The sequence below is a fragment of the Cryptomeria japonica genome, unplaced genomic scaffold (assembly GCF_030272615.1).
Source record: "Cryptomeria japonica unplaced genomic scaffold, Sugi_1.0 HiC_scaffold_403, whole genome shotgun sequence".
Classification (NCBI taxonomy): Eukaryota; Viridiplantae; Streptophyta; class Pinopsida; order Cupressales; family Cupressaceae; genus Cryptomeria; species Cryptomeria japonica.
The window spans coordinates 47,640-119,728 of NW_026729224.1; the positions used below are offsets into that span (position 1 = coordinate 47,640).

Here is a 72,089-nt window from a genome sequence, read left to right on the forward strand (position 1 = left end):
AAATTATTGCCATGTATTTTGTATGGATGGATTGTTGGTGTTGGTTTGGTTGATTCAATTTATTTCATGTTTTGCCTTATTTATGCCTCATTTTTGTGAAGTTGGACTTTGTCTTAATTGTTTAATTTATTTTTTGGACTTGGTTGAATGTTTCTAGGTCATTTTTAGATTTTTTCCTTCTGTCTTATTTGCGCTACTATATTACTTGTATATGCTAAATCTTTTCATATTTGTCCTACTCTACCTATTATATGCGCTACCTTGTTGGGTGTATGCGCTAGTATGTTTTGTATATGCACTGAATTGTCTAGTATTTGTGATGTTTAAATTAGTATGTGTTGCAAAAGTTTCTGAATGCACTATAATGTTGTTCATATGTGCTAAGAAAGTCAATGTAGGCGCTATACTATTGTGTTTGATGTTTTGACACATCTTGGCTTTTTGTTCTTTTATTTTGTCAGTCCAAAGGCTATCCTTTTGTCTTTTCTAAGTTTCTTGAGGTTGTTTCAGGAATGATTTATTGCTTTGAGATGATTAATTACACTAATAGATTGAGCAAGATAGGAAATGCCTTATGTTATTCTTTGCGCTTATATTGGATTCTTTTGATAATGAGATGCTTTATGATTGATGATTCTTAGTTGCCAATGTAAGGTTGTGATTTTGGTATATGTTGTTCATATTCTTGGAGATTATTATTTGATATTGTTCATATTCTTAGTACTCCTATTGATGTTTCTACATTCAAACCAATGAGTGATTTTGAAAGGACTATGAAAAAATTAGGGAGGATATGATTTGATAATGTAAAAGAATATTTTGATTCATTTGATGAAGGTCAGAAACAAGAAGTGGTAAAAGAGGTAATCAATTACCTATGTCAATACAACCGGTTACCACAAGATATTAAAAAGGATATTTTTTATTCTTTACATTCAATTCTTGAAAGTAAATAGAAAATTCTTGTAGATCAGGATCAGTAAATTATTGTAGAATCATTGTTCAATATTTTCCTGAGTTGTCTTGAGATGAATTATTACCATTACTTTTTAAATACAAAGGACAATTTCATTCTAAATCATGGAGACTAAAGTTATTGGATGGAAAGATTGAATCTGTTGAAGATGATACTCATTGTATAGCTCAAAACATTCAAAGGATGAATGCAATCCTGAAAGGCTATGATAATAAACCTGGTCAGATTGAGACTGGAGCTCAATCGGAGCTAGAAAAAGAAGACATAATAACATCAGATGTTGTCTATCCTATCAAGAATAAGGATGACACAAGTTCCACAATGGCCATATTCTCAGTGGATGAAGTTGAAGATATTGATGATATTGTTGATCTAAAAGGTAATGACACTGAACCGATTAATGAAACTAACCAACAAAAGGATATTACTGATAAATAGGAAGCAGTTGAAGCATCGGCTACATATAAAAGTGTAGATATTCAACCACTGCCACCAGTCTCTTTAACCACTCTGCAAGACCAGGTAGAGAAAGAGAAAGAGAAAACAGAGGAGAAGAGAACAGAGAAAAATAATGAAAAGGAAAAAGAAAAGGAGAAGCAAAAAGCTGATTATACTGATGATGACTCAATCAGTCTACAAGGTCCAATTGATGTTGAAAAATTGAGTGCATCTGAACTTATGGAATTGCTTTTTTTATGCAATCTAGGGCTCGAAAGAAAAGATTAAAAGAGTAGAGAAAAGAAGCAGAAATAGTTTAGACTGTTGTTGACATTTTGTCAAGTTTCCTACCGGAGACTGACACTGGTAATTTGTCTACCCCTATAGCCAAGCTTGGATAGCTAGTTACCGATGCTACTAACCAACTGAAATCACTTGAAGAAGGACCCGAGAAAGAGGGATGAAAGATAGAAGATATGAAAGCAAGCTACGCGGACCCGAGAAGGACGATGGAAGTCAATCAAGAAAGGGGGATGAAAGATAGAAGATATGAAAGTGAAAGAGCTTCTTGTGCGTTATCATCATTGAGCTTTATTATGGCAAGTAGGTTATGACAATCGAGGCATATGTTTGACCCAGAAAGTCATTGTACCTGTTTGCATGGAGATAAGATAGTCACAAACAAGGAATGCCCTAGTTCATACTAGAATCATAGTGTCCTCATATCCTTGGACAAGTCATAGCATTACTAAGAGACAATCCACAGACAGCAAAAGAAAATAGGTGACGATACCCCATCCTCGCCTTTCTAGTCAAAGACATCCTGGAGATAGAATCTCTAGTCAGAGACATCCTAGAAAAGCTAAAAGACATGTCACCAAAAGATAAAATCAAAAGAAAACCCAAGACTCAACACCAACATCCACTATAGTCCTCAAGTTTAGTGTCTCTTGTCACTTGTATAAGTCTTATTTGATTGTGGTCACAATGTTTACTTTCACAAAATGGATAGATAGCACTGAACCATAATGTTGTCTAAGTCTGTTGAAAGATCTGATTTGTTGAAGCCCATTGTTACTGCTGTGTCTCATCTGAAACTGACTGAATCCATGAAACTAATACTTTATTGCGGAGAAGACGAAACTTTATTGTGGATCTGTGATGCAAATGTTTGCTTTATTACGGATTGTGCGCAGATAGACTGAAGAAAGCTAGAAGAAACTGTACTCCTCGAAACATGTGATGTTCTCAGTTCCACGCCCATCACTAGACGTAGGATTTGCCTTAGCCACAGATAGGATCTGATTTATTATGGATGGAAAGGGAGGTGAAAAGGGAGGTTTATTATGAACGGCTAACCAATCTTGGGTAGATCAATAATAAGCCATGATGGGAATGGGTAAGTTTATTATGGATGAATTGGTCGTGAGTGTATGCAAAGTGAAAAGATGAAAGTGAATCCTGAAAGAGGGAGGAGCAATGTCTCTACGCATGGCGCTGGTGACCCAGTTTTCACCATGGTACTTGCCCAGGGCGCCACCAAAGTGGTTTTCACTGTTGGATGAAATTATTTCTCTTTACTTTTTTTATTTTTCAATATTTTTTTGTGTCACAAGGCACCTGTTTGCTAGGTTTTCACCAAGTAACAATTTTTTTTGTTTTATAATTTTTTTGTATTTTTGAAATTTTTGAATTTTTTTGATTTTTTTTGTATTTTTTGAATTAGGATATTCTAAAGAGCTATGTGTAGAACCTGCAAAGGTGCATGCTATTGATAGGATCCTCCAAAGGTTCACCTTCTGTAGTTGAGAGCTGATATGCCCCAGATCCATATGCTGTTGTAATGATGTAAGGACCAAGCCAATTTGGTTCGAACTTTCCCTTCTTCTCTCTGTCTTGCTGATTTTTGGGATTTTCTCTGAGAACTAAGTCCCCTACCTCAAATATGGGAGGCTTGACTTTATGATTGTAGCTGCATTGTTCCTTGACTAAATGATGTGTAGCTTGAGTGTCTGTCTTCCTTGATGAAGGATATGCGATAGAATTACTAGTGTGTGGACTACACAAGCCCGTATGCGTGTCACCTAAAGAAGTTTGGGCATCCCTGATAACAAAGCCCTTTGAGAAAGCTCTATTAAAGGTCCATGATGTATCACCAGAAGAGAAAGGATGTGTGGAACAAGTGGATGAGTGATGAAGGCTTATGATTGCGAAAAGAAGTGAAAGTAAGATAGCATGATGGAGACTTAAGATCAACAAGTATGCTTTATGACTTGAAATTTTAGAACTTTTGCCCCTAGTTATTTTGATGTTAGGGGAGATCAACTCCTTTTCCTATTCTTTCATAGGATTTTTATCCTTGACTTTGATTTTTGTAGAGTCCAATAGTTTTTGATTTTGATTTGGACTAAAGGACTTCTCTTTAGTTTTGACTTTTGGTTTTTTCTGTTCATAACTTGATTTTTCATCCCCAATGAGTAAGGGCTTTTGTAATTCTTATTGATCCAAGTCTGGAAGTGGAGTGGAAATGGAAGGAGTGGATGAAATGATAAGGCTATGTGAGCTCTCAAAAAGACTGGTGATATGCTCAGTAGATTCTTTGTTGGAACCACTCTTAGGACTATTGATATCAAGAGTTGCTTGCACCACTAGAGGAGATTTGCATTCAGACTTAGTAGCCACAACACTAGGTGGTTCATACCCAATTCCTTGTAAATTGTTTATAGATTGTTCTTGTTGACTGAATACCTTAGGAGATAGTGGGAGTTGGTCAACATGAAATATATACTCACCACATCCTAGGTCTTTAACCTTGAATTTTTCTTTGAGCTCTATTTGTTTTGATGTAGAAGCTTTCAATGATTCTGGATCCACATATGCTGAAGATGCAATATATGAGAGGATTTGGGTCAACATTAACTGTTATTTCAACTCCATTGTGAGGAAACTTAATGCATTGGTGATATGTAGATGGGACTGCCCTCATTTTATGAATCCAAGGACGTCCTAGTAATATATTGTATGTGAGATCTAGGTCTAGGACTTGACAAACCACATCCTTTGTAACTAGCCCAACTCTGAGAGGTAAGGTGACTGTGCCTTTGGATGAATGCTCTTCATCATCATATGCTTTGATAGTAATTTTGTTTGTAGAATTCATAGCTTTATCAGAATATCCCAATTGTTTAATAGTGCTCAATGTACAAATGTTCAAACTAGCTCCTCCATCTATCAGGACTCATTTTATTCGATGTTTGTGTATGAAGGCTTCAATGTGTAAAGGTGCATTATGTGGCTGACTGACAAAGGTGTCATCGGCTTCTGTGAATGTAAGAGAGTGTGGAATGGAAAGGTATCCCACCATGGCTTGAAACTGGTCCACATTCAGATCAGTAGGGACAGTAGTGTCTCTCAAGATTTTGTCAAGAATAGCTTTATGTGCGGGGGATATGTGTAATAACTCAAGGATTGAAATGAGTGCGGGTGTCTTCCCTAATTGTTGTACAAGGTCATACTCAGGTTTGGTTGATGAAGAAATGGTGTTTTTAGTTGGAGCACCTTGCAAAATGATTTTACCTCGGCGGGTTGTAACATGACATTCAGAGGTAGGTTCAGAAGAAGATCGAACACCTTTTAGGACAATCTTGGGTCTCTGAGTAGAATTATCAGACGCTTTGTCCTTGATGATAATGGTAGAGACATAATTATCCATTAAGATGTGATTGATGGTTGAATCATAGTTGTAAGATGCTCTGGTATAGTTGGTTTGATCCTCTGTGGCTTTAGCTTTTCCCTTGTCATGTTTTGGGAATGGTTCCTTAAACATCTCATGTTCTTGATTAGACGAATGTCCCTTAATCTCAATGTCACCTCTATCAATGAGATCTTGTATGATGTTCTTCAATCGATGACAATTTCCTGTCTTATGACCCTTGCTCTTATGAAATTCACAATACTCATCATCGTTCCACCAATTTGGTTTAACCTTTGGTTCATATGGAGGAAAATCTGGAATAGTGATTACCTTGTTTGCCACTAGCTTCTTGAAGACTGACTCAAGTGGTTCTCCCAATGGGGTGTACTTCCTTCATGATCTAGAAGTTGTTTGAGTATTCACTTGATTGTTTGTAGAACTTGATCCCGAAAAAATGAATTTGGGTCGCACTGTGTTGGCATCAACAACACCATCATTGACTATGTTCTTGTTTTTATTCCAAAATCTTGGCTTCTTTTCCTTTAAAGTCATCTTTGTTTTCCTTGAATATCTTAATGAATCCTTGTTCAATTAGGACCTTCTCTGTTGCTAAGCCTTTTTCAAAAATGTCCTTGAAGGTGGACAAACAAGCTTTACTTAGATCATAGCCATTGTCTTTGTTAACATTTTGTGTGAACATCTCTACCATTTGTTTTTGTGGGATTTCACAAGAGCATCTGCTAGCTAGATTCCTCCATCTTTGTAAAAATGATGCAAAAGAATCTCCCTCTTTTTGCTTGGTGTTGCACAAAGTAGTGACTGATATGTCTGTCTCTATGTTGTAGGAGAAATGTTGAATAAATGCCTCTGCTAGATCACCCCATGACTTAATACCAGGTGGAAGTTGGGAGAACCATTCCATAGCTTGATCACCTAAGCTTTGTGGGAATAATCTCATCAAATATGTCTCTTTTGTTGCTACCTCAATGCAAGCTATGAAAAACTATCTTATGTGCGCCTTAGGATCCCCTTTTCCTCTATACCTATCAAACTTAGGTGTCACAAAGTGTGTAGGAAATGGAGGCATTGGAATGCTCTTGTCAAATGGATAAGGACATATGTCTCTCATTGTGTATGTTGGCTTCAGTGTATTTATGTCCTCCATTTTCTTTTGTAAGTCCCTAATTTGTTGCTCCAAATTGCTCTTACATGGAGATCGACTTCTTGGACCATACCCCATGCTTGAGGCACCAATTGGAGGAGGAGCATGTTGCATATATGGATGATATTTATCATACACATGTTCATATGGAGGAGGTCTATAGTTATGCTGCATATATGGACCACTTGGTATAGATTCATGTTGAGGAACGAAATATCTATTTTGTCCATGTATACCATACTCTACAGGCATGTCATGTTCTAATGTGTTGCCCCCAAATTTGACACGGGGTTTCCTTGTGTCCAAATTTTGAGCATGCCTTTGAATATCCAATTGCTTTGGTGGTTGATCCTTAGAATTGGTATGTGATTGAGCATATCTTTCTGCATAAGACTTCCATAATGGTCTGCGAAGGTGAGTATCATATGCTTGACCATGTGTATGTGGGACCTCTGGTTTTTGAAACAAAGATGATGGTGATTCAGGCACAAGATGTGGTCCTCTATTGCCTCCACTATTAGGGCTTCTTTGATCCATGTTGGAGTGAGGTTGTTGCAAATGTCAATTTTCCATTATTTGAGACATGTCAAAATCATGAGGTATCTTGGCTCCACTTTGTGCCATCATTTGTAAGAAGTATTGTCTATCCATCCTCATTATTTCCTCAACCAATCGATTGAAATGGGGATCCATAATGGATTCTTCCACATCTGCTAAATGTACTGAAAAGTTGTCCATATCATAATTGCGTGTATAATTGTTGTTTGTAGTATCCATGTTCTCAACATTTGGAATGTTTCTATAGGCATCCATGTCAGGTAATGTAGTATGATCAGAATTGAAAAAGATATCATTGTCATACTTATAAGAACTCATGTTTGCGGACTCTTGAGCCTCTTTAGTTTCTCTCCTAGATTTTTGGGAACGGGTTTCAACCATGAACTAGGTATTGATCGAGATGTGTGAGACTAGATGAAAATGGAAAAAGTATGGAAGACCAAGAGTTGGATGGAATGTAAATGAATCTGAAGTGTACTTGCAATGTCCAAAGTGTAAGACCAAGTATGTATGTAGTAGAGTAGGTGTGACTTCCAAAGAGAGGATAGTTTCTCTTGGTGAGGTAAGTTGACCTTGACTCTAAGTAAGACCAAATGAGACCCAAAGGTGATAGAAACCTTGATGAGGGACCACTTAGCAAAGTGTTGTTGTATGTAGTATGTTGACAAAGTATAGTGACGACAAGCAAGTAACCTTTTGACTCAAGTTTAGACAAATGTGAATGTAATGAGAGATGTAAAGTAATGATGGACTTTGTGAGACCCAAGACAGGTTGAATGCTAAATGAAACCCTGGAGAAATGACCTAGGAAGCTCAAGAATTCTAAAACTGACTGTGTTTGTTTGTTGGACTGTAACAGTTTTTCAATTCTGAACACAGACACGCCTATATACTTCACAGATGTGGTTTCCTGATGCAGACGCGGCTCTATTTAACACAGACATGTTTCTGAGATTTTTTTTTTTTGCAAAGTGTAATGTTGATTCTGTGAACACAGATGCGTTTTTACCCTACACAAACACGGTTATACAACACAGAGGAGATTATGTCCGACACAGACGCGTTTCTGTAAAATTTGTGCAATTTTTTCCAATCTATGAAGTCATTCTGTTGTGACCAAATCTAACTGTTTGACTGTTTTTCGTGACAAGAGGACACAATGTTGATGAAGACCCAATGTTTGCAAGTGTCTAGACTCAAAATGACTCCTAGAAAAGTGTGTTGTTTGATGTAAGAATGTTTTGCATACACTTGAAGACACAAAAGACACAATGTTTTGCTGTTTGGTCTTGAATGTTTTGAAAGTTTAAAATAAGTCAAGCACAATTCTTATGGCTGGCCAAGACAATAGTTGTTGATCCCACATGGGGTTTTACTCCCGAGGCTATGCTATTCAGAGTGGATACTTAGATGCTTGACCTCACTGGCTCCACCCTCGGCACTCACTTCTCGAGTCAGCCAAGCATCAGTCCCCATGAAAACTCCCCGTGGCGAACTTTGTATCTCTACTAAGAACTGTATGTGTGTGGGCTGCTACCAGAGGTCTGACCTCCTGCCCCAACAACTAGAAGGATTTGGGCTTCTAAAACAAAAAGGTGCTAGTAAGGGCATCTGCTCGTGTGGCCATACATGCGGCACTTTCAGCTCTGTAAATAAAGAAGTCTCCCAGCCGGTAGGGGTTACGCCCTACAAATGACCAAATAAATTTGATCAAACGGGTTTATGGGGAGACATAATGTCGGTATGAACTAATCAGCACGCGTTATTCATAGTTTTCACCATGAATACATTTTTTTATAGTGGTTCGAAAGAAGTGGGTTTTCCTCGCTACCACTTGGGTCATTCTCTTCTCACTAGTAGTCCTAATGACCACACGGGAAGACAGGCCCTCTAAAGATTAAACAAAAAGAGCCTATTGCTCAAGACACAAAAGACAATGATTCAATTTTAGTGCACCAATTGAAGTGTTTGCTAGTCTATGAAAACAAGGCACACAATAAAAATCCAAAAACCCTTGCCAAGGACCTGCAACAAAGAGTTGTTAGTAGTTTGGATTGTTTCAAATGATTACCCCTTCCTACAAGCACACAAGTTAGGTAAATTTTAAACCCAAAAGACTTTATGAAAATAGGGGCCTTCAACCAAACGATGTAACTTTCAAGACAAGCTGCACCAATTTCGTTAGCTAGATCTGAAAATGTTAGCTCAAAATAAACCAGATCTGAAACCCTTAATGCAAAATCCAAAAACTAAATCAATAAAAACCCAAAATTTGAAACTGGTGAACACAGACGTGATTACCCTCAACACAGACATGACTACAGAATGCAGACGCGTCTTCTGGACATAGACATGGCTAAAAATAGCGCAGACGCAATTTTATAACACAAACGTGCTTTCCTGGAACCTGCAAAATAGAATATTGCCAATAACACAGACGCGACTCCAGATGTCGCAGACGCGCTAGAAAATCAAAAACGTGATCCGAAAGTGCGCAGACACGAAAATATCAAAATGCTACCGAAAACGTCAGATCTGCAACTTCAAAATACAAAATCTGTAACAAGGATGTTAAATGCAAAAGGGACAAGAGTCCCACTGGGCGTGCCACAATGTATATGGTGAAAATGGATAACAATAATAACGATATTGAAAGGCTAAATGAATTCAACCACAAAACCCTAGCCTAACAACAACAAAGATCCACCATAACATATGAAGATTGCCTAAGACAATGCAAATCAAACGAAATCACAAAGATTATACCATCACATGTCCAATAGCGTTTTGATCTCCATTCTTCCTATCTCCATTGATCTTTCTTGATATATTTGCTCTTAGATTTTATGTGCACAAGAGCTCAACAAAGAACGGAATGTGGTTGCAAGTAGGATCGCATATGTCAAAAGCGTAGTATAGTCAAGTGCATAAATTGATTCATTAGAATGAATGATTAGGGTTTGATAATGAAGGAAACATCTCCTTATATAGAAGACACTATATGAAATGGAGGGATAATATTGAGAGGTGTAAAAGGAGGTCGGCTATGATTAGAGGGTAGGTAAAAGAAATAATAAAATAATGAAAGGGGTAGGTAGTGTATGAATTAAGAGATGAATGACATGTGTCATGGGTAGAAAAGGTTAATGAATTAATTAAATAAATAAAGATTTATTTAATTAATAGAAGAAGTGAGATAATTAAATAAATAAAATATTTATTTAATTTAGGAAAAGGATAATTTAAATAAATAAATGTATTTATTTAAATGAAAAATAAGGCTAGAAGAGGATAAATGAATTAATTAAATAAATAAAGATTTATTTAATTAATAGAAGAATTAGGCTTAGATAATTAAATAAATAAAAATATTTATTTAATTAGACTGGACAATTTTGGGTGTCTACAATATATACATATTGATAAATTTTAGTATTTTTTACAAGATAATTGACCTAATATTTTAGTGCTGATGACCTACTTTCAATAATAAAATATAAAAATTAATTAAAATATGAAAAGATATATATTTTGGAAAATTCACTCATTGATCTATAAAAGGGTATTTTTATATTTTTTTTAAATATTGTTTATTTGAGTAGGAGTTGTTGAAACATCAAGTTTTTCAAAAAAAATAAAAAATTGTTAATTAGACCCAAAGTGGTATAAAATATACATTTAGTAGACAATCCCAATTAGAAAGGTTGTGACCCATATATAAGATAGCTATAATAAATCTCTATATACCATATCTCTATATAGCTAGAATTACTTAAATTCACTTGTGCTGATAAGTTGGCCTGAAACATGACATAATTTTGTGCTTTTACCCCCTAATCTTAATAAAAAATTAAACCTAATTACACTTTATCCCTAACCATTAACCAAAATCAATCATAAAGCTAACACTAAATCAAATTGAACCCTAGCCCTAAATCTAACTAAACAATAAATCAAATTTAACCTCAATCCTAATCGTAATCCTAATTAAATCAAATTAAACCCTAACACAAACCACTTTTAACCTTAATCTTATACCAAATTGAATCATAACCCTAACACTAAACCAAATGGAACCCTAAACCAAATTCTATTTGAAAGAAAATTCAAACCTGACTTGTACCAAATAGAGCCCAAACTCTAAGTCAAATTAAACTCAAATTTTTAGGTCATGGAGAATCCTATTAAAGATATATAAACAATTGACCTTGAAAATCAAATTAAACATTAAATCTGATTGAATCCTAACCTTAACACTCAACCAAATTGAACCTTAACCCTAAACCTTGAATTGAGTCCTATACTAACCCTATTTTAATAATTTTTTAATTAAATGACAACACTAATTAGTTTCTTATCAAATGATCTGATTTCTAATTAATATGTCCTCATTACTTATGTTTAAAATTATGAAATCTAATCCAACATAAATATTAAACTAAATTAAATTTTAACTTTAACACCAAATAAAATTTAACCCTAATACTAAACCAAATTGAATCCTAACCCTAAACCCAAACCTAAATTGTACTCTTGCACTTATAAAACCTTAACACAAATTAAACACTAACTTTGGACCTAATTGAACATTAAATTGAACTATAACTTTAAATATTAAAGCCATCAACATCAAACTTTACTACTCTAAGGTTTAGAGTATTTGGATTTCAAAATTCTACTCACATGTTTAATGAAGTTTTGGTCATTGCCAGATTCAATTAAGTAATTTTAAATACAAAAATATAATCATGCTATAAATGAAATGATTGTATTTAGTTTTGTATTCGATATGATTGAATCATGGATTAAAGACATTAATTATCATAATCAAATATATAATATAATTAGAATAGTGATAAATAAATAGCATAAAATATATTGATTAATGGATTAATATTGATTAATTATTCATTTGAAAGCAATAATTTATTAACTCCTATTTCTAAGTTGTAGGTTTTATTACATTTAGTTTATTGCATGTTTATCTATCTTGTAAATAAATCGTCAATGTCTAATCAATTGATCAATGCAATATAGTCCTTATATCAATTTTAATTGTTTTAAATATGAAATCTTATCATTTGTTTATATTTATGAATGCTAAAGGTTTTTTAAAATTTAATATCTCTCGGTGTCTTCTACATGAATTTTAATGTACCTAAAAAATTTCCTAAAAAAAGTCATTTAGATAGTGAATTTGTGAAATCCAATTACAAAATATTTAAGCCTTTAGAAACTTATAAATCATGCATCTTAACTATTGAAAAACAAAATATCATCAAAAGAAAAAATTCATAGTTCTAATTCATGGAGAAACAATTGAATAATAAAGAACAAAAATTAGTACAAGTCTAATGACAAGTACTAATAACTAAATTTTATAAGTAATAATATAAAAATATATTTAAAAAACAAATAAAAAATTAAACTAACTATTTCCATATAAAGTAATCACCAAAATTAGAACAATAAGCATGAAATTGAAAATATCTTGTAAAACAAACCATTAATAAGTATTTTGACATCAAATAAAAGCGTTGGTATTAATATCAATTATTCCTTGATGGATATAGAAAACATCAAGAGAATGAAGGGTATCTCTGATATGCCAGATTAAGTGCATTGGCCAATAGCAATGCAATATCTGAGTCCTTGGCCGCAATAATCATTTTGGTTTCAACAACAATCAAATTTGTTAAAATCTTGTTTGAATTATTGAAACACTAATTGACCCCCCTCTCAGTGTTTCTAGTACTCCAAAAAGTGGTATCAAATCCAAACCCTTGATCAATTTTTTTCTAGGGGCTTCCTGGTAAGAGTACATATGACTAATCAAGAAGGTTTGTCTTCTATGAGAGCACTATTGTTTGATGTTCTTTACGGAAGTTTAGAATGAAAAGACACATAACTTCTCTAGGATATGTTGTCTCGACTCCAGTTGAAACTGCATATACCTCCACTACAACTCCTTCTAGTCCTAATGAGAAAAGAGCCTATGAATGTGATGCGAAGGCTACAAGTGCTATTTTTTGTGGTTTGACAAATGATGTGATTGCCAAAATAATGGATTGTAAAAAGGCAAAATCCATTTGGGATAAACTCTCCAGTATATATGAGGTTGATGAAAAAGTTAAAGAAGAAAAACTTCAAACTTATAGGGTTAGATTTGAAAGTCTTAAGATGTTTGAAGAAGAGAAAATAAACGATTTCTTTTTTAGAGTCTCAGAGGTAGTTAATTCAATCTAAGGACTTGGTGAAGAATTAGAAGAAAAGGTGTTGAGATCCTTCACACCTAAGTATTATTCAAAAGTATTTTCTTTAGAAGAAAGAGATCTTAATGAACTTACCATAGATGAGATGCATGGTATCTTAAATACCTATGAAATGAGAATTTGTGAAGATGTCTCAACCAGCAAAGAAACTGCTATGAAAACTCAAAAAAAGATAACGAATCTGAATCCGATAAGCCTAACGAGGATGAGGTAGTTTTTGTAAGACGTCTTAGAAGACAATCAATAGATATAAAGGGGATTACCCTTTAAGTGCTTTAACTATGGCAAGATTGGGAATTATGCCTCTCAATGTCCAAACAAAGACTAAAACAGTGGTGAAGAGGAAAATAGAAAATCAGGAAAGAAAAATTATTTCAATTTAAAAAATAAAAGTACCTTTAAAGATAAGACTTGAGTCTATATACTAACGTTATAGATAGTTTTTCTGATGAGTTTCCTGAGGAGTCATTTTATAGGCAACCTTGTTGGGTAAGGTTGCACCAGGTATAAGGTCTATATGATGGCTCAAATCTCTCATGACTGGTAAAGAGTTAGGGAGTTCATCCACTACAATGTCTTGGTATTTGTTCAACAAGGTTTGAACCTCACTAGGTATATCATCCCCCTTGGTCATTGTAATAACTGATTTTGGTTTGATTATAATGGCATATCCCTGTTCTCCTTCTTCTTTCAAGGTTTTTACAAACTCTTTTGTCCCCAGCCAGCATTACACTAGACCCAATCGACTTGTCTATGTTGTCATCTTGCAGTGGTGTGAGTGCGAACGAAGTCACATCCTTATCTATCACATATGTATTCTTTTTCCCATCATGTTTAGCCTTCCTATCATATTTCCACAGTCTTCCTAAGAGAAAATGACACACATCCATTGGAACAATGTCACACAAGATTTTCTCTTTATAATCGCCAATATTGAATTCTATCCATGTTTTCTCATTAACCAAGACTTGTTGGCCTCTATGCAACTAGGAGACCTTATAAGAAGTGGGATGTGGGACTTTCTTCATGTTCAACATTTCTACCTATATATGGTGAAAAGTGGATAGTGGAAAACAACAATATTGAAAGACTAATAAGGATCTAAATGCAAAACCCTAGCCTAATAATGAAAGCAATCCACCATACACAAATGAAGATACCTAAGACTATGAAAATCAACAAAAAAAATAAACCAAATATATCATTCATATGTCCAGTAGGGTTTCAATCTCCATTTCTTCCTATCTCCATTGATCTTGTTTGATATATTTTCTCTTAGATTTTATGTGTGCACAAGAGCTCAATAAAGAATGGAAATGTGGTTGATAGCTTGGTTGTAAGAAGGCTTGATTGCATAGTTAGGGTTGACAATGAGGATAACATCCTCTTATATAGAACACACTATAGGAAATGAAGGGATAAAATTAAAAGGTGTAAAGATAAATGGCCGGATAGGATTCAAGGGTTGGTAGAGGAAATAATTAAATGATAAAGGGGGTAGGTAAGAGAAGAATTAAGATATGAGTGACATGTGGCATGGGTACAAAAGGCTAATGAATTAATTAAATAAATAAGGATTCATTTAATTAATAGAGGAAGTGGGATCAATTAAATAAATAAAATATTTGTTTAATTTAGGAAAAGGTCAATTTAAATAAATAAAATTATTTATTTAAATGAGGAAAGGCTTAGAAGAGGATTAATAAATTAATTAAATAAAAAAGAATTTATCTAATTAATAGAAGAATTAGGCTTAAATAATTAAATAAATAAATAAAATTATTTAGTTAGACTAGACAATTTTAGGTGTCTACATTTTGTCCCTCCTAGAGACAATGGAGCTTGTCGCGTTGGCTCAAAGAAGATAAACTGAAACAAAGTTGCCCCATGATAGGAATGATATGCCCCCTCAAGAGATTAGATGAAAATGACTGAAAGGGTTGCAAACAATCTCTCAATAAGAAAGGCTAGAAAGGACTGACAATATAGGGTGATAAGGAAAACATCCTCATTTGCATCCACACACCTAAGATATCAGAGTGTAGAGAGAGAGCTTAGAGGAATCAAAGTAGTCAGCAATGATGGATAGAGTTCATAGGTTTGATCAAGTCCGGCGATATCAGAGACCAAACGACATGGGGGAGCCAGTAAGCACCTCGAAGACACTTTGTATATTTTTGTATTTATTTCTATCATTAATAAATTGTAGAGTAGATAAACAAAAATGCAAAATCAGTGATTTTACTAAAAATAGATCTAGGCTGGTGTTAGGTATGTCTTTGACAGATAATCATGTTTAGGCTGGGTTTAGTTGCACTTGTGAATGTAATCACGTCTATGTTTAGTACTAATGCATCTATGTATGGAAAACACGTATGTGTCATGATGACATGTTTGTTTAGGGCAGTGGCACATCTAGGGAATGAAATCACATTTAGGTTGATAAAAACTATGTCTGCGTAGTAAAAACATGTTTGTGTTTAAGGGGGCACAAGTCAGTACTTCTGTGATGAACATACGTTGTTGATTGGATAAGATACTGAGATGATACACTCAGGTAGGTGTACTGCAAAGAAGATAAAACTAAGAGATAGGCTAGAATTGACAATTTTGTGATGAGCAAACATTTCCAATTGGATAAGTTGTTGAGAGGATTCACTTGAGAAGGGTCTCTAGATAGAATCAAGTGTAGTGTGATGAACATATACACTAGGATGTGGTGCCATGTGATAGACATAAGCACTAGGATAGGAGTAGCACTATGTGAGAGACATGAGTACCACTAGGATTGACATGATTGGTTTGATTGGATGTAGGAGTACTTTCTCGAGATAAAGTCGTGGGAGAGATTGCGACCGGAGTTGACCTTTGAGGAGCGGGCGAATGTCAAGGGTATGGGTTTGAGAAATATCATGTATCTGCCTAAGATTTGGGCGAACAAAGGACTACTGATTTCTCTAGTAGAGAGATGGCACTTAGAGACTTGTTCATTTCAATTGTCAACTGGCGAGATGTCAATCAAGTTAGAGGATGTCTACAAGATTATGAGGCTACTGATCCATAGTGAGCTAGTGTTGTATGACAAAGAGGGAGACAAGAATACACTTAGTTGAGTCTTTGGAGACCCAAAGCTAAAGATGAGATTGGGTCATGTCAGATGGGATGTCATGCTAGCTACCGGAAATAGACTATCAATAGTAGTCTGAGGGGTGATTAGTGGGTACTTATGTCCAGATAGGGAAATATGGGGTATGTCTATTGGCTAGGGGAGGACTCTAGAGACACTAGTGATAGAGCACACTAGGTATGCATGGGGTCCATGTGTATTATCATATTTATATAATTCAATTCACCAGTTTATGTATCTCGATAGCTACGAGTTAGATTGTGGGGTTACTCTATTGCAGGTATGGTCATATGAGCACATCGTAGTGATGAGGCTAGTACACTTCAAAGCAAGAGGTCATGGATAGTTTTATGCTCACTTGTACAGTATTATCACTTCCCAACCATGGATTGGGAAGGTGGACTATTGGAGATGGGTGATAGATGATATAGATAGTGTCATATGGAGACCTTATCTGGCTTGTAAGGACTGGGAGGAGGATGCCACAGAGCTTCCCTGTGTGTTCAAGATAAGGTACTTGATCTAGCGAACACCTTATATCTTGGACAGGAATTTTATTGATAGGGTATGTAGACAGTTTGGACAGCAATAAAGGATGCCTCGAGGTTTAGGAGAGTTTGCACGAACAATGCGAGAGCAGGCTCACTAGGAGCTAATTTTGTCTTATGATGTTGCAGTGAAATAGTTTGAGTAGATGGATCTGATGCCTTGGGATATACTGATGGATGTTGTTGATGGAGGTATAGATGTAGAGTATGATGCATATTTTTTAGCACATCTAGTACCTAGGTTCGCAGATCCAGATGAGCCTGTGGTGGTGGAGGATGTTGATGATGATGACAGGGGTGGTGGGAGACGGAGGAGGTAGAGGAGAGGAGTAGTGAGGAGGGTGGTGAGGGGTAGAGGTGGATAGAGGGATACTATGGAGAGAGATTCGAGAGAGAGGGCCAAGGAGAGATAGGAGCCACAAGAAAGGAGACGACAAAGACCACTGGGGGTAGAGGAGGATAGGTGTTACAAGTTGAGGATTAGTTGCTAGTGCTACGAGAGACTACAACATGACAGGTTGATGAGATTGAGGATCTTGAGAGAGACGTGACTCTATTGAGGTGATATCTAGTAGATATGCAGAGGGAGAGGACCAGGCCATCCAGTGATATACTAAGGTTAAGGAGGCACTAAGTGAAGGCAAGAGAGAAGCAGAGGACATAGGGGCCGACTATGCATATGTCCTATGGGTAGGTAAGGAGATAGCCTACTGGAGAGACCTATACTATGCAGTTGTTCCTCTAGAGCTGAGGGCTAGGAGTTTCAAGAGAACCTCTAGGACTACTACCACAGGGGGAGGGGACAGATGATAGGCATCTAGTGGCAGATATATGGGCCAACCCGCACACACCAGGAGAGAGAGATAGAGGAAATGTTCCTAGAGCAGTACCTTCGAGGGCTCAGCTTCATTCGAGACCAACTAGCTCTGGGGGAGGGTCTTCATTATAGCTCTGTTGGATCCTATTTTGTATCAGTTTTTTGTATGATGATGTGGACACCTTTGGGTGATTTTGTAGCCTTATATGATATTGACATTTTTATATCATGACACTTATTAAATTTTCATATATATATGAGATGACTCATTCATTGCGGAAGCTATATTCATGTGTACCTATGTGTTGCTTCTATATGATGATGATGATGTAGTTTATGTATGTATGTTCCTATAATGATTCTATGATGCTCATGATGATGATTATAATGGTTATGGATGCAAAGTATATATACATGATGATGTGCAATATGTTTTTATTCTTTTTCTTTTTTTATAATGGGAATGCAAATGTGGATGTACTATATTGTTATGATTAGATGCATGATGAAATGTATGATAATAGTAACCAATGATATGATTATTTAGAGGATAAGATGCATGATGTGTTATTATTTTAGCATTTTATGTTGTATATGAGAATGCAGATAATAACCAATGATATATGCAAGAGGTGATGTGATTTTGATATCTATATGTATGTATAAAATGAGATACGCTAACATGTGGTGATGCAGGTGCAAACTACATGAAATGTAGATATTTTTTGGTGTGACATTATACTCAGTCATGTGATAGCGGGCTACATGGACTTAGGGAAGGATGTTGGAGTTTAATAAAGAAAGGGGGATGGAAGGTAGAAGATATGGAAGTGAAAGACCTTCTTGTGCTTTATCATCACTGAGCTTTATTGTGGAAAATAGGTTATGACAATCAAGGTATAGGTTCGACCCAGAAAGTCATTGTACCTGTTTGCATCGAGATAAGACTATCACAAACAAGGAATGCCCTAGTTCATACTAGACTCACAATGTCCTCATATCATTGGACAAGTCATAGCATTACTATGAGACAATCCACAAACAAAAAAATAATAGGTGAATCATATCCCATCCCTACCTTTCTAGTCAAAGACATCCTAGAGATAGAATCTCTAGTTGGTGACATCCTGAAAAAGATAAAAGACATGTCACCAAAAAGATGAAATCAAAAGAGAATAAAGACTTGACACCAACACACAATGAAATCTTCAATTTATTTATGTTTCTTGCCACATATGTTAACATGTTTGATTTGGTCACAATGTTGTTATCTTGATAAAGGACAAATTATGCTGAAAACCATGTTGTTGCCAAAGTCTGCTAAAAGATTTGATTTGTTGAAAGCCCACTAGTTCTTGTGTCTTGTATGAAACCGATTGAATCCATGAAACTGATACTTTATTGCGAAGAAGAATGGATTTTGATTGCAGATTGCTGATGCAAGTGATCATTGATTGCAGATTGTGCGTGAAAAGAAGGGTGGATGAGAAGATGACACTCCTCAAAACACGTGATGCTCAAGGTACCACTTCCATCACTAGATTTAGGATTTTTCCCCCATTTATAGATTGGACCTAATTTATTATGGAAGGAAAGGGGTGAAAAGAGAGGTTTTTTATGAATGGCTAACCAATCTTAGGTAGATCAATAAAGAGTCATGATTGGAATGGGTAAATTAATTATGAAGGTGTAGGTTGTGAGTGTGTACAAAGTGAAAGGATGATATTGAATCCTAAAGGAGGGAGGAGCAATATCTCTACACGTGGCATCGGTAACCTGGTTTTCACCATGGCACTTTCCCAGGGAACCATCGAAGTGCTTTTCACCATTGGATGAATTTATTTCTCTTTACTTGTTTTTTGATTTTTTAAATTATTTTGTGTCACAAGGCACCTGTTTTACAAGTTTTCACCAAGTAACTATTTTTTATTTTTATGATTTTTTTGTATTTTTTATTTATTTTTCATTTTTTTAATTTTTAATATTAGGATATTCTTAAGAGCTATGTGTAAAACCTACAAAGGTGCATGATATTGATAGGATCTTCCAAAGGTTCTCCATCTAGCATTGAGAACTGATATGCACCGGATCCATAGACTATTATGATGACGTAAAGACCAAGCCAATTTGGTTTGAGCTTACCCTTCTTCTCTCTATCTTGCTGATTCTTAGGATTTTCTCTGAGAATTAAGTCACCCACCTCAAATGTTGGAGGCTTTACCTTATGATTATAGCTGCGATGTTCCTTGACTAAATGATGTTTTGCTCAAGTGAGTATCTTCCTTGATAACAGAACTGAGATAGAATTACTAGCATGTGGACTACAAATAACTGTATGCATGTTACCTAAAGAAGTTTGGGCATCTGTATGTATCGCCTGAAGGGAAAGGATGTGCGGAACAAGTGGATGAGTGATGAAAGCTTATGATTGTGAAAAGAAGTGAAAGCATCAAAACATGATGGAGACTTAGGATCAACAAGTATGCTTTTTGACTTTAAATTTTAGATCTTTTGCCCCCAGTTATTTTGATATTAGGGGAGATCAACTCTTGTTCTTTTTTTTTCATAGTATTTTTATCCTTAACTTTGATTTTTGAAGAGTCCAATAGCTTATGATTTTGATTTGGACTAAAGGACTTTTCTTTATTTTTGAATTTCAGATTTTTCTTTTCAAGGCTTGATATTTTATCTAATTAGTAAGGGCTTTTGTGATTCTTGTTGATCCAAGTCTAGGAGAGGAGTGGAAATGGAATGATTGGATGAAATGGTAAAGGTATAGGATTTATTAAGAGGATTGGCGATATATTCAATAGCTTCTTTGTTGGAACCAATTTTAGGATTATTGATATAAAGAGTTGCTTGCACAACTAGAGGAGATTTGTATTTAGAATTAGTAGCCACAACACTATGTGGTTCATACCCAATTCCTTGATATTGTAAATTGTTTGCAGGTTGTTCCTGTTGAGTAAATATCTTAGGAGATAGTGGGAGTTGATCAACATGAAAGATATACTCACCACATCCCATGTCTTTAACCTTGAATTTTTCTTTGAGCTTTGCTTGGTTTGATGTAGAAGCTTTTAATGATTCAGGACCAACATAAGCTAATGATGGAGTTGCTTATCTATTGATTGGTATTATTGTTTCCAACTTTGATCACAGGTTATTGCAATATATGAATGGATTTGGATCACCATTAGCAGTCACTTCAACTTTATTGTGTGGAAACTTGATATATTGATGATATGTAGAAGGAACAACTCTCATTTCATGGATACATGGGCATGCCAAGAGTATATTGTATGTGATCTCTAAATCAAGGACCTGACACACCATATCCTTTGTAACTATCCCAAATCTAAGAGGTTAGGTGACTGTGCCCTTGGATTAGCAATCTTCATCATCATATGCTTTTATGGTGATAGCATGTGTAGAATTCATAGCCTTTTCAAAATATCCCAATTGTTTAATAGTGTTCAATGTAAAAATATTCAGACGTGCTCCTCCATCTATCAACTCATTTTATTTGTTTTTAATAGATAAATGCTTCAATGTGTAGAGGTGAATTATGAGGCTGGGTTACAGATGCGTCATCTACTTCTATGAATGTGAGGGTATGCAGAATGGAAAGGTATCCCACCATGGCTTGAAACTGGTCCATGTTCAGATTAGTGGGTACAAAAGTTTTTCTCAATACTTTATCAAGTATGGACTTATATGTGAAGGGGATATGCGTAAAAGATCAAGGATGGAAATGAGGGTGGGTGTCTTCTCTAACTAATCTACAAGGTCATACTCATTCTTTGTGGATGATGAGGATGTGGTCTTAGATGGAATACCTTGCATGGTGACTTTTCCTTGACGAGTTGTGATAATAAATTCGGAGGTTTCATATTTAGAAGATGAGGAAGATGGTCCAATTCCTTTCAAAATAACTTTACTCCTTTGGGTAGAACCTTTGATATTTTTGTCCTTTATGATAATGGTCAAAATATGATTGTCCATTGAAATGTGATTAATAGTAGAATAATATTCATAGGGTGTCTTGGTATAATTGGATTGATTATCTATAGTTTTGACTTTTGCCTTGTCATGTTTAGGAAATGGCTCCTTGAACATAGCATGTTCTTCATTGGAGGTATGACCTTCAAATTCTATGCCATCTCTGTTAATGAGATCTTGTATGATATTCTTCAATCTGTGACAATTGCTTGTTAAATGCCCTTTGCTCTTGTGATACTCACAATATTCATCATCATTCCACAAATTGGTTTTACTTATGGCTCACATGGTGGATTATCTAGTAGTGTTATGAGCTTGTTTTTCATTAACTTCTTAAATGTTGTTTCAATCGGTTCACCCAACGAAGTGTATTTTCTTCAATTTTTTAATTGCCTTTGACTGTTCACTTGACTGTTCATATTAGAAGAACTTGAACTGGGGAAAGTTATCTTAGGTTTCACAACATTTGCATCTACTACCCCATCATTCACTGTATTCTTATTCTTGTTCCAAAAATGGGGTTTGTCTTTCCCATTTGATTCTTCTTTATTTTCTTTTAATATCTTGATGACACCTTGTTCGACAAGGACTTTTTCTATCACCATTCCTTTCTCATTGACCTCTTCGAAGGTAGGAAAACATTATTTTCTTAGCTCATATCCAATATCGTTGTTGACATTTTGTGCATGAACATTTTTACCATTTTCTTTTGTGGTATATCACAAGAGCATCGACTAGAAAGACCTCTCCATCGCTATAAAAATGAAATAAAATATTCCCCATGTTTTGCCTAGTATTGCATAAGGTGGCTACTGACACATCTTTTTCAATTTTCTATGAGAAGTGTTGTATAAAGGACTCTGCTAGATCACTCCATGACTTAATTTCTGGTGGAAGTTAGGAAAACCATTCCATTGCTTTTTCGCCTAAGATTTGTGGAAACAATCTCATCAAGTACGTTTCTTCTCCTTCTACCTCAATGCAAGCTATGAGAAACTATGTTATGTGTGCCTTAGGATCCACTTTGCCATTGTATTTATCAAACTTTGGTGTTACAAAATATGAAGGAAATGGAGGAATTGGAATGTTTCTATCAAATGGGTAAGGACATATATCTCTCATTGTGTACTATTTCTTTGGTGTATTCATGTCCATCATTTTCTTTTTTAAATCCTTGATATGTTGTTGCAATTCATTCTTGGGTGGTATATTTTCTCTTTGAACTAGTCCCATTCCTAAGCCACTAGCTTGAGTAGGAGGAATATAATGCATGTATGAATGGTATTGATCATAGATGAATTCATATGGAGGAGAAACATAGTTATAGCTTGTAAATGGACCACTTGGTATAGTGTTATAGTGAGGATCACTAGGTATAGGTTGATACATGTCATGACCATGAGGATAGGGGGTTATGATAAGGGTGAACTTGGATATTGCCCCCAAATATGACACGGGGTCTCCTTGTGTCATGATTTTGAATGTTTTCTTGTGTGTAATTTTATGCATTGGTGTGATCTTGGGAGTTGGGTATCATCATGAGCATGTGTTATGGTAGTTCTTCTCCATGGGAAAGGATGACTGTGGGGTTGTTCGTGAGAGGATCTATCATAACTGGCACATGAGTGTATGTGTTTGGAATCTCAGGTTTTTGAAATAGGGATGAAGGTGACTCAAGCACGAGACACTCTTTCTTAGCACCAATATTGGGCCTCATTTGACTTGTATTAACTTGGTTTATTTGGATTGTATCATCCTCCGAAATCTATGACATATCAAAATCATGAGGTAGTCTAGTCCCACTTTGTTCCATGACTTTTAGGAAATATTGTCTATCCCTTTTCATCATTTTTTGACCCAATCTATTAAAATGGGGATCCATGATAGTTTCCTCAACTTCTGTAGAATCCATGGATGCATTGTCATTGTCATTATCATTTTCATTGTTATTGTCATTGTCTTCTATATTACTATGGTTGTCAAATGGATTGTAGAATTCATCTCCATAAAACTCATAGGTACTCATGTTTAAAGACCTTAAAGCTTCTTCAAATTCCCTTCTAGACCTTTGTGAACAAGTTTCAACCATATACTAAAGTCTTGACCAAAATGAAAGGTAGGATGAAGATGCAAAGACTATGGAAGACCAAGAGGTGTATGAAATGTAGATGAATCTAAGGTAAACTTGCAATGTCCAAAAGTGTAAGGCCAAAGTATGTATGTGTGACAGTAAGGTATGGATTCCAAATAGATGATGGATCTCTTGATGAGGTAAGTTGACCTTGACTCAAGAAGAACAAATGAGACCCTAATATGATAGATCTTGATATAGGAATCACCTAGTGTTGTGTTGCAGTATGTTTATAAAGTTTGATGAGGACAATCCAAGTAACCTTTTGACTCAAATTTGGAAAATATGTATGAGGGTAATGCAAGTGAAGGAAAATGATTGGCTATGTGTGACCAAGATAGGTTGACTAAAAAATGAAGCCCTATAGGAAGAAGCCTTAGAAGCTCTTTGAATATGAAAACTTAAGTCCCTTTTATTCTCAAGAATTTTCTATAATCTCTAAACTGTGAATGCAGAGATAATTTAAGTAAACCTAGACATGATTTTGAAAATATTTTGCAATTATGTCCAATTGTGAAGTTGTTGAATGTGACCAAATCTCAATGTTTTGAATTTTAGTGAAAATAAAACACAACAAACAATGAAGACACAATGTCTAAAGGTATTTTTTTCCAAAGGATAAAAAATGTTTCGAAATGTGAAATATAATGTGAAATTTTTTTGCATACACTTGAAAACATGATAGATACAATGTTTCTTTGTTGTGTTTGAAAATGTTTGAGTGTTTTTATCATGCAAGCACAAATCCTAGGGATGGTCGGGACAATAGTTGTTGAATCTCACTTGGGGGGTTACCTCGAGCTATGCAATTCAGAGTAGATACTTAGATGCTTGACCCCATTGGCTCCACCCTTGGTACTCACTTCTTCGGGGCAAGCCAGTCACCATGAAAACTCCCCATGGCAAACTTTGTATCTCTACTAAGAACTATAATAATATGAGCCGCTTTAGAGGCCCCACCTCCTGGGCCAACAACTAGAAGGTTTTTGGCTTCTAACACAAAAAGGTGTATAGTAAGGGAATTTGTTTCGGTGGCTATAATCAACAATGTGTTATGCTCTGTTAAATGGAAGGCCTCCTAGCCTATAGAGGTTGTTCTCTATAGGGTTTATAGAGAGTCATAAAACCATTATAGCAGTATGTAACACCTGTTGCATGCAACTTTCATCACAAACACTTTAATTTATAGTGGCTTGGAAGAGATTGGCTTTAGCTTGTTACCACTTGGGTTGTTCCCTCTCACTTAGCCGTATGGGCTACTCAGGAGGTAGACCCTCTAAAAGGAAACATAAAAAGAGCCTATTGCTCAAGACACAATAGACACTTGTTAATTTTAGAGCATCAATTGAAGTGTTTTGCTAGACTAAAGAAGACAAAGCAAGAAATTTCAAAATCAAATCTTTGCCAAAGGTCGTGCACCAAACATTTTGGTAGTTTTGAAATAATACCCCTCCTACAAGAACACAAGTTAGGTAAATTTTAGATTCAAAATACTTTGTGAAATAGGGGCCTTTGACAAGACGTTTTCTCCCTTTTAAGAAGTAGCACTACTTCGTTAGTTGGATCAAAAGAGGTTAGTCACAAAAACCAAATTTGAAAACCCTAATCAAAAGAAAAAGAATGGAAAACTGAAAACACAGACGCAACTATACCAAACAAAAACACAAAAACAAATCATAGGCGCAGAATAATAAGACACAGATGCAATTTCCCAGATCTAAGACCTGCAAAATAGATAATAGAAGGCAAATGTGACATAAACCTGCACAGACACAAGATCTAAGCACATACATGACAAAACAACTCATAAATGCAATTTCAAAAAACTACAACTGCAAAATTGAGCAAAAATGTTGCAAAAAAAAACACAACTTTATGCAACATAGATGTGATTTTAGGATTAAAACGTGATAAGAAGCTACATAGACGCGATTTCAAGGTGACAAATCTATAAAAAAATAAAAAATTTGAAACATAGACATAACAGTCACATATGCAGAAACAAAATGTAGATGCAATCATATCTGTCGTAGATGCAGAAAAACACAAAATCATCGCAATGCCAAAGGGGAAGATTGTTGGTAATTGACACTCATCTAGTGGTTTTTGATGGTTTTTGGTGACTAAATATTGGTTTAGGATTATCATTGATGAAAGCTCTTCATGGAGATTCGATCTGGTGATGATAATTCTTCTTATCTGGAAGCGGGTGTTAATCGGTAACTGATTAACTGGCATTTCAAGAACATAACATTTTCGGGTCTAGAAGCTTTCCGGTGATAGTGGTGCATTGAATTGTGTTTGGGATGATTGGGCAAACTTAGACACATTATTTTGGTGATCCACATTTATCTTTAGTGATCCGATCAATCCTACATGTGACTACACGTTACACTTGTAGACTGACATGATGTATGATCTATTTTGTGGTTGTCGGAATATAAGTTTGGTGTGGATGATCTTTTTGGTGGATGATGCGATTGTATGCGAGGGAGTGGTGATCGAGAATCCATTTTAGTGCATTTTCATGTGCGCAATCTTGATTTGGTAGCTAACCGAGACAGAGAATAGGGCATAACAGAGAAAATCAGCAGAAGGGAGTTTTTTAGTATATTTGGCACTCAACCAGAACTCATCCAAGCATTGTAGATGCTATTTCAAAGTTTATTCATTATATTCATCATTGTAACTATCTTGTAAGTCAGTGAGACTTCCTTGAGGGTTGTAGCCTTCTGGGTTATTTTAATTGAGCAATGAGCTCTAGCCATTGTGCCTAAATGCCCGTGCATTCCCATTTTGTAATTTTTTTTGCTATTGGCCATAGTGGAATAATATTGTGGGTTTAAATCCCATCGTGGTTTTTCCCATTTGGGTTTCATGTAAAAATACTGGTGTTATGATCTTGTGGTTGTTTGTTCTATGTTTCTGGATTTCAATTTCAAGTATTTGCATCTGGTGTTTTAAAGTAAGTTTGAAAATCTGCTAACTAGTAGATCACCGATTCAGCCTCCCCCTCTCAGTGATCCCTAATTCCAACATTAACATTAAAAAGGTTATTTAGAGTGACAATCTAAGATTATTGAATATGTATTATAGCACTATACACTATGGTTTTTATCTAATTTTTTTTGCAAATTAAAGAGGTTGATTTAATAATAGAGTATATGATACATCTTTTCTACATATAATTCTTTCTATTTAATATATCAATTATTCATTGCTAGAAGTAATATGTAATTTGTAAAAGAATCTTAATAGAATTTCATTTAACTATTGTGATTTTCCTCCACATAATAAACCTTAAGATGAAATTACCTTGAACATATACATATACATATACTCACAATTTATTCCATCAAATCATATTGGAACCTAGGCTTAAGCATAGCCAATATCCAATTAAGGTTAAGTATGTCATTAATAGCCTTTAATGGTAGTAAGTCAAAACAATCTCATTTGAAAATACTGTTGTAAGCTATATTTAAGATTAACGTGATAAGAAATGTATTTATGATTTCACTTGAAAAATATTTTAGGTATATATAGTTCTTAATTTTATGGAAATATCTTTTAAAAATTTATAAAAAATACATGATTAAGCTAAGGGTTTTAACTTAACATTTTTGGCATATTTTTTTTTTGCTATTGTGAACCCATATTGCAATGAAAATCCTATTTCTAATAAGATTCGTATTGGAGGTATATTTGCAAAGATGAACACTTTAGTTGTCTTGAGAATAGTTAGATCTTATTTTATCATTAAAACTATTTCCTTAATTCATCATTTAGAAATGACATTTTCTTAATCCATCATTTAGAAATGAGATTTCCTTAATCCATCATTTAGAAATGAGATTTCCTTAATCCATCATTTTGAAATGAGATTGTAGATTATTTAGATTTGTATGTGTTTTCTCTCAAATTGTTATATGTGGGAACCATGTTTGTGGATGAATGCTACACAATTTTTTTTTTATATTGTCTTCTATTAGCACTTAAGTTATGGAGGTACTCGTGAATATTTTGGTCTAATTTAAAACATACTACTCAAAAATTTCTTTATGGATGTTGGGAAAAGATTCATTTAAGAAATTATGGGTTTTTCTTACCTCATAACCTTGCATCTTATAAAATATGATGTTAATTCAAGTGCACCATATTGTACGCAATTGATGGTTGCCACATTTATAAATAAAATTATAAAGTAGTTAGAGCTCAATTTTCCACTGTGTTAATTTTAGTTACGTATCAACATATATATTTTTTTTTAATTTGGACTTATTGAAAAAAAATAGCTTTGTTTGGGTATAGGTCAATGTTAACATTCATTTGGCTCTCTTCATCCTGACATGGATCATAGAAGAAATGTTGATGCAAAAATATTGTACACAATTGAATCCCAAAACAGCTATATCTTGATACCTTCACTAACTTTGTCTAAAAAAGAACTTTTTGGAAAGACTTATTGATGATGTAAGTAATTATCAACTATTCTTAGACAGCTTGTAATCCCAATCAATGTTAAATAAGATAACTATTTATAACTTTTATGCATTGATAATCTTCAAAATTATAATCAAATCTTTGACCATTAAATCGTTGACTAATTTAACGATTAAATTTTAATAAAAGATAATATAGACGCATATTTATTAAAAAATAAATAAACAATTAAATTAATTACTTTCATATACAATATTCATGGAGAAAAAGCTATATGAAATTGAACAAAAGAAAACATTACTAATTCTTTTATGTTAGATAAAAACACTCGTATTAAAATCAATGCAACATTTCTGGATTAGATTAGGTGTTAGTTTTTTAATCAACGTTTAAGATCGCGTTGAATGATCCATCATGAGAATAGTAAAAATAGTAGAGAGCCATCATCAGAATAGTAAAATAGTAGAGCTAAGAATTATTCATCGTTATAAAAAACGTGTACAGAGTTAAAGGTATTTCTCTGCCAGATTAACATCAAAGTGCGCATTGCCAATCGTCAGTGCAAAATCCCCGTCCCTGACCGCAATAATTATTTTCTCTTTCACAGCAAACAAACGGAGGCGAACAATCTTTATAATCTGTGCACGGATTATCGGTGCACATCTCGCCTGATATGCCTACTCCCAATATTAATGTTATAACCAAGAAAAGAACTACCTTCGCCATTTTATTATGCTCCCAAGAAAATATGATACGAAACTAGACAGTGGACATCCAATTTAAAAGGAGTATAATCCAGATTAGGGTTGACAGATAAGCCGAAAACGGGATTCCTTGGCCGCCTGTTTTGAGTGTTTATGCAGATGGAGGTCTCATTTTGTCCAATTCTATGATGTCCCAGAATCATGCTCGAATCATAATTAGTGGAATAGGTACCCCTCAATCTTTGGCTCTTAGCTAAATAGGTTTTAGTGTAAAGGCATGTGCTCTCATATTGCGTAGCTACATAACTTTATGGATGATATAAAATCCTCCATAAGAAAAAAATATGTTCCAAGCATAGGTGGTCTTTTAATTTTATGGAAATGAATCTGTAAATAATTATAAAATGAGGTGATTAACCTAGATGGGTTTTAGTTTCATGTTTTTCAATAAATATTGTTTCTATTGTGATCTATAATGTAACGAAATATCTATTACTACTAAGAATTACATTGCTACTAGATTTTCCTAAGAATTTTCGTAAGAAATTATACATGAAAACATTAATTTCACCATAAGAGTATTGTTTTATTATACCATTTAAATTTTTTTCATAATTTATAATTTTAAAAAATGACATAAATTATATTAATTTTTACATAATTTATATCCTATTTGAGTATATAAGATTTCTGATTATGGATGAAAGTCATACTTTTTTATTTGACGATACCATTTGTAAGCACTTTAGCTATAGAGGTATTCATGGACATTTTGGTCTAGTTTAAAAGCATGTCACTCACATCTTTCTCCATGGAGATTTAAATTTGTTTTATTCAAGAATACTTTGCCCATGGATGTATATTGAATCATAATATGAACATCAATTGAATCTTTGAAAACTGGAACAATATATATAATTATATTACTCAAAACCTTTTAGATATAAAGTTATGAATAAAATTGATATAGCAATAACTAAGAAGCGAAATAAAGCATTAAAAAATCTAATAGATCAACTTGTGAAATGACACAAATTAAAAATACTTGCATTTATATCAATTATTAATTAACTTGAAAAACATCGAACAATTAAAGGTATTTTTCTACTAGATTAATGTCAAACTAAATCTAATGTTAATAATAAATATTATTAGTATGTGAAGCCCTCCCGTTTCCATGCTCAAAACAAAATATGATTCAAACAAAACTTGATAAATATTGATCTAGTTTCATTTTTAATAACAAAGGTAAATAACATATGTTTGATAGAGGAAAAGAGGATGGAAGATATCACAAGTGTTTAGCAAGGAATTGGTGTTTATTAGCAGTTTGCATCTGTCACTGATGATAATAGGCAAACAAACCATGAATAACTTTACATCGACTCTTTAAACGAAACAAATAAAAACATTTATACTGATTACAATTATTAATGGGCTTAGCAAAATCCCTGTCCCGCACCACAGAAATTGATATCAATGCCAAGGCAAAGTTGTTCAGGTGGGCAATCACCATCACTGTTGCACGGATAATAGTCGCAGGGATAATTTTTGCACACAACATCGCCTACTCCCAATATTAATATTATCACTATCAAGATTACTGCCTTCGCCATTTTGTTATTCTCCCAAGCAAAAGATGATACAGAAACCATAGAAGAGGGAGCGTTCAATTTGTAAGGAGTAGCAAATGCGAAACTAGTGGTTTCTACATTATTACTTAGCCGCCTGTTTCCATGTAAGGCCAATATGCATGCGCATCCTCTAGTTCTACGCCATCGTTTTTTTCCCTTGGTAATTAAGTTGTGACTTTTTTAATAAATTTGAGAAATGATTTCTTTGTTCTTTTCATTGATCCAATTCGAGTAACAAGTAGTGCCAAATCAAATATATTTCCTTCACGGTCTAGACATAACCGTCTTTCCATGTGATGCATCGTCAAAGATAACCTAGATCCAATGCTTTTTACGAGAAATCCAATATGCATTGACTTTGATATTATCAATTGGATGAACCCAGGATGTCACATGAACGGATGAAAATTTAGCTATAATCAAGAATATAATTGGCTCCTACAAATAAACCTATGAAAGAAAACTGATATAATAACAAAGCAAACAAACTAGCGTAACTCTTTTTCATCACCTTTTCGAACGAAACAAAATTAAAACATTTATATTAATATCAATTATTAATCGATGTATAAAATGCCAGCAGAACTTTCCAGAAATCCAGCGAATGACTGAGAATCCATAGCCTCTAAATTGAATGACATCAAATTTCTTCCTACACTCCAAACCATTTGATTGTGAAATCAACAGAAACATCGACGGTGTTTAAAGTTTGGGATCTGTGTGCAATATTCAACAGTTGTAAGAACTTTTATTTTTGTACAAGATGATATAAAGCTGTGTGAATTTGGACTTTGGGAGTGTTTGAGATGGATAAAGTGAAGGTACTCAGCAAATGGGTCAGTATGTTTGGCATGCGCGTCCCAATTGCCTTGGAAGAGAAAGGTGTTAAATATGAATACCAGGAAGAGGATCTGGCTCCCAATAAAAGTGATCTCCTCCTGCAAATGAATTCTGTGTACAAGAAAATACCTGTCTTGATCCACAATGGCCAGCCTATATGCGAGTCTCTTATAATTCTTCAATACATTGATGAGGCTTGGGATTACAAACAATTATTACCCATCAACCCATATGACCGTGCCCTTGCTCGCTTCTGGGCCGACTTCATAGATAAAAAAGTAAGGTATTCCCATTTTCTCATTTGTATTGGTGTTTAAGTTCTTTAATACATTTTTAGGCAGTTGTAGTTGGAAATCTTGTGCTAGTCTATTAATGGGATCGTTGGCTAACACAAATCTTCTGTGGTTGCAGTTTTTTGACTCGGGATTTCGTATAGTATGGTCAAAAGACAAGGTTGAGGAGGGCAAGCGTGACATGTTGGAGAACCTTCAATTTTTAGAAGGCGCACTAAAAGAGATGTCGGCAGGGGGGTCCCTCCCTTTTTTCGGTGGGAAGGATTTTTTGTTTTCTTGATATTGCCTTCATTCCCTTTGCTTGTTGGTTCCATATTTATGAAACTATTGGGAATTTCAAGATACCATTTGACAGTGAATACCCACTTCTTGATGCTTGGGTTAAGAGATGTCTGGAGAGGGATAGTGTTAAGAAAGTCCTTCCCTCTCCTGATAGAGCCCTAGAACACATATTACAATTAAGGGAGAGATATATGGTTGGTTAAATTGTTTCTTCAAATCTTAAGCAAGGATGAATCTTTTCTTTGGAATAGATGAATACAAGATGTCCAAAGATGTTAGATGATAGAATTCAATTTATTGTTGAATGATTATAGTGAAGGTAGTGAGTTCTGATGTTCAAACATATCACATAGTTAAATCATTCATTTTTATTTATTTGTGAATGGTTAATATGTTTTGAATGATAAATTTATGCAATAGGTATTGAAGTGTGTTGTCATCTAGATTTCATATATTTATTATTGGATTTCATGTGTAAACTTTATTTTATGTTTGATTCAATATCAATGATCTTCGATGAAATTTGTATAGTTTGCTTTTTCTGCTATTTTAAAGATGTTATTTAAATTATTTTTTAAGTGATGTATTAAGATAATTTAGTTTTAAGATAAATATTATGATTCAAATACATTTGAATGCAGTAATATTGTGATGAATTTTGATGTTTCATCCCACTAAACGACCTAATTTTACTAAATATTCAATGATGACCTGAAATGTCGATTCCCCATATTAATATTATAAGTATGAAAAGACCTCTGATCGCCATTTTGTTACTCTCCAAAGAAAATATGATATAGAGATATAGAGGGGACATCGCATTTAGAAGTAGAATCCAAAAATTCGACAGATTCCAAGAGCTAATATGCCGAAAATATGATTCCTTAGCCGGCTGTTTTGAGTCGTTATGTAGATGGAGGTTTCCTAAAGCTATTGCTATATTCATTCAAAATACATGATTCCTTGGTTGCCTTTTTCAGATGGAGGTTTGTTGCTGGTCGCATTCCCATAACAAACCTGAACTTGTACTCCATGTGAGGCGACTAAGGATCCTCATTTTTTATTACACCATCGTTTTACTTCCTATATTAATGATTTCTCCCTAGAATTAAGTTATGATTTTTAAGTAAATTTGAGTAATCAAATCTTCTTTGTTATTTTAATTAAAAATTGAATGCTACTGTCGATCGACCAATGAAATGGACCATACCAGTTTAGAAAAATGAGGTATACAACTTTGCCAGAAATTTTTGAACGGCTAGTGAGATGGGGTGGACAAGCCCGATTGTTTGTTTAGAGTGTGAGTTTGGTACAGATTTTCAATGGTTATTCCTGTAAAAGAAGAATGATAACTATTTTAGTTATTCACAATTAGATAGTTCTATTTTATTTTATTCTAATGAAATACAATTTAAGTGTGGCAAAAAGGGGAAAATTTTTTATTTAGACATAAAATAAATACAAAGGACATGAATTAAACAACCACGCCAGTTTTGATTAGGTGGATTTCAATTGTACATTTTATCAGAGGCTCATTTGACTAGATTGTCTTCAACTCCATTCCATTCTTTAGGGATATGACTAAAAGTCATAGATTCCATGAATACACACAAATGAAGAATTTGTTTAATAACCAAAGCTAAATGTCAGCATACATCATCTAACCTTTGCGTATTCAACAAAGTCACCACCGCCTGAGAATCAGATTCACAAATGATCTTTCTCCACCCAAGGTCGCAACTACACTCCACAGCATAAAGAATTGCTGGTAGGTTTGGATGTTCAGTCCTATAGCGATTTGTATGCAATATGTAAACTATATTAGAAATATTTAGATGGTCAAAACTGTACACTACTCTAATTGAATATCAATTCACCCTTAATTAACTATGATTATGATCTTTGCAATTGCTTAGAGTGTAATAGGTCTAAATGTGTGTATGATTTCTTATTTATCCTTCACTTAGTATGTGTCTAAATGTAATGGATAGGGTAAGCCTATGACTGGACTAATTTTCAAAGGAAGAAATACTAGGATGAATTTATAAATGATCTTAAGATTCTTGGTCAATTTTATGGAGTCATACAGTGAGCTACTGTGATGGAATTTTTTTTTTGGATTGTGCTTCATAAGATTGTTGTCTTTCCATAACTTCTAATACCAGGTTGGAGATCTACTTCTTTTGTTATTGAAATGGATTGTTTGTAAGAGATTATCTGTGGGGATAAGAAATTGATGTTCCTATTAAATTAATTATATAGTTGAATAATATATATGGGGACTACTATTTTTTGTGATTATCTTTTCTAGAAATATTTGCCGTGAATTTTGGATGGCTAGATTGTTGGTCTTATTTTGGTTAATTCAATTTATTTCATGTTGTGACTTATTTATGCTTCTTTTTTGTTAATTCCGACTTTGTCTAAAGTGTTTAATTTATTTTTTGGACTCGACCGAATGTTTCTAGACCGTATTGAGAGTTATTTGTACTGTATCTTTTTTGCGCTATATTATTACTTGTATGCGCTAAAAAAAATTGTATATGCGGTACTCTACGTATTGTATGTGCTACCATGTTGGGTTTATGCACTCGTCTATGTTATATATGCATTGTCATGTCTGGTATTTTCACTGTTCAAATTAGTATATGCATCACAAAGTCTTGTGTATGCATCACAAAATTTTGTGAATGTGTTGTAATATTGTTCATACACATTGAGATGGTTTATGTAGGCACTAGACTGTTGTGTTCAGTGTTTTGAGACATCTTGTCTTTTTGTTTTGTTGGTTTTGCTAGTCCAGAGGCTTTTCTGAGTTTCCTAATGTTGTTCTGAGAATGATTTATTGAGTTGAGATGATTAATGTTGGGATCTAGGAACACTGAGAGGGGGCGTGAATCAGTGTTCTGTCGAAATGAACAGTTTTTAACTTTCTAGACCATGCTTATATATACCTGTAAGCAAATAAACATATAGCAAGAAACAAATAAACCATCCACATAAATGAACACCATAACACACAAAATTTATACGTGGAAAACCTCAATGAGGAAAAACCACAGAGGGATTTGTGACCCACAATATCAATTCACTGGCCATATGAAAAGATATTACATATAACAGGGGCCTGCACTTGCGGGAAGGTACACTGCCTAGAGCATACTGCTCGTCACTAAAGAGCCTCATTGACTACAAGCTTTCTACCAAAGTAAAATACTGAAAATGAACTCAGGAATGCATTTTCTATGCCAAATAGAGTTTTGGTTCTGGTTCTGCTCTGTACCGGTTCATAAACTTGAACTACTACTGGTATTACTTCTCCTCCAAGAATGCTTTCCAAGCTATCTACATATCATTGCATGATATAACATTCTCTTACAAAATGATCTCTATACATATATTTCGCATCATACAGTTCTGATGTATCCACACATATTATCTAACATGTTTTTCTACATACTTTTAAAAAAAATGACCTAGCAAACTAACCTATATACCTATTACAAATAATATGCCTTATTCCGGCTTACAATACATTTACAAAAGATATTCAATGTTGGCCTTGACAATATTTACAAAAAGATTTATTGAGTAAATTCTCCTTTGATGTCAACTTCCATTGAAGTATTGATACCGATGTTAGTGTCGGTGTAGCCCTGAATGCTTCCAATGCCGGTATCTACCGATATATGCCTCCTAGTATTGGTTTGTGACTTCCATCAGATATTGTTGCCATCAATGACATCAAAATGAATCCAATGAGTTTCAATTGCCAATAATTAATTGCACTAATGGATTAAGCAAGATGGGAAATGCTCTATTTTTATTTTTTGCGGTCAAATTGGATACTTTTGATAATGAGATTTTTGATGTATGATGATTCTTGGTTGCCTATGTAAGGTTGTAATTGGCATATGTTATTCATGTTCTTAGAGATTATTATTTGATGTATAACCTTGGTTATCCGGTTATGATGTATTGAGAGGCTATGTTTATGAGATGTATGTGTTGTCACCCTAAGGTCTAGGAGCATGCTAGGTGGAGTAGGCTTCCATGAGTCTACCCAGGTCATGAGGAATGGACTGCTAAGATTCCTTATGTTATGGAGTCAGGGTTTAGACCATTGGGATATCTCATTGGAGGTTTATGGTAATAATTAAAACTAATAACATAATAAATTAATCATAGGTGGGTTGGGTAGTAGCAACTCATCTTAATAAGATAATATATAAATATGGGGTACCCCATCTCATGGCTTGAAATACTAGAGTGAAGTATGGGAAGATCTAGTAACCTAATAAATCGAACTCCCTTGATTTCCTCAAAGGTGGAGATGGTTCTACATGTGTATGATGGATGTCAGGACTGAGTTCTAGGATATCCTTTGATGGTGATAGCATGTGATGACACTCTTTTCCTAGATGTAGGTCCTAGCACCTTGATTCTTGATTTGTGAGTAGCCTCTGGAGGTCTTATATTTATATTGATCTTTTACTTAGCCATATAATATGTGGAGTATTATCCTTTGTTTTTCAAGTGTCAACCTAGATCTATAGTGTGTGTGGGATCTTGGTTAATCTCCTACTACGGGGGGTAGTTCATTATGGTTCCACATGGTTATGTGGTTTGATGTCTTATTCGATTGGGATGTTCTTTGTTGGATTCTCTTGTGCATGGATGTGGAGTCTTCATCTCTTCAGATTGGATGGGCTTATGTGGCAAATTGATATAATAAGATTCATGTGGTATTTAGTTTAGAAGGATTCATGAGATAGAGACATAATTTATATTATGATGTAAGAAGAGCCTGAATAGGATGTATTAGGTTGTGATAATGACTCTTGTGATAGGATTTGAAGTTGTGATCATTGTTATAATGATAATTTATTTTTGATATTCTATTTGTATGTAATTGGTTTTATAGATATGCATATAGTTTTAGGTGAATGTCTATGATGATTAAGTAAATGGATTAGTAATATGGTAATTAGTATTGGAAATGGAATATTTATGCTAAGGTGTTGAATAAGTGATTGGGATTAGGAACATTTGGAAATTGGTGTTTTAAAATGAATCTTAGGGTTTTAATGGGATTTGAATTATTAATGGATGTATTCATGATAGATAGACTAGTGGGGTATCTTATGCATGCATGAAAAGAGAAAGATTAGTTGAGTTATCATGCAATGTATCAAGGTAGTAATTATGACATTATGCTTATATAGATATGATCTTGATGAGGTTGTAAGTAACAACTTTGAGGTACCCTAGGGAAAAATTAATTATAGGGTTGTTTATTTCCGCTTGCATATAGTTCTTTTATGTTAATGTTCATGATGACAAAATGTATATCTTGTTAATGGATGTTAAATGCATATGAGTAGTTAGTTGTATATGTTGCATTAGAAGATGTTTAAAAAAAAAATTTACAATTTCATGTCAGTTAGTTGTATTTCTCCAAGGTATTTTATCAAGCATTACATCTGGTATCAAAGCTCGTGTTGCAAACACTGGGATCTTTGGTTAAGTTTTTTGATCTTATTCTTGCATTTGTGTTACGATGTTCCTTATAACCCAAGTTTTTCTTTGAGATTTGTGTATAAAAAAGGCATTGGGACCTTGAAGATTCTAGATATCTATGCATTGTGTTCTCTCTCTCTAGTCCTCTCTAGAAATCATAATTATGTGTAACATGTGTATTTGTTTCTTATGCTTGACTTTTGTATGCAAGCAATTTTTAAATGATTCTATGGGTTCTTGCTTTGCTATGCAATTTTTAGTGCTTTCCTAAATGTTAAAGGTTGTTCTCACTATATAAATGATTATGCTATAGAGTGAGGGAAATTATGTATATCCTCTTAACTAATGCTATGCTTATAGGATTAACTTGTCATGTTGGAATAATAACTTAATTTATTTGCGAATAGAAGTTGAAGTGTTTGTATTATGTGTATAAGAATTAATTAATGTAGATTATCATGTGTAATTAAAGAACTTGTGTGAGACACTTTATCTTTTCCTAGTATATGTACTCTTTCATTAATAATAATTGCTTAGACTTTCATAAGAGATGGCATTGGATTAAAAGATAATAAAAAAATAGGGATATGCAAATAAATTTATGGTCTTAAATGTCGGGTGTGCGTTCTCTAACACATTCAGGGCATTCTACACTAGGAGACTGTGTAGCAGTTATTCCCTTTGGTGTGATTGATAATGGTGACCTTGTGATGTAGATTTGGATGAGTTGGCTATATTGCTTTGATTTATTGGGAGATTGAATGAAGTATCATTGGAATTAAATTTATTTTTGGGTTTCTTTAATTCTTCTTCATCTGTTTTTGCTCTTTGTTGTGGAACTTGTCACACTTTATTTCTTATTGATTTCGGCAACAATTTTTCATGATTTAATGTTGGATTTGAGAATCTTTTCTTTTTGTACTTTCTTTTTTGTTGCTCATGCCTATAGTGGTCATTCTGAATGTGGAGTATTGTGGGCCCTCTTTTTGTGTTTAGTGTGCTCTTTATCATGTTCACTTCGACCCTCTGATAGTGTGTGCAAGGGAGGACACTGCAAAGAATTGCACTGGACCTAACAAACAATTAGATAATGTTGATATTAGTTAAGTAAATGAAATATGTTATTAGGATAAAGTGTATTGGTAACTTTATGGAATTTATGAAATGTTAGATAGAAGTCCATTTGGGATTGATAAATTTGTAATATATGAAATAGTTAAAAGGAAATAAACTGCTTATTCTCAACCTTTAGTGAGTGATTATGTACATCACGTGTAATTAATGGATAAGGGTGCTTTTGAATAATTTGATTGAATGTGGGATGCTTGAATGTTGTAAATCTTGTTTTCTCTTGAGTTTGTGGCACATATATTTCTGAAAATTGTACATTATTTTGATTTTATTTGGTCTTGAAGAAGGCTTATTCAAGGAATTTTCCCCCTCATATAGATATATGACATGGCTTCTTCAATAATTTAAGGATGTACCTATGTGAAAAATATTGTGTAAAATGTATATTTCTCTTCTTAATTATGCGTAGTCAGATGTCAAGGGAGTGTTTCCATGCTTAAATGGTGTGATTTATTATGGGTTTTACTTATATATGCTAACTCGATGACATAAATCATAGTTTTATCTTGCAAATGTAGATTAAATGATTTTTTCTTGAAGATATTTTAATGATTTAGCATGCTTATTGTAATTAGTAGGAGTATTGTGACTCATTTTATCTCTTGTGAAATGCACTCACCTTGAATAATAGAGGCATAGTAATGAAACTTTTGTTGTCTTTATCTAACTTTGAGCTAGGAAATGTTTGAACTAAGATGTCTCATTGAATGATTAATCCTTAAATAAGAAAGCTTAGGCATATTATTTGTGATTGTCCTAAAGGAAAGAATTTAATTTTTCTATGTTCAAAAGATGTTTTGGATTAATGCATGCATTTTTTCAACTTAACACTTGTAACTTTCAGGAGTAAGTTGAGTCCAATGGGGGGAGGATTTTGTGCCCCTCCCTGATTCATATTTCCTTTGTGTACATCAATAGACCATATTGATATAGCTTAGTACACTTTATGATTATTTGATGGTATCATACTATGTATTAACCCTATTTCATGATTATATTGGATATGATTATGATTATAATAGTCCTCGGTAGTTGTGACTGTCTTCCACTGTGTTTGTGATAGGGACAATGTCATACCACTCATTCATGATCACGATATGGCATTGAAATTCCCCTTCACTTGTCTACCTATTGCATGATATATGTTATGGTATATGTTGTTGTACGTATATTGGTTGTGACAGGTTTGCAGGTACTCGACATCGACTCCACCTGGCTTCACAGGTCTGAGCGTGTCTTCATCCCAATGGCAAGTTGATTAGAGATGACATGAAATCTAATTCTACACTCTAGGTTTAAGTTGGTACCCTGTCAGTCTTAGTTTTGTGGTTAGAGTTGTCTTGTGGTATTTTATATTACCCTATGATGGGTTGTCTTAAGGAGTTGTGATTATTGGTTAACTAAATTATTAATTAATTAATTTTCTTATATAGTTTATTAATAGCAAATTAAATTATTGGATGGCATTGGTATTTAAATGTAATTATATAATTAATTATTAAGGGTTATATTTATTAATGTTATTTTGTGGATCATAATATTTGACATTTATAATTGTGCATACAAGATTATTTATTTATTTATTATATTTTATATCTATGTGGAAGATAGTAATGGTATTGAGTTTAAATCATATTGGCTAGAGTATTTTTATATCTATCCATACATTTAATTATTTATTTATTGTGTATTTATCTATTTATTTTTATTTATTTATTTACTTACCCCTTGTTATGATTGACCTTTTTGGGAGTTGTGTTTATGAGATAATATTATTTATTTATATTATTTTTATGGTTTAATATTTATTAGGCTTTTGATTTATTTATTTTATTTATTATCCATTTCTTTTTATTTATTCGTTGATTGGTTTATTTATTATTATATTTTTTGATCGGTAATTTATTTATTATTTATTATTGTTTATTCTTCCTACCCATTATTTATTTATTATTTATCTTACCTACACTCTCTCATTATTGGCTGTGAGGTTGGAGATTGTTAATAATAATATTTTATATTATTATTGTTTTAATTTTCAAGATGGTTTATAAGAAATGTATTATTTTGGATTATTTGATTGGGTCTTTGTTTTATTCGGTTTAGTTTACTAAGCCTTTATATTTTATTTATTGGTTATTATTATTTATTTTTCATTTTTACATATTATTTTATTATTTATCTATTATTTAATTATTTACCCTACCTACCCTAATTTATTATTCATTGAGATATTCTGGTAAGTTAAGTAATATTATTTTATATTTTTCTTACCTCAAATTTGGGTAGGGGTAGGTATGAAATATTATATTTCTAATTATTTTTTATTGGCCAACATGTTCCATGGATTTTCAATGGAATTCTAGTTATTTGGTTTTCTGAGATAGTCATGTGTGGCCTTGGATAAATTTTGTATTGTTTGAAGATTTTGAGATTTTTGGTTTTGGAGCTTGGAGTTGGGATTGGGCTTCATCAGATTGTTGTCTTTCCATAACTTCTAATACCAAGTTGGAGATCTACTTCTTTTTTATTGAAATAAATTGTTTCTAAAAGATTGTCTATAGGAATAAGAAATTGATGTTGCTATTAAATTAATTATATGGTTTAATAATATATGTGGGGACTATTGTGTTTTGTGATTATATTTTCTAGAAATTATTGCCATGTATTTTGTATGGATGGATTGTTGGTGTTGGTGTGGTTGATTCAATTTATTTCATGTTTTGCCTTATTTATGCCTCATTTTTGTGAAGTTGGACTTTGTCTTAATTGTTTAATTTATTTTTTGGACTTGGTTGAATGTTTCTAGGTCATTTTTAGATTTTTTCCTTCTGTCTTATTTGCGCTACTATATTACTTGTATATGCTAAATCTTTTCATATTTGTCCTACTCTACCTATTATATGCGCTACCTTGTTGGGTGTATGCGCTAGTATGTTTTGTATATGCACTGAATTGTCTAGTATTTGTGATGTTTAAATTAGTATGTGTTGCAAAAGTTTCTGAATGCACTATAATGTTGTTCATATGTGCTAAGAAAGTCAATGTAGGCGCTATACTATTGTGTTTGATGTTTTGACACATCTTGGCTTTTTGTTCTTTTATTTTGTCAGTCCAAAGGCTATCCTTTTGTCTTTTCTAAGTTTCTTGAGGTTGTTTCAGGAATGATTTATTGCTTTGAGATGATTAATTACACTAATAGATTGAGCAAGATAGGAAATGCCTTATGTTATTCTTTGCGCTTATATTGGATTCTTTTGATAATGAGATGCTTTATGATTGATGATTCTTAGTTGCCAATGTAAGGTTGTGATTTTGGTATATGTTGTTCATATTCTTGGAGATTATTATTTGATATTGTTCATATTCTTAGTACTCCTATTGATGTTTCTACATTCAAACCAATGAGTGATTTTGAAAGGACTATGAAAAAATTAGGGAGGATATGATTTGATAATGTAAAAGAATATTTTGATTCATTTGATGAAGGTCAGAAACAAGAAGTGGTAAAAGAGGTAATCAATTACCTATGTCAATACAACCGGTTACCACAAGATATTAAAAAGGATATTTTTTATTCTTTACATTCAATTCTTGAAAGTAAATAGAAAATTCTTGTAGATCAGGATCAGTAAATTATTGTAGAATCATTGTTCAATATTTTCCTGACTTGTCTTGAGATGAATTATTAGCATTACTTTTTAAATACAAAGGACAATTTCATTCTAAATAATGGAGACTAAAGTTATTGGATGGAAAGATTGAATCTGTTGAAGATGATACTCATTGTATAGCTCAAAACATTCAAAGGATGAATGCAATCCTGAAAGGCTATGATAATAAACCTGGTCAGATTGAGACTGGAGCTCAATCGGAGCTAGAAAAAGAAGACATAATAACATCAGATGTTGTCTATCCTATCAAGAATAAGGATGACACAAGTTCCACAATGGCCATATTCTCAGTGGATGAAGTTGAAGATATTGATGATATTGTTGATCTAAAAGGTAATGACACTGAACCGATTAATGAAACTAACCAACAATAGGATATTACTGATAAATAGGAAGCAGTTGAAGCATCGGCTACATATAAAAGTGTAGATATTCAACCACCACCGATCAAGGACCATAATTTTGAGAAACCACTGCCACCAGTCTCTTTAACCACTCTGCAAGACCAGGTAGAGAAAGAGAAAGAGAAAACAGAGGAGAAGAGAACAGAGAAAAATAATGAAAAGGAAAAAGAAAAGGAGAAGCAAAAAGCTGATTATACTGATGATGACTCAATCAGTCTACAAGGTCCAATTGATGTTGAAAAATTGAGTGCATCTGAACTTATGGAATTGCTTTTTTTATGCAATCTAGGGCTCGAAAGAAAAGATTAAAAGAGTAGAGAAAAGAAGCAGAAATAGTTTAGACTGTTGTTGACATTTTGTCAAGTTTCCTACCGGAGACTGACACTGGTAATTTGTCTACCCCTATAGCCAAGCTTGGATAGCTAGTTACCGATGCTACTAACCAACTGAAATCACTTGAAGAAGGACCCAACAAAGAGGGATGAAAGATAGAAGATATGAAAGCAAGCTACGCGGACCCGAGAAGGACGATGGAAGTCAATCAAGAAAGGGGGATGAAAGATAGAAGATATGAAAGTGAAAGAGCTTCTTGTGCGTTATCATCATTGAGCTTTATTATGGCAAGTAGGTTATGACAATCGAGGCATACGTTTGACCCAGAAAGTCATTGTACCTGTTTGCATGGAGATAAGATAGTCACAAACAAGGAATGCCCTAGTTCATACTAGAATCATAGTGTCCTCATATCCTTGGACAAGTCATAGCATTACTAAGAGACAATCCACAGACAGCAAAAGAAAATAGGTGACGATACCCCATCCTCGCCTTTCTAGTCAAAGACATCCTGGAGATAGAATCTCTAGTCAGAGACATCCTAGAAAAGCTAAAAGACATGTCACCAAAAGATAAAATCAAAAGAAAACCCAAGACTCAACACCAACATCCACTATAGTCCTCAAGTTTAGTGTCTCTTGTCACTTGTATAAGTCTTATTTGATTGTGGTCACAATGTTTACTTTCACAAAATGGATAGATAGCACTGAACCATAATGTTGTCTAAGTCTGTTGAAAGATCTGATTTGTTGAAGCCCATTGTTACTGCTGTGTCTCATCTGAAACTGACTGAATCCATGAAACTAATACTTTATTGCGGAGAAGACGAAACTTTATTGTGGATCTGTGATGCAAATGTTTGCTTTATTGCGGATTGTGCGCAGATAGACTGAAGAAAGCTAGAAGAAATTGTACTCCTCGAAACATGTGATGTTCTCAGTTCCACGCCCATCACTAGACGTAGGATTTGCCTTAGCCACAGATAGGATTTGATTTATTATGGATGGAAAGGGAGGTGAAAAGGGAGGTTTATTATGAACGGCTAACCAATCTTGGGTAGATCAATAATAAGCCATGATGGGAATGGGTAAGTTTATTATGGATGAATTGGTCGTGAGTGTATGCAAAGTGAAAAGATGAAAGTGAATCCTGAAAGAGGGAGGAGCAATGTCTCTACGCATGGCGCTGGTGACCCAGTTTTCACCATGGTACTTGCCCAGGGCACCACCAAAGTGGTTTTCACTATTGGATGAAATTATTTCTCTTTACTTTTTTGATTTTTCAATATTTTTTTTTGTCACAAGGCACCTGTTTGCTAGGTTTTCACCAAGTAACAATTTTTTTTGTTTTATAATTTTTTTGTATTTTTGAAATTTTTGAATTTTTTTGATTTTTTTTGTATTTTTTGAATTAGGATATTCCAAAGAGCTATGTGTAGAACCTGCGAAGGTGCATGCTATTGATAGGATCCTCCAAAGGTTCACCTTGTGTAGTTGAGAGCTGATATGCCCCAGATCCATATGCTGTTGTAATGATGTAAGGACCAAGCCAATTTGGTTCGAACTTTCCCTTCTTCTCTCTGTCTTGCTGATTTTTGGGATTTTCTCTGAGAACTAAGTCCCCTACCTCAAATGTGGGAGGCTTGACTTTATGATTGTAGCTGCATTGTTCCTTGACTAAATGATGTGTAGCTTCAGTGTCTGTCTTCCTTGATGAAGGATATGTGATAGAATTACTAGTGTGTGGACTACACAAGCCCGTATGCGTGTCACCTAAAGAAGTTTGGGCATCCCTGATAACAAAGCCCTTTGAGAAAGCTCTATTAAAGGTCCATGATGTATCACCAGAAGAGAAAGGATGTGTGGAACAAGTGGATGAGTGATGAAGGCTTATGATTGCGAAAAGAAGTGAAAGTAAGATAGCATGATGGAGACTTAAGATCAACAAGTATGCTTTATGACTTGAAATTTTAGAACTTTTGCCCCTAGTTATTTTGATGTTAGGGGAGATCAACTCCTTTTCCTATTCTTTCATAGGATTTTTATCCTTGACTTTGATTTTTGTAGAGTCCAATAGTTTTTGATTTTGATTTGGACTAAAGGACTTCTCTTTAGTTTTGACTTTTGGTTTTTTCTGTTCATAACTTGATTTTTCATCCCCAATGAGTAAGGGCTTTTGTAATTCTTATTGATCCAAGTCTGGAAGTGGAGTGGAAATGGAAGGAGTGGATGAAATGATAAGGCTATGTGAGCTCTCAAAAAGACTGGTGATATGCTCAGTAGATTCTTTGTTGGAACCACTCTTAGGACTATTGATATCAAGAGTTGCTTGCACCACTAGAGGAGATTTGCATTCAGACTTAGTAGCCACAACACTAGGTGGTTCATACCCAATTCCTTGTAAATTGTTTATAGATTGTTCTTGTTGACTGAATACCTTAGGAGATAGTGGGAGTTGGTCAACATGAAATATATACTCACCACATCCTAGGTCTTTAACCTTGAATTTTTCTTTGAGCTCTATTTGTTTTGATGTAGAAGCTTTCAATGATTCTGGATCCACATATGCTGAAGATGCAATATATGAGAGGATTTGGGTCAACATTAACTGTTATTTCAACTCCATTGTGAGGAAACTTAATGCATTGGTGATATGTAGATGGGACTGCCCTCATTTTATGAATCCAAGGACGTCCTAGTAATATATTGTATGTGAGATCTAGGTCTAGGACTTGACAAACCACATCCTTTGTAACTAGCCCAACTCTGAGAGGTAAGGTGACTGTGCCTTTGGATGAATGCTCTTCATCATCATATGCTTTGATAGTAATTTTGTTTGTAGAATTCATAGCTTTATCAGAATATCCCAATTGTTTAATAGTGCTCAATGTACAAATGTTCAAACTAGCTCCTCCATCTATCAGGACTCATTTTATTCGATGTTTGTGTATGAAGGCTTCAATGTGTAAAGGTGCATTATGTGGCTGACTGACAGAGGTGTCATCGGCTTCTGTGAATGTAAGAGAGTGTGGAATGGAAAGGTATCCCACCATGGCTTGAAACTGGTCCACATTCAGATCAGTAGGGACAGTAGTGTCTCTCAAGATTTTGTCAAGAATAGCTTTATGTGCGGGGGATATGTGTAATAACTCAAGGATTGAAATGAGCGCGGGTGTCTTCCCTAATTGTTGTACAAGGTCATACTCAGGTTTGGTTGATGAAGAAACGGTGTTTTTAGTTGGAGCACCTTGCAAAATGATTTTACCTCGGCGGGTTGTAACATGACATTCAGAGGTAGGTTCAGAAGAAGATCGAACACCTTTTAGGACAATCTTGGGTCTCTGAGTAGAATTATCAGACGCTTTGTCCTTGATGATAATGGTAGAGACATAATTATCCATTAAGATGTGATTGATGGTTGAATCATAGTTGTAAGATGCTCTCGTATAGTTGGTTTGATCCTCTGTGGCTTTAGCTTTTCCCTTGTCATGTTTTGGGAATGGTTCCTTAAACATCTCATGTTCTTGATTAGACGAATGTCCCTCAATCTCAATGTCACCTCTATCAATGAGATCTTGTATGATGTTCTTCAATCGATGACAATTTCCTGTCTTATGACCCTTGCTCTTATGAAATTCACAATACTCATCATCGTTCCACCAATTTGGTTTAACCTTTGGTTCATATGGAGGAAAATCTGGAATAGTGATTACCTTGTTTGCCACTAGCTTCTTGAAGACTGACTCAAGTGGTTCTCCCAATGGGGTGTACTTCCTTCATGATCTAGAAGTTGTTTGAGTATTCACTTGATTGTTTGTAGAACTTGATCCCGAAAAAATGAATTTGGGTCGCACTGTGTTGGCATCAACAACACCATCATTGACTATGTTCTTGTTTTTATTCCAAAATCTTGGCTTCTTTTCCTTTAAAGTCATCTTTGTTTTCCTTGAATATCTTAATGACTCCTTGTTCAATTAGGACCTTCTCTGTTGCTAAGCCTTTTTCAAAAATGTCCTTGAAGGTGGACAAACAAGCTTTACTTAGATCATAGCCATTGTCTTTGTTAACATTTTGTGTGAACATCTCTACCATTTGTTTTTGTGGGATTTCACAAGAGCATCTGCTAGCTAGATTCCTCCATCTTTGTAAAAATGATGCAAAAGAATCTCCCTCTTTTTGCTTGGTGTTGCACAAAGTAGTGACTGATATGTCTGTCTCTATGTTGTAGGAGAAATGTTGAATAAATGCCTCTGCTAGATCACCCCATGACTTAATACCAGGTGGAAGTTGGGAGAACCATTCCATAGCTTGATCACCTAAGCTTTGTGGGAATAATCTCATCAAATATGTCTCTTTTGTTGCTACCTCAATGCAAGCTATGAAAAACTATCTTATGTGCGCCTTAGGATCCCCTTTTCCTCTATACCTATCAAACTTAGGTGTCACAAAGTGTGTAGGAAATGGAGGCATTGGAATGCTCTTGTCAAATGGATAAGGACATATGTCTCTCATTGTGTATGTTGGCTTCAGTGTATTTATGTCCTCCATTTTCTTTTGTAAGTCCCTGATTTGTTGCTCCAAATTGCTCTTACGTGGAGATCGACTTCTTGGACCATACCCCATGCTTGAGGCACCAATTGGAGGAGGAGCATGTTGCATATATGGATGATATTTATCATACACATGTTCATATGGAGGAGGTCTATAGGTATGCTGCATATATGGACCACTTGGTATAGATTCATGTTGAGGAACGAAATATCTATTTTGTCCATGTATACCATACTCTACAGGCATGTCATGTTCTAATGTGTTGCCCCCAAATTTGACACGGGGTTTCCTTGTGTCCAAATTTTGAGCATGCCTTTGAATATCCAATTGCTTTGGTGGTTGATCCTTAGAATTGGTATGTGATTGAGCATATCTTTCTGCATAAGACTTCCATAATGGTCTGCGAAGGTGAGTATCATATGCTTGACCATGTGTATGTGGGACCTCTGGTTTTTGAAACAAAGATGATGGTGATTCAGGCACAAGATGTGGTCCTCTATTGCCTCCACTATTAGGGCTTCTTTGATCCATGTTGGAGTGAGGTTGTTGCAAATGTCGATTTTCCATTATTTGAGACATGTCAAAATCATGAGGTATCTTGGCTCCACTTTGTGCCATCATTTGTAAGAAGTATTGTCTATCCATCCTCATTATTTCCTCAACCAATCGATTGAAATGGGGATCCATAATGGATTCTTCCACATCTGCTAAATGTACTGAAAAGTTGTCCATATCATAATTGCGTGTATAATTGTTGTTTGTAGTATCCATGTTCTCAACATTTGGAATGTTTCTATAGGCATCCATGTCAGGTAATGTAGTATGATCAGAATTGAAAAAGATATCATTGTCATACTTATAAGAACTCATGTTTGCGGACTCTTGACCCTCTTTAGTTTCTCTCCTAGATTTTTGGGAACGGGTTTCAACCATGAACTAGGTATTGATCGAGATGTGTGAGACTAGATGAAAATGGAAAAAGTATGGAAGACCAAGAGTTGGATGGAATGTAAATGAATCTGAAGTGTACTTGCAATGTCCAAAGTGTAAGACCAAGTATGTATGTAGTAGAGTAGGTGTGACTTCCAAAGAGAGGATAGTTTCTCTTGGTGAGGTAAGTTGACCTTGACTCTAAGTAAGACCAAATGAGACCCAAAGGTGATAGAAACCTTGATGAGGGACCACTTAGCAAAGTGTTGTTGTATGTAGTATGTTGATAAAGTATAGTGACGACAAGCAAGTAACCTTTTGACTCAAGTTTAGACAAATGTGAATGTAATGAGAGATGTAAAGTAATGATGGACTTTGTGAGACCCAAGACAGGTTGAATGCTAAATGAAACCCTGGAGAAATGACCTAGGAAGCTCAAGAATTCTAAAACTGACTGTGTTTGTTTGTTGGACTGTAACAGTTTTTCAATTCTGAACACAGACACGCCTATATACTTCACAGATGTGGTTTCCTGATGCAGACGCAGCTCTATTTAACACAGACATGTTTCTGAGATTTTTTTTTTTTGCAAAGTGTAATGTTGATTCTGTGAACACAGATGCGTTTTTACCCTACACAAACACGGTTATACAACATAGAGGAGATTATGTCCGACACAGACGCGTTTCTGTAAAATTTGTGCAATTTTTTCCAATCTATGAAGTCATTCTGTTGTGACCAAATCTAACTGTTTGACTGTTTTTCGTGACAAGAGGACACAATGTTGATGAAGACCCAATGTTTGCAAGTGTCTAGACTCAAAATGACTCCTAGAAAAGTGTGTTGTTTGATGTAAGAATGTTTTGCATACACTTGAAGACACAAAAGACACAATGTTTTGCTGTTTGGTCTTGAATGTTTTGAAAGTTTAAAATAAGTCAAGCACAATTCTTATGGCTGGCCAAGACAATAGTTGTTGATCCCACATGGGGTTTTACTCCCGAGGCTATGCTATTCAGAGTGGATACTTAGATGCTTGACCTCACTGGCTCCACCCTCGGCACACACTTCTCGAGTCAGCCAAGCATCAGTCCCCATGAAAACTCCCCGTGGCGAACTTTGTATCTCTACTAAGAACTGTATGTGTGTGGGCTGCTACCAGAGGTCTGACCTCCTACCCCAACAACTAGAAGGATTTGGGCTTCTAAAACAAAAGGGTGCTAGTAAGGGCATCTGCTCGTGTGGCCATACATGCGGCACTTTCAGCTCTATAAATAAAGAAGTCTCCCAGCCGGTAGGGGTTACGCCCTACAAATGACCAAATAAATTTGATCAAACGGGTTTATGGGGAGACATAATGTCGGTATGAACTAATCAGCACGCGTTATTCATAGTTTTCACCATGAATACATTTGTTTATAGTGGTTCGAAAGAGGTGGGTTTTCCTCGCTACCACTTGGGTCATTCTCTTCTCACTAGTAGTCCTAATGACCACACGGGAAGACAGGCCCTCTAAAGATTAAACAAAAAGAGCCTATTGCTCAAGACACAAAAGACAATGATTCAATTTTAGTGCACCAATTGAAGTGTTTCCTAGTCTATGAAAACAAGGCACATAATAAAAATCCAAAAACCCTTGCCAAGGACCTGCAACAAAGAGTTGTTAGTAGTTTGGATTGTTTCAAATGATTACCCCTTCCTACAAGCACACAAGTTAGGTAAATTTTAAACCCAAAAGACTTTATGAAAATAGGGGCCTTCAACCAAACGATGTAACTTTCAAGACAAGCTACACCAATTTCGTTAGCTAGATCTGAAAATGTTAGCTCAAAATAAACCAGATCTGAAACCCTTAATGCAAAATCCAAAAACTAAATCAATAAAAACCCAAAATTTGAAACTGGTGAACACAGACATGATTACCCTCAACACAGACATGACTACAGAATGCAGACGCGTCTTCTGGACATAGACATGGCTAAAAATAGCGCAGACGCAATTTTATAACACAAACGTGCTTTCCTGGAACCTGCAAAATAGAATATTGCCAATAACACAGACGCGACTCCAGATGTCGCAGACGCGCTAGAAAATCAAAAACGTGATCCGAAAGTGCGCAGACACGAAAATATCAAAATGCTACCGAAAACGTCAGATCTGCAACTTCAAAATACAAAATCTGTAACAAGGATGTTAAATGCAAAAGGGACAAGAGTCCCACTGGGCGTGCCACAATGTATATGGTGAAAATGGATAACAATAATAACGATATTGAAAGGCTAAATGAATTCAACCACAAAACCCTAGCCTAACAACAACAAAGATCCACCATAACATATGAAGATTGCCTAAGACAATGCAAATCAAACGAAATCACAAAGATTATACCATCACATGTCCAATAGCGTTTTGATCTCCATTCTTCCTATCTCCATTGATCTTGCTTGATATATTTGCTCTTAGATTTTATGTGCACAAGAGCTCAACAAAGAACGGAATGTGGTTGCAAGTAGGATCGCATATGTCAAAAGCGTAGTGTAGTCAAGTGCATAAATTGATTCATTAGAATGAATGATTAGGGTTTGATAATGAAGGAAACATCTCCTTATATAGAAGACACTATATGAAATGGAGGGATAATATTGAGAGGTGTAAAAGGAGGTCGGCTATGATTAGAGGGTAGGTAAAAGAAATAATAAAATAATGAAAGGGGTAGGTAGTGTATGAATTAAGAGATGAATGACATGTGTCATGGGTAGAAAAGGTTAATGAATTAATTAAATAAATAAAGATTTATTTAATTAATAGAAGAAGTGAGATAATTAAATAAATAAAATATTTATTTAATTTAGGAAAAGGATAATTTAAATAAATAAATGTATTTATTTAAATGAAAAATAAGGCTAGAAGAGGATAAATGAATTAATTAAATAAATAAAGATTTATTTAATTAATAGAAGAATTAGGCTTAGATAATTAAATAAATAAAAATATTTATTTAATTAGACTGGACAATTTTGGGTGTCTACAATATATACATATTGATAAATTTTAGTATTTTTTACAAGATAATTGACCTAATATTTTAGTGCTGATGACCTACTTTCAATAATAAAATATAAAAATTAATTAAAATATGAAAAGATATATATTTTGGAAAATTCACTCATTGATCTATAAAAGGGTATTTTTATATTTTTTTAAAATATTGTTTATTTGAGTAGGAGTTGTTGAAACATCAAGTTTTTCAAAAAAAATAAAAAATTGTTAATTAGACCCAAAGTGGTATAAAATATACATTTAGTAGACAATTCCAATTAGAAAGGTTGTGACCCATATATAAGATAGCTATAATAAATCTCTATCTACCATATCTCTATATAGCTAGAATTACTTAAATTCACTTGTGCTGATAAGTTGGCCTGAAACATGACACAATTTTGTGCTTTTACCCCCTAATCTTAATAAAAAATTAAACCTAATTACACTTTATCCCTAACCATTAACCAAAATCAATCATAAAGCTAACACTAAATCAAATTGAACCCTAGCCCTAAATCTAACTAAACAATAAATCAAATTTAACCTCAATCCTAATCGTAATCCTAATTAAATCAAATTAAACCCTAACACAAACCACTTTTAACCTTAATCTTATACCAAATTGAATCATAACCCTAACACTAAACCAAATGGAACCCTAAACCAAATTCTATTTGAAAGAAAATTCAAACCTGACTTGTACCAAATAGAGCCCAAACTCTAAGTCAAATTAAACTCAAATTTTTACGTCATGGAGAATCCTATTAAAGATATATAAACAATTGACCTTGAAAATCAAATTAAACATTAAATCTGATTGAATCCTAACCTTAACACTCAACCAAATTGAACCTTAACCCTAAACCTTGAATTGAGTCCTATACTGACCCTATTTTAATAATTTTTTAATTAAATGACAACACTAATTAGTTTCTTATCAAATGATCTGATTTCTAATTAATATGTCCTCATTACTTATGTTTAAAATTATGAAATCTAATCCAACATAAATATTAAACTAAATTAAATTTTAACTTTAACGCCAAATAAAATTTAACCCTAATACTAAACCAAATTGAATCCTAACCCTAAACCCAAACCTAAATTGTACTCTTGCACTTATAAAACCTTAACACAAATTAAACACTAACTTTGGACCTAATTGAACATTAAATTGAACTATAACTTTAAATATTAAAGCCATCAACATCAAACTTTACTACTCTAAGGTTTAGAGTATTTGGATTTCAAAATTCTACTCACATGTTTAATGAAGTTTTGGTCATTGCCAGATTCAATTAAGTAATTTTAAATACAAAAATATAATCATGCTATAAATGAAATGATAGTATTTAGTTTTGTATTCGATATGATTGAATCATGGATTAAAGACATTAATTATCATAATCAAATATATAATATAATTAGAATAGTGATAAATAAATAGCATAAAATATATTGATTAATGGATTAATATTGATTAATTATTCATTTGAAAGCAATAATTTATTAACTCCTATTTCTAAGTTGTAGGTTTTATTACATTTAGTTTATTGCATGTTTATCTATCTTGTAAATAAATCGTCAATGTCTAATCAATTGATCAATGCAATATAGTCCTTATATCAATTTTAATTGTTTTAAATATGAAATCTTATCATTTGTTTATATTTATGAATGCTAAAGGTTTTTTAAAATTTAATATCTCTCGGTGTCTTCTACATGAATTTTAATGTACCTAAAAAATTTCCTAAAAAAAGTCATTTAGATAGTGAATTTGTGAAATCCAATTACAAAATATTTAAGCCTTTAGAAACTTATAAATCATGCATCTTAACTATTGAAAAACAAAATATCATCAAAAGAAAAAATTCATAGTTCTAATTCATGGAGAAACAATTGAATAATAAAGAACAAAAATTAGTACAAGTCTAATGACAAGTACTAATAACTAAATTTTATAAGTAATAATATAAAAATATATTTAAAAAACAAATAAAAAATTAAACTAACTATTTCCATATAAAGTAATCACCAAAATTAGAACAATAAGCATGAAATTGAAAATAACTTGTAAAACAAACCATTAATAAGTATTTTGATGTCAAATAAAAGCGTTGGTATTAATATCAATTATTCCTTGATGGATATAGAAAACATCAAGAGAATGAAGGGTATCTCTGATATGCCAGATTAAGTGCATTGGCCAATAGCAATGCAAAATCTGAGTCCTTGGCCGCAATAATCATTTTGGTTTCAACAACAATCAAATTTGTTAAAATCTTGTTTGAATTATTGAAACACTAATTGACCCCCCTCTCAGTGTTTCTAATACTCCAAAAAGTGGTATCAAATCCAAACCCTTGATCAATTTTTTTCTAGGGGCTTCCTGGTAAGAGTACATATGACTAATCAAGAAGGTTTGTCTTCTATGAGAGCACTATTGTTTGATGTTCTTTACGGAAGTTTAGAATGAAAAGACACATAACTTCTCTAGGATATGTTGTCTCGACTCCAGTTGAAACTGCATATACCTCCACTACAACTCCTTCTAGTCCTAATGAGAAAAGAGCCTATGAATGTGATGCAAAGGCTACAAGTGCTATTTTTTGTGGTTTAACAAATGATGTGATTGCCAAAATAATGGATTGTAAAAAGGCAAAATCCATTTGGGATAAACTCTCCAGTATATATGAGGTTGATGAAAAAGTTAAAGAAGAAAAACTTCAAACTTATAGGGTTAGATTTGAAAGTCTTAAGATGTTTGAAGAAGAGAAAATAAACGATTTCTTTTTTAGAGTCTCAGAGGTAGTTAATTCAATCTAAGGACTTGGTGAAGAATTAGAAGAAAAGGTGTTGAGATCCTTCACACCTAAGTATTATTCAAAAGTATTTTCTTTAGAAGAAAGAGATCTTAATGAACTTACCATAGATGAGATGCATGGTATCTTAAATACCTATGAAATGAGAATTTGTGAAGATGTCTCAACCAGCAAAGAAACTGCTATGAAAACTCAAAAAAGATAATGAATCTGAATCCGATAAGCCTAACGAGGATGAGTTAGTTTTTGTAAGACGTCTTAGAAGACAATAAATAGATATAAAGGGGATTACCCTTTAAGTGCTTTAACTATGGCAAGATTGGGAATTATGCCTCTCAATGTCCAAACAAAGATTAAAACAGCGGTGAAGAGGAAAATAGAAAATCAGGAAAGAAAAATTATTTCAATTTAAAAAATAAAAGTACCTTTAAAGATAAGACTTGAGTCTGTATACTAACGTTATAGATAGTTTTTCTGATGAGTTTCCTGAGGAGTCATTTTATAGGCAACCTTGTTGGGTAAGGTTGCACCAGGTATAAGGTCTATATGATGGCTCAAATCTCTCATGACTGGTAAAGAGTTAGGGAGTTCATCCACTACAATGTCTTGGTATTTGTTCAACAAGGTTTGAACCTCACTAGGTATATCATCCCCCTTGGTCATTGTAATAACTGATTTTGGTTTGATTATAATGGCATATCCCTACTCTCCTTCTTCTTTCAAGGTTTTTAAAAACTCTTTTGTCCCCAGCCAGCATTACACTAGACCCAATCGACTTGTCTATGTTGTCATCTTGCAGTGGTGTGAGTGCGAACGAAGTCACATCCTTATCTATCACATATGTATTCTTTTTCCCATCATGTTTAGCCTTCCTATCATATTTCCACGGTCTTCCTAAGAGAAAATGACACACATCCATTGGAACAATGTCACACAAGATTTTCTCTTTATAATCGCCAATATTGAATTCTATCCATGTTTTCTCATTAACCAAGACTTGTTGGCCTCTATGCAACCAGGAGACCTTATAAGAAGTGGGATGTGGGACTTTCTTCATGTTCAACATTTCTACCTATATATGGTGAAAAGTGGATAGTGGAAAACAACAATATTGAAAGACTAATAAGGATCTAAATGCAAAACCCTAGCCTAATAATGAAAGCAATCCACCATACACAAATGAAGATACCTAAGACTATGAAAATCAACAAAAAAAATAAACCAAATATATCATTCATATGTCCAGTAGGGTTTCAATCTCCATTTCTTCCTATCTCCATTGATCTTGTTTGATATATTTTCTCTCAGATTTTATGTGTGCACAAGAGCTCAATAAAGAATGGAAATGTGGTTGATAGCTTGGTTGTAAGAAGGCTTGATTGCATAGTTAGGGTTGACAATGAGGATAACATCCTCTTATATAGAACACACTATAGGAAATGAAGGGATAAAATTAAAAGGTGTAAAGATAAATGGCCGGATAGGATTCAAGGGTTGGTAGAGGAAATAATTAAATGATAAAGGGGGTAGGTAAGAGAAGAATTAAGATATGAGTGACGTGTCATGGGTACAAAAGGCTAATGAATTAATTAAATAAATAAAGATTCATTTAATTAATAGAGGAAGTGGGATCAATTAAATAAATAAAATATTTGTTTAATTTAGGAAAAGGTCAATTTAAATAAATCAAATTATTTATTTAAATGAGGAAAGGCTTAGAAGAGGATTAATAAATTAATTAAATAAAAAAGAATTTATCTAATTAATAGAAGAATTAGGCTTAAATAATTAAATAAATAAATAAAATTATTTAGTTAGACTAGACAATTTTAGGTGTCTACATTTTGTCCCTCCTAGAGACAATGGAGCTTGTCGTGTTGGCTCAAAGAAGATAAACTGATACAAAGTTGCCCCATGACAGGAATGATATGCCCCCTCAAGAGATTAGATGAAAATGACTGAAAGGGTTGCAAACAATCTCTCAATAAGAAAGGCTAGAAAGGACTGACAATATAGGGTGATAAGGAAAACATCCTCATTTGCATCCACACACCTAAGATATCAGACTGTAGAGAGAGAGCTTAGAGCAATCAAAGTAGTCAGCAATGATGGATAGAGTTCATAGGTTTGATCAAGTCCGACGATATCAGAGACCAAACGACATGGGGGAGCCAGTAAGCACCTCGAAGCCACTTTGTATATTTTTGTATTTATTTCTATCATTAATAAATTGTAGAGTAGATAAACAAAAATGCAAAATCGGTGTTTTTACTAAAAATAGATCTAGGCTGGTGTTAGGCATGTCTTTGACAGATAATCATGTTTAGGCTGGGTTTAGTTGCACTTGTGAATGTAATCACGTCTATGTTTAGTACTAATGCATCTATGTATGGAAAACACGTATGTGTCATGATGACATGTTTGTGTAGGGCAGTGGCACATCTAGGGAAAGAAATCACATTTAGGTTGATAAAAACTATGTCTGCGTAGTAAAAACATGTTTGTGTCAGTACTTCTGTGATGAACATACGTTGTTGATTGGATAAGATACTGAGATGATACACTCAGGTAGGTGTACTGCAAAGAAGATAAAACTAAGAGATAGGCTAGAATTGACAATTTTGTGATGAGCAAACATTTCCAATTGGATAAGTTGTTGAGAGGATTCACTTGAGAAGGGTCTCTAGATAGAATCAAGTGTAGTGTGATGAACATATACACTAGGATGTGGTGCCATGTGATAGACATAAGCACTAGGATAGGAGTAGCACTATGTGAGAGACATGAGTACCACTAGGATTGACATGATTGGTTTGATTGGATGTAGGAGTACTTTCTCGAGATAAAGTCGTGGGAGAGATTGCGACCGGAGTTGACCTTTGAGGAGCGGGCGAATGTCAAGGGTATGGGTTTGAGAAATATCATGTATCTGCCTAAGATTTGGGCGAACAAAGGACTACTAATTTCTCTAGTAGAGAGATGGCACTTAGAGACTTGTTCATTTCAATTGTCAACTGGCGAGATGTCAATCAAGTTAGAGGATGTCTACAAGATTATGAGGCTACTGATCCATAGTGAGCTAGTGTTGTGTGACAAAGAGGGAGACAAGAATACACTTAGTTGAGTCTTTGGAGACCCAAAGCTAAAGATGAGATTGGGTCATGTCAGATGGGATGTCATGCTAGCTACAAGACATAGACTATCAATAGTAGTCTGAGGGTTGATTAGTGGGTACTTATGTCCAGATAGGGAAATATGGGGTATGGCTATTGGCTAGGGGAGGACTCTAGAGACACTAGTGATAGAGCACACTAGGTATGCATGGGGTCCATGTGTATTATCATATTTATATAATTCAATTCACCAGTTTATGTATCTCGATAGCTGCGAGTTAGATTGTGGGGTTACTCTATTGCAGGTATGGTCATATGAGCACATCGCAGTGATGAGGCTAGTACACTTCAAAGCAAGAGGTCATGGATAGTTTTATGCTCACTTGTATAGTATTATCACTTCCCAACCATGGATTGGGAAGGTGGACTATTGGAGATGGGTGATAGATGATATAGATAGTGTCATATGGAGACCTTATCTGGATTGCAAGGACTGGGAAGAGGATGCCACAAAGCTTCCCTGTGTGTTCAAGATAAGGTACTTGATCTAGCGAACACCTTATATCTTGGACAGGAATTTTATTGACAGGGTATGTAGACAGTTTGGACAGCAATAAAGGATGCCTCGAGGTTTAGGAGAGTTTGCACGAACAATGCAAGAGCAGGCTCACTAGGAGCTAATTTTGTCTTATGATGTTGCAGTGAAATAGTTTGAGTAGATGGATCTGATGCCTTGGGATTTACTAATGGATGTTGTTGATGGAGGTATAGATGTAGAGTATGATGCATATTTTTTAGCACATCTAGTACCTAGGTTCGCAAATCCAGATGAGCCTGTGGTGGTGGAGGATGTTGATGATGATGACAGGGGTGGTGGGAGATGGAGGAGGTAGAGGAGAGGAGTAGTGAGGAGGGTGGTGAGGGGTAGAGGTGGATAGAGGGATACTATGGAGAGAGATTCGAGAGAGAGGGCCGAGGAGAGACAGGAGCCACAGGAAAGAAGACGACAAAGACCACTGGGGGTAGAGGAGGATAGGTGTTACAAGTTGGTGGATAGGTAAAGGTACCAAGGAGAGATGCGCTGGGATAGGAATGGGGATAGGCTAGACATGAGGGTTCTCAGGGTGGGGATAGGGATGAGGATTAGTTGCTAGTGATACGAGAGACTACAACATGATAGGTTGATGAGATTAAGGATCTTGAGAGAGACGTGACTCTATTGAGGTGATATCTAGTAGATATGCAGAGGGAGAGGACCAGGCCATCCAGTGATAAACTGAGGTTAAGGAGGCACTAAGTGAAGGCAAGAGAGAAGCAGAGGACATAGGGGCTGACTATGCATATGTCCTATGGGTAGGGAAGGAGATAGCCTACTGGAGAGACCTATACTATGCAGTTGTTCCTCTAGAGCTAAGGGCTAGGAGTTTCAAGAAAACCTCTAGGACTACTACCACAGGGGGAGGGGACAGATGATAGGCATCTAGTGGCAGATATATGGGCCAACCCACACACACCAGGAGGGAGAGATAAAGGAAATGTTCCTAGAGCAGTACCTTCGAGGGCTCAGCTTCATTCAAGACCAACTAGCTCTAGGGGAGGGTCTTCATTATAGCTCTGTTGGATCCTATTTTGTATCAATTTTTTGTATGATGATGTGGACACCTTTGGGTGATTTTGTAGCCTTATATGATATTGACATTATTGTATCATGACACTTATTAAATTTTGATATATATATGAGATGAATCATTCATTGCGGAAGCTATATACATGTGTACCTATGTGTTGCTTCTATATGATGATGATGATGTAGTTTATGTATGTATGTTCCTATAATGATTCTATGATGCTCATGATGATGATTATAATGGTTATGGATGCAAAATATATATACATGATGATATGCAATATGTTTTTATTCTTTTTCTTTTTTTACAATGGGAATGCAAATGTGGATGTACTATATTGTTATGATTAGATGCATGATGAAATGTATGATAATAATAACCAATGATATGATTATTTAGAGGATAAGATGCATGATGTGTTATTATTTTAGCATTTTATGTTGTATATGAGAATGCAGATAATAACCAATGATATATGCAAGAGGTGATGTGATTTTGATATCTATATGTATGTATAAAATGAGATACGCTAACATGTGGTGATGCAGGTGCAAACTACATGAAATGTAGATATTTTTTGGTGTGTCATTATACTCAGTCATGTGATAGCGGGCTACATGGACTTAGGGAAGGATGTTGGATTTTAATAAAGAAAGGGGGATGGAAGGTAGAAGATATGGAAGTGAAAGAGCTTCTTGTGCTTTATCATCACTGAGCTTTATTGTGGAAAATAGGTTATGACAATCAAGGTATAGGTTCGACCCAGAAAGTCATTGTACCTGTTTGCATTGAGATAAGACTATCACAAACAAGGAATGCCCTAGTTCATACTAGACTCACAATGTCCTCATATCCTTGGACAAGTCATAGCATTACTATGAGACAATCCACAGACAACAAAATAATAGGTGAATCATATCCCATCCCTACCTTTCTAGTCAAAGACATCCTCGAGATAGAATCTCTAGTTGGTGACATCCTGAAAAAGATAAAAGACATGTCACCAAAAAGATGAAATCAAAAGAGAATAAAGACTTGACACCAACACACAATGAAATCTTCAATTTATTTATGTTTCTTGCCACATATGTTAACATGTTTGATTTGGTCACAATGTTGTTATCCTGATAAAGGACAAATTATGCTGAAAACCATGTTGTTGCCAAAGTCTGCTAAAAGATTTGATTTGTTGAAAGCCCACTAGTTCTTGTGTCTTGTATGAAACTGATACTTTATTGCGAAGAAGAATGGATTTTGATTGCAGATTGCTGATGCAAGTGATCATTGATTGCAGATTATGCGTGAAAAGAAGGGTGGATGAGAAGATGACACTCCTCAAAACACGTGATGCTCAAGGTACCACTTCCATCACTAGATTTAGGATTTTTCCCCATTTATAGATTGGACCTAATTTATTATGGAAGGAAAGGGGTGAAAAGAGAGGTTTTTTATGAATGGCTAACCAATCTTAGGTAGATCGATAAAAAGTCATGATTGGAATGGGTAAATTAATTATGAAGGTGTAGGTTGTGAGTGTGTACAAAGTGAAAGGATGATATTGAATCCTAAAGGAGGGAGGAGCAATATCTCTACACGTGGCATCGGTAACCTAGTTTTCACCATGGTACTTTCAAAGGGAACCATCGAAGTGCTTTTCACCATTGGATGAATTTATTTCTCTTTACTTGTTTTTTGATTTTTTAAATTATTTTGTGTCACAAGGCACCTGTTTTACAGGTTTTCACCAAGTAACTATTTTTTATTTTTATGATTTTTTTGTATTTTTTATTTATTTTTCATTTTTTTAATTTTTAATATTAGGATATTCTTAAGAGCTATGTGTAAAACCTACAAAGGTGCATGATATTGATAGGATCTTCCAAAGGTTCTCCATCTAGCGTTGAGAACTGATATGCACCAGATCCATAGACTATTATGATGACGTAAAGACCAAGCCAATTTGGTTTGAGCTTACTCTTCTTCTCTCTATCTTGCTGATTCTTCGGATTTTCTCTGAGAATTAAGTCACCCACCTCAAATGTTGGAGGCTTTACCTTATGATTATAGCTGCGATGTTCCTTGACTAAATGATGTTTTGCTCGAGTGAGTATCTTCCTTGATAACAGAACTGAGATAGAATTACTAGCATGTGGACTACAAACAACTGTATGCATGTTACCTAAAGAAGTTTGGGCATCTGTATGTATCGCCTGAAGGGAAAGGATGTGCGGAACAAGTGGATGAGTGATGAAAGCTTATGATTGTGAAAAGAAGTGAAAGCATCATAACATGATGGAGACTTAGGATCAACAAGTATGCTTTTTGACTTAAAATTTTAGATCTTTTGCCCCCAGTTATTTTGATATTAGGGGAGATCAACTCTTGTTCTTTTTTTTTCATAGTATTTTTATCCTTAACTTTGATTTTTGAAGAGTCCAATAGCTTATGATTTTGATTTGGACTAAAGGACTTTTCTTTATTTTTGAATTTCAGATTTTTCTTTTCAAGGCTTGATATTTTATCCAATTAGTAAGGGCTTTTGTGATTCTTGTTGATCCAAGTCTAGGAGAGGAGTGGAAATGGAATGATTGGATGAAATGGTAAAGGTATAGGATTTATTAAGAGGATTGGCGATATATTCAATAGATTCTTTGTTGGAACCAATTTTAGGATTATTGATATAAAGAGTTGCTTGCACAACTAGAGGAGATTTGTATTTAGAATTAGTAGCCACAACACTATGTGGTTCATACCCAATTCCTTGATATTGTAAATTGTTTGCAGGTTGTTCCTGTTGAGTAAATATCTTAGGAGATAGTGGGAATTGATCAACATGAAAGATATACTCACCACATCCCATGTCTTTAACCTTGAATTTTTCTTTGAGCTTTGCTTGGTTTGATGTAGAAGCTTTTAATGATTCAGGAACAACATATGCTGATGATGGAGTTGCTTATCTATTGATTGGTATTATTGTTTCCAAATTTGATCACAGGTTATTGCAATATATGAATGGATTTGGATCACCATTAGCAGTCACTTCAACTTTATTGTGTGGAAACTTGATATATTGATGATATGTAGAAGGAACAACTCTCATTTCATGGATACATGGGCATGCCAGGAGTATATTGTATGTGATCTCTAAATCAAGGACCTGACACACCATATCCTTTGTAACTGTCCCAAATCTAAGAGGTTAGGTGACTGTGCCCTTGGATTAGCAATCTTCATCATCATATGCTTTTATGGTGATAGCATGTGTAGAATTCACAGCCTTTTCAAAATATCCCAATTGTTTAATAGTGTTCAATGTACAAATATTCAGACGTGCTCCTCCATCTATCAACTCATTTTATTTGTTTTTAATAGATAAATGCTTCAATGTGTAGAGGTGAATTATGAGGCTAGGTTATAGATGCGTCATCTACTTCTATGAATGTGAGGGTATGCAGAATGGAAAGGTATCCCACCATGGCTTGAAACTGGTCCATGTTCAGATTAGTGGGTACAAAAGTTTTTCTCAATACTTTATCAAGTATGGACTTATATGTGAAGGGGATATGCGTAAAAGATCAAGGATGGAAATGAGGGTGGGTGTCTTCTCTAACTAATCTACAAGGTCATACTCATTCTTTGTGGATGATGAGGATGTGGTCTTAGATGGAATACCTTGCATGGTGACTTTTCCTTGATGAGTTGTGATAATAAATTCGGAGGTTTCATCTTTAGAAGATGAGGAAGATGGTCCAATGCCTTTCAAAATAACTTTACTCCTTTGGGTAGAACCTTTGATATTTTTGTCCTTTATGATAATGGTCAAAATATGATTGTCCATTGAAATGTGATTAATACTAGAATAATATTCATAGGGTGTCTTGGTATAATTGGATTGATTATCTATAGTTTTGACTTTTGCCTTGTCATGTTTAGGAAATGGCTCCTTGAACATAGCATGTTCTTCATTGGAGGTATGACCATCAACTTCTATGCCATCTCTGTTAATGAGATCTTGTATGATATTCTTCAATCTGTGACAATTGCTTGTTAAATGCCCTTTGCTCTTGTGATACTCACAATATTCATCATCATTCCACAAATTGGTTTTACTTATGGCTCACATGGTGGATTATCTAGTAGTGTTATGAGCTTGTTTTCCATTAACTTCTTAAATGTTGTTTCAATCGGTTCACCCAACAAAGTGTATTTTCTTCAATTTTTTAATTGCCTTTGACTGTTCACTTGATTGTTCATATTAGAAGAACTTGAACTGGGGAAATTTATCTTAGGTTTCACAACATTTGCATCTACTACCCCATCATTCACTGTATTCTTATTCTTGTTCCAAAAATGGGGTTTGTCTTTCCCATTTGATTCTTCTTTATTTTCTTTTAATATCTTGATGACACTTTGTTCAACAAGGACTTTTTCTATCACCATTCCTTTCTCATTGACCTCTTCGAAGGTAGGAAAACATTATTTTCTTAGCTCGTATCCAATATCTTTGTTGACATTTTGTGCATGAACATTTTTACCATTTTTTTTTGTGGTATATCACAAGAGCATCAACTAGCAAGACCTCTCCATCGCTATAAAAATGAAATAAAATATTCCCCATGTTTTGCCTAGTATTGCATAAGGTGGCTACTGACACATCTTTTTCAATGTTCTATGAGAAGTGTTGTATAAAGGACTCTGCTAGATCACTCCATGACTTAATTTTTGGTGGAAGTTAGGAGAACCATTCCATTGCTTTTTCGCCTAGGATTTGTGGAAACAATCTCATCAAGTACTTTTCTTCTCCTTCTACCTCAATGCAAGCTATGAGAAACTATGTTATGTGTGCCTTAGGATCCACTTTGCCATTGTATTTATCAAACTTTGGTGTTACAAAATATGAAGGAAATGGAGGGATTGGAATGTTTCTATCAAATGGGTAAGGACATATATCTCTCATTGTGTACTATTTATTTGGTGTATTCATGTCAATCATTTTCTTTTTTAAATCCTTGATCTGTTGTTGCAATTCATTCTTGGGTGGTATATTTTCTCTCTGAACTAGTCCCATTCCTAAGCCACTAGCTCGAGTAGGAGGAATATAATGCATGTATGAATGGTATTGATCATAGATGAATTCATATGGAGGAGAAACATAGTTATAGCTTGTAAATGGACCACTTGGTATAGTGTTATAGTGAGGATCACTAGGTATAGGTTGATACATGTCATGACCATGAGGATAGGGGGTATGATAAGGGTGAACTTGGATATTGCCCCCAAATATGACACGGGGTCTCCTTGTGTCATGATTTTGAATATTTTCTTGTGTGTAATTTTATGAATTGGTGTGATCTTGGGAATTGGGTATCATCATGAGCATGTGTTATGGTAGTTCTTCTCCATGGGAAAGGATGACTGTGGGGTTGTTCGTGAGAGGATCTATCATAACTGGCACATGAGTGTATGTGTTTGGAATCTCAGGTTTTTGAAATAGGGATGAAGGTGACTCAAGCACGAGACACTCTTTCTTAGCACCAATATTGGGCCTCATTTGACTTGTATTAACTTGGTTTATTTGGATTGTATCATCCTCCGAAATCTATGACATATCAAAATCATGAGGTAGTCTAGTCCCACTTTGTTCCATGACTTTTAGGAAATATTGTCTATCCCTTTTCATCATTTTTTGACCCAATCTATTAAAATGGGGATCCATGATAGTTTCCTCAACTTCTGTAGAATCCATGGATGCATTGTCATTGTCATTATCATTTTCATTGTTATTGTCATTGTCTTCTATATTACTATGGTTGTCAAATGGATTGTAGAATTCATCTCCATTAAACTCATAGGTACTCATATTTAAAGACCTTAAAGCTTCTTCCAATTCCCTTCTAGACCTTTGTGAACAAGTTTCAACCATATACTAAAGTCTTGACCAAAATGAAAGGTAGGATGAAGATGCAAAGACTATGGAAGACCAAGAGGTGTATGAAATGTAGATGAATCTAAGGTAAACTTGCAATGTCCAAAAGTGTAAGGCCAAAGTATGTATGTGTGACAGTAAGGTATGGCTTCCAAATAGATGATGGATCTCTTGATGAGGTAAGTTGACCTTGACTCAAGAAGAACAAATGAGACCCTAATATGATAGATCTTGATATAGGAATCACCTAGTGTTATGTTGCAGTATGTTTGTAAAGTTTGATGAGGACAATCCAAGTAACCTTTTGACTCAAATTTGGAAAATATGTATGAGGGTAATGCAAGTGAAGGAAAATGATTGGCTATGTGTGACCAAGATAGGTTGACTAAAAAATGAAGCCCTATAGGAAGAAGCCTTAGAAGCTCTTTGAATATGAAAACTTAAGTCCCTTTTATTCTCAAGAATTTTCTATAATCTCTAAACTGTGAACACAGAGATAATTTAAGTAAACCTAGACATGATTTTGAAAATATTTTGCAATTATGTCCAATTGTGAAGTTGTTGAATGTGACCAAATCTCAATGTTTTGAATTTTAGTGAAAATAAAACACAACAAACAATGAAGACACAATGTCTAAAGGTATTTTTTTCCAAAGGATAAAAAATGTTTCGAAATGTGAAATATAATGTGAAATATTTTTGCATACACTTGAAAACATGATAGATACAATGTTTCTTTATTGTGTTTGAAAATGTTTGAGTGTTTTTATCATGCAAGCACAAATCCTAGGGATGGTCGGGACAATAGTTGTTGAATCTCACCTCGAGCTATGCAATTCAAAGTAGATACTTAGATGCTTGACCCCATTGGCTCCACCCTTGGCACTCACTTCTCCGGGGCAAGCCGGTCACCATGAAAACTCCCCATGGCAAACTTTGTATCTCTACTAAGAACTATAATAATATGAGCCGCTTTAGAGGTCCCACCTCCTGGGCCAACAACTAGAAGGTTTTTGGCTTCTAACACAAAAAGGTGTATAGTAAGGGAATTTGTTTCGGTGGCTATAATCAACAATGTGTTATGCTCTATTAAATGGAAGGCCTCCTAGCCTATAGAGGTTGTTCTCTATAGGGTTTATAGAGAGTCATAAAACCATTATAGCAGTATGTAACACCTGTTGCGTGCAACTTTCATCACAAACACTTTTATTTATAGTGGCTTGGAAGAGATTGGCTTTAGCTTGTTACCACTTGGGTTGTTCCCTCTCACTTAGCCGTATGGGCTACTCAGGAGGTAGACCCTCTAAAAGTAAACATAAAAAGAGCCTATTGCTCAAGACACAATAGACACTTGTTAATTTTAGAGCATCAATTGAAGTGTTTTGCTAGACTAAAGAAGACAAAGCAAGAAATTTCAAAATCAAATCTTTGCCAAAGGTCCTGCACCAAACTTGTTGGTAGTTTTGAAATAATACCCCTCCTACAAGAACACAAGTTAGGTAAATTTTAAATTCAAAATACTTTGTGAAATAGGGGCCTTCGACAAGACATTTTTTCCCTTTTAAGAAGTAGCACTACTTCGTTAGTTGGATCAAAAGAGGGTAGTCCCAAAAACCAAATTTGAAAACCCTAATCAAAAGAAAAAGAATGGAAAACTGAAAACACATACGCAACTATACTAAACAAAAACACAAAAACAAATCATAGGCGCAGAATAATAAGACACAGATGCAATTTCCTAGATCTAAGACCTGCAAAATAGATAATAGAAGGCAAATGTGACATAAACCTGCACAGACACGAGATCTAAGCACATACATGACAAAACAACTCATAAATGCAATTTCAAAAACTACAACTGCAAAATTGAGCAAAAATGTTGCAAAAAAAAAACACAACTTTATGCAACACAGACGTGATTTTAGGATTAAAATGTGATAAGAAGCTGCATAGACGCGATTTCAAGGTGACAAATCTATAAAAAAAAAAAAAATTTGAAACATAGACATAATAGTCACATATGCAGAAACAAAATGTAGATGCAATCATATCTGTCGTAGATGCAGAAAAACACAAAATCATCGCAATGCCAAAGGGGAAGATTGTTGGTAATTGACACCCATCTGGTGGTTTTTAATGGTTTTTGGTGACTAAATATTGGTTTAGGATTATCATTGATGAAAGCTCTTCATGGAGATTCGATCTGGTGATGATAATTCTTCTTATCTGGAAGCGGGTGTTAATCGGTAACTGATTAACTGGCATTTCAAGAAGAACATAACATTTTCGGGTCTAGAAGCTTTCCGGTGATAGTGGTGCATTGAATTGTGTTTGGGATGATTGGGCCAACTTAGACACATTATTTTGGTGATCCACATTTATCTTTAGTGATCCGATCAATCCAACATGTGACTACACGTTACACTTGTAGACTGACATGATGTATGATCTATTTTGTGGTTGTCGGTATATAAGTTTGGTGTGGATGATCTTTTTGGTGGATGATGTGATTGTATGCGAGGGAGTGGTGATCAAGAATCCATTTTAGTGCATTTTCATGTGCGCAATCTTGATTCGGTAGCTGACCGAGACAGAGAATAGGGCATAATAGAGAAAATCAGCAGAAGGGAGTTTTTTAGTATATTTGGCACTCAACCAGAACTCATCCAAGCATTGTAGATGCTATTTCAAAGTTTATTCATTATATTCATCATTGTAACTATCTTGTAAGTCAGTGAGACTTCCTTGAGGGTTGTAGCCTTCTGGGTTATTTTAATTGAGCAATGAGCTCTAGCCATTGTGCCTAAATGCCCGTGCATTCCCATTTTGTAATATTTTTTTGCTATCGGCCATAGTGGAATAATATTGTGGGTTTAAATCCCATCGTGGTTTTTCCCATTTGGGTTTCCATGTAAAAATACTGGTGTTATGATCTTGTGGTTGTTTGTTCTATGTTTCTGGATTTCAATTTCAAGTATTTGCATCTGGTGTTTTAAAGTAAGTTTGAAAATCTGCTAACTAGTAGATCACCAATTCAGCCTCCCTCTCTCAGTGATCCCTAATTCCAACATTAACATTAAAAAGGTTATTTAGAGTGACAATCTAAGATTATTGAATATGTATTATAGGACTATACACTATGGTTTTTATCTAATTTTTTTTGCAAATTAAAGAGGTTGATTTAATAATAGAGTATATGATACATCTTTTCTACATATAATTCTTTCTATTTAATATATCAATTATTCATTGCTAGAAGTAATATGTAATTTGTAAAAGAATCTTAATAGTATTTCATTTAACTATTGTGATTTTCCTCCACATAATAAACCTTAAGATGAAATTACCTTGAACATATACATATACATATACTCACAATTTATTCCATCAAATCATATTGGAACCTAGGCTTAAGCATAGCCAATATCCAATTAAGGTTAAGTATGTCATTAATAGCCTTTAATGGTAGTAAGTCAAAACAATCTCATTTGAAAATACTGTTGTAAGCTATATTTAAGATTAACGTGATAAGAAATGTATTTATGATTTCACTTGAAAAATATTTTAGGTATATATAGTTCTTAATTTTATGGAAATATCTTTTAAAAATTTATAAAAAATACATGATTAAGCTAAGGGTTTTAGCTTAACATTTTTGGCATATTTTTCTTTTGCTATTGTGAACCCATATTGCAATGAAAATCCTATTTCTAATAAGATTCGTATTGGAGGTATATTTGCAAAGATGAACACTTTAGTTGTCTTGAGAATAGTTAGATCTTATTTTATCATTAAAACTATTTCCTTAATTCATCATTTAGAAATGACATTTTCTTAATCCATCATTTAGAAATGAGATTTCCTTAATCCATCATTTAGAAATGAGATTTCCTTAATCCATCATTTTGAAATGAGATTGTAGATTATTTAGATTTGTATGTGTTTTCTCTCAAATTGTTATATGTGGGAACCATGTTTGTGGATGAATGCTACACAATTTTTTTTTTATATTGTCTTCTATTAGCACTTAAGTTATAGAGGTACTCGTGAATATTTTGGTCTAATTTAAAACATACTACTCAAAAATTTCTTTATGGATGTTGGGAAAAGATTCATTTAAGAAATTATGGGTTTTTCTTACCTCATAACCTTGCATCTTATAAAATATGATGTTAATTCAAGTGCACCATATTGTACTCAATTGATGGTTGCCACATTTATAAATAAAATTATAAAGTAGTTAGAGCTCAATTTTCCACTGTGTTAATTTTAGTTACGTATCAACATATATATTTTTTTTAAATTTGGACTTATTGAAAAAAAAATAGCTTTGTTTGGGTATAGGTCAATGTTAACATTCATTTGGCTCTCTTCATCCTGACATGGATCATAGAAGAAATGTTGATGCAAAAATATTGTACACAATTGAATCCCAAAACAGCTATATCTTGATATCTTCACTAACTTTGTCTAAAAAAGAACTTTTTGGAAAGACTTATTGATGATGTAAGTAATTATCAACTATTCTTAGACAGCTTGTAATCCCAATCAATGTTAAATAAGATAACTATTTATAACTTTTATGCATTGATAATCTTCAAAATTATAATCAAATCTTTGACCATTAAATCATTGACTAATTTAACGATTAAATTTTAATAAAAGATAATATAGACGCATATTTATTAAAAAATAAATAAACAATTAAATTAATTACTTTCATATACAATATTCATGGGAAAAAGCTATATGAAATTGAACAAAAGAAAACATTACTAATTCTTTTATGTTAGATAAAAACACTCATATTAAAATCAATGCAACATTTCTGGATTAGATTAGGTGTTAGTTTTTTAATCAACGTTTAAGATCACGTTGAATGATCCATCATGAGAATAGTAAAAATAGTAGAGAGCCATCATCAGAATAGTAAAATAGTAGAGCTAAGAATTATTCATCGTTATAAAAAACGTGTACAGAGTTAAAGGTATTTCTCTGCCAGATTAACATCAAAGTGCGCATTGCCAAGCGTCAGTGCAAAATCCCCGTCCCTGACCGCAATAATTATTTTCTCTTTCACAGCAAACAAACGGAGGCGAACAATCTTTATAATCTGTGCACGGATTATCGGTGCACATCTCGCCTGCTATGCCTACTCCCAATATTAATGTTATAACCAAGAAAAGAACTACCTTCGCCATTTTATTATGCTCCCAAGAAAATATGATACGAAACTAGAGAGTGGACATCCAATTTAAAAGGAGTATAATCCAGATTAGGGTTGACAGATAAGCCGAAAACGGGATTCCTTGGCCGCCTGTTTTGAGTGTTTATGCAGATGGAGGTTTCATTTTGTCCAATTCTATGATTCCATGGGCGCTTGTTTTGAGATGGAGGTTTGCTGTTGTTTACATCCCCATTTGCAAATCCACCGCTACTCCATGTAAGGCAAAAATTCATCATCTATTTCTACGCCATCGTTTTACTCCTTATATTAATCGTTTCTCCTTGGAATTTAGTTGTGATCTTTTAATGAATTTGAATAATGAATCTTCTTTATTCTTTTCATTTTAAAACGAATGCCACTGTAGATCCACCACTAGCATGGGAAATTTGCAATCAGGAATGGTTAAAAAGTATATTAACTACTATTAACTAACAATTTTTAAAGATATGGATTGTCATGGTATGCGCTTCATTGATAAGATCTTAACCCACTAGGAAAGAGTCTCAGTATTTTACATTTTATCAGCATCATCAAGGTAAAACATTCAACTTATCATAAGTTCATCTAAACGAAAAAACAAAAAAAGAAGGTTAATTTATGTTTTTTTTTTCCAGTAATGTTGAGACTTGTGAAAATTTGTATTGTTAAGAAAATCATAAAATTATGGAAGGATCATCTAATCATAAGTTTGGTATTCATTATCTGTTAAAGTTAAAGTGTTCTGAAATAAAATATTGGCAAGCACACAAAAATAGTCTTTCTAAAGTGTTCTACTATGCAAATATTTGATGGAAACTAGTTGTGGTCTTTCTAAATCAAAAATTATTTAAAGGATAATACCTTTAGATTATGAACATTTTATACAATATTAATTTCATACATAACAATTAGGAAAAAATTGTTTCTTAATATTAAATTTCTTATTTTATTTTATTTATTATTTTCTTTTCTTCTACTTTTAGTTTTGATATGTATTATTGCCCACGGCTAGCTTTGTGTACTTTTCTAAAATATAGTCTTGTTTTTATCTCTTTTGTCAATTTAATTCTTGAGTGAATTAATGTCCTCTCTTCAAGTTTAAAATAATTATTAAATTTGTGTGTTGGAAATAGTTTGCTATAAACTTAAATACATTTTACTTTGTTTGTCAAACTGCCTTTATCTTGTGATGAGCAAAAATGTTGATATTTTTCTTGTATATTTTAAAGATCTTGTTTAAATTTTTTTTTAGGTAGTTGGCACTAAAGATATATTTCTATAAGTTTCTCTTGAGATCTAAAGAACCTATTACTTATTTAAATGCAAAGATTGTACTTATGCATGAATATTATCTTTATTCATAAAAAAATTCTTTGTATGCATGCATATATGTGTCATTTTCAAGTAGTTTTTGTAGGTTTATATTTCTTTAAACATAAGGAGTTGACTACAAAAAACCCTCAAACTCAAGGGTAAATTTCCAACTTACCCTCTACCAAAGGCATCCAGTTGTTTGAAATCCAATAATGTAAATTAGGAAGTGATGGCCACAAGTGGCTAAATCTACAAATCAAACCCTTTCTCAAAAAAACACACATTATCTAGATCAAATATTGACCCAAAAATAGTTGAAGGGAAGAAAAATAATGATAGATGGGATCACCTTTCTTGTTAGAAATAGAAGTAGATGGTTTGCATAAAGATCCACAAAAGAGGCCTTAGGAGACATTCCTCTAAACACAAAACAATAGGTCAAACCCCACCACTAGGAACCTAAGAATATGAAACAATAGTGTTTCTGGTCAAAGGAGGAGACAAAGCCCCCTCCCCAAGCGATGAATGAAGGTGGAAACGACAATAGATTGCACAATAGAAGACCCAGCCACAAG

The 72,089-nt window shown here is 34.1% G+C and overlaps 1 pseudogene; it reads left to right on the forward strand.

Moving 5' to 3' along the window:
* The first annotated feature begins 31,312 nt into the window (after window positions 1–31,312).
* On the forward strand, window positions 31,313–32,124 carry LOC131871375 (probable glutathione S-transferase parC; annotated as a pseudogene).
* Window positions 32,125–72,089: the final 39,965 nt, after the last annotated feature.